The sequence below is a fragment of the Gossypium hirsutum genome, chromosome D06 (genome assembly GCF_007990345.1).
Source record: "Gossypium hirsutum isolate 1008001.06 chromosome D06, Gossypium_hirsutum_v2.1, whole genome shotgun sequence".
Lineage (NCBI taxonomy): Eukaryota > Viridiplantae > Streptophyta > Magnoliopsida > Malvales > Malvaceae > Gossypium > Gossypium hirsutum.
The window spans coordinates 63,583,127-63,654,116 of record NC_053442.1 but is presented as its reverse complement, the minus strand read 5'-3'; the positions used below and the strand labels follow the sequence as shown (position 1 = coordinate 63,654,116).

General features: G+C 32.9%; 6 protein-coding genes across 11 annotated transcripts; 4 read left to right on the top strand and 2 right to left on the bottom strand.

Annotated features, from left to right (window-relative positions):
* Positions 1–1,096: 1,096 nt before the first annotated feature.
* Positions 1,097–2,730, top strand: LOC107962411 (probable WRKY transcription factor 40). 2 transcript variants are annotated; one of them, XM_016898795.2, is made up of 4 exons: positions 1,097–1,392; positions 1,547–1,867; positions 2,029–2,145; positions 2,239–2,730. In XM_016898795.2, the coding sequence occupies exons 1-4, from the start codon at positions 1,264–1,266 to the stop codon at positions 2,584–2,586; spliced, it is 915 nt and encodes a 304-aa protein (XP_016754284.1). In that variant the 5' UTR covers positions 1,097–1,263; the 3' UTR covers positions 2,587–2,730.
* A 4,959-nt stretch (positions 2,731–7,689) lies between these two features.
* On the top strand, positions 7,690–10,349 carry LOC107962409 (ALA-interacting subunit 1). 2 transcript variants are annotated; one of them, XM_016898793.2, is made up of 8 exons: positions 7,690–7,975; positions 8,291–8,349; positions 8,572–8,646; positions 8,726–8,842; positions 9,010–9,080; positions 9,305–9,602; positions 9,683–9,972; positions 10,087–10,349. In XM_016898793.2, the coding sequence occupies exons 1-8, from the start codon at positions 7,885–7,887 to the stop codon at positions 10,145–10,147; spliced, it is 1,062 nt and encodes a 353-aa protein (XP_016754282.1). In that variant the 5' UTR covers positions 7,690–7,884; the 3' UTR covers positions 10,148–10,349. The 2 variants fall into 2 exon arrangements, with proteins under 2 accessions (XP_016754282.1, XP_040952095.1); XM_041096161.1 differs by lacking the exon at positions 8,572–8,646 and having other exon boundaries at positions 7,748–7,975.
* Positions 10,350–17,822: 7,473 nt separating this feature from the next.
* On the bottom strand, positions 17,823–24,938 carry LOC107962408 (probable protein phosphatase 2C 60). Of its 2 annotated transcripts, XM_016898792.2 has the most exons (11): positions 24,810–24,938; positions 23,972–24,091; positions 23,354–23,417; positions 21,972–22,080; positions 21,426–21,579; positions 20,120–20,245; positions 19,496–19,619; positions 19,301–19,377; positions 19,003–19,055; positions 18,371–18,425; positions 17,823–18,246 (listed from the first exon to the last, which is right to left on the bottom strand). In XM_016898792.2, exons 1-11 carry the CDS (start codon positions 24,894–24,896, stop codon positions 18,013–18,015), a joined length of 1,203 nt encoding a protein of 400 aa, XP_016754281.1. In that variant the 5' UTR covers positions 24,897–24,938; the 3' UTR covers positions 17,823–18,012. The 2 variants fall into 2 exon arrangements, with proteins under 2 accessions (XP_016754281.1, XP_040952094.1); XM_041096160.1 differs by lacking the exons at positions 23,972–24,091; positions 24,810–24,938 and adding an exon at positions 23,875–23,893.
* Positions 24,939–37,941: 13,003 nt separating this feature from the next.
* LOC107962407 (histone acetyltransferase HAC1) lies at positions 37,942–49,157 on the top strand. Of its 2 annotated transcripts, none has more exons than XM_016898791.2 (17): positions 37,942–38,200; positions 38,503–38,904; positions 40,117–40,231; positions 40,428–40,728; positions 40,810–41,286; positions 41,409–43,186; positions 43,365–43,661; positions 43,759–44,037; positions 44,194–44,322; positions 44,463–44,663; positions 44,783–44,925; positions 45,030–45,342; positions 45,520–45,659; positions 46,554–46,632; positions 46,750–47,142; positions 48,144–48,361; positions 48,453–49,157. In XM_016898791.2, the coding sequence occupies exons 2-17, from the start codon at positions 38,696–38,698 to the stop codon at positions 48,565–48,567; spliced, it is 5,187 nt and encodes a 1,728-aa protein (XP_016754280.2). In that variant the 5' UTR covers positions 37,942–38,200; positions 38,503–38,695; the 3' UTR covers positions 48,568–49,157. The 2 variants fall into 2 exon arrangements, with proteins under 2 accessions (XP_016754280.2, XP_040952093.1); XM_041096159.1 differs by having other exon boundaries at positions 37,975–38,200; positions 38,645–38,904.
* Positions 49,158–55,670: 6,513 nt separating this feature from the next.
* On the top strand, positions 55,671–60,667 carry LOC107962406 (organic cation/carnitine transporter 7). 2 transcript variants are annotated; one of them, XM_016898789.2, is made up of 7 exons: positions 55,671–56,226; positions 56,815–57,092; positions 57,929–58,166; positions 58,297–58,825; positions 58,919–59,121; positions 59,205–59,762; positions 60,333–60,667. In XM_016898789.2, the coding sequence occupies exons 2-6, from the start codon at positions 56,821–56,823 to the stop codon at positions 59,451–59,453; spliced, it is 1,491 nt and encodes a 496-aa protein (XP_016754278.1). In that variant the 5' UTR covers positions 55,671–56,226; positions 56,815–56,820; the 3' UTR covers positions 59,454–59,762; positions 60,333–60,667. The 2 variants fall into 2 exon arrangements, with proteins under 2 accessions (XP_016754278.1, XP_016754277.1); XM_016898788.2 differs by having other exon boundaries at positions 60,323–60,667.
* Positions 60,668–61,292: 625 nt separating this feature from the next.
* Positions 61,293–66,204, bottom strand: LOC107962405 (leucine-rich repeat receptor protein kinase HPCA1). The gene is made up of 18 exons (XM_016898787.2): positions 65,765–66,204; positions 65,494–65,614; positions 65,351–65,422; positions 65,194–65,268; positions 65,044–65,115; positions 64,806–64,967; positions 64,650–64,724; positions 64,489–64,560; positions 64,346–64,417; positions 64,186–64,254; positions 64,034–64,108; positions 63,767–63,838; positions 63,554–63,685; positions 62,836–63,473; positions 62,613–62,749; positions 62,314–62,533; positions 62,003–62,238; positions 61,293–61,935 (listed from the first exon to the last, which is right to left on the bottom strand). The coding sequence occupies exons 1-18, from the start codon at positions 65,871–65,873 to the stop codon at positions 61,501–61,503; spliced, it is 2,844 nt and encodes a 947-aa protein (XP_016754276.2). The 5' UTR covers positions 65,874–66,204; the 3' UTR covers positions 61,293–61,500.
* Between the last annotated feature and the right edge of the window lie 4,786 nt (positions 66,205–70,990).

Sequence of the window (70,990 nt, the reverse complement as noted above, 5' to 3'; positions counted from 1 at the left end):
TTCAATCTTTACATAGTCATTTTCGAAATGTGCTAGTACTGTTAATCGGGAGGATATTACGGTGTTTGGTTTTCGCATCAAGGAGGCGAGGAAATTGATTGAGTTGTTTACTAAAGCTGAGGTCAATTGGGTGGATCGTAAAATTGGTTACTTTTGAACTGTTGTATTTTGTCTTTTGACATGAATTATTGTCGTGATATCCGTAACTTTGTAATTTTCGATTCTTGTTAATTTTGAGGTAATAGCCTTCGAGCCCGTTTCTTTTTCTTTTTTTTAAAAAATGAATGTGCAAATGAATTTAAAACCTAAATCCCAAAAACAACTAAAAAAACATTACCATAATTATACATAAAATATATATGGTAGTCTACTTGTAGGAATTTTCCATTTTTGTTTCTAAGACTTGACAAGAAAGCAAAACCCCATCTATTCCATTCAACTTCATTAATATTATTGATATAAATATTGCATGTACAAAAACACAAAAAATAGAGTAATAGACAAAGACAGATTTATGTTTTAATCTAAAGACAAATTGGTCAACAATGAACTTCTGTAATGAAAAACATAAACCAAACAGCACCCAAGGTTTCATTACTTTTATGGTGTGCTTCGTCAAAACCTATAATTTGTTCACCTTTTCAAACCTAACCGACAATGAATTACTCCATTTCATCTATTTTCTTTTGTTTATTTATATAAATAGTTTAGAAAATATTCCTAATTAATTTTTTTTAAAAAAATAGATTTAGTCTATCTTCACTTAATTTCAACATTCTTAGTCCCTAATTTTAAAATTTTAAATTTTCAATCTTAATGTAGAAACGACTAAATAAAATATATACCCGCTACATAATACATGATATTATATGCATAAGATTTTGAAATTTACAGAACTTAATAAACTTGGTTAGTACTGAAATTTCAAAATCCCTTAAAATATTAATTTAAAGTACGAAAACTAAATTCAAAACTATATGCACAATACAGGGGCTAATAGCACAATTTAATCTATTTTATGTATATAAGCACATTGTCCCTATTACTACTCACTTCTATATAAATAAACAAAGAGTTATTAGTTAATACTCTTACCCCTTTTTACAAAAAAGCACATGCCAACCTCCTCTGACCCTCCTTTATTGCTCTATTTCCACCCAGTTTCCCTTACCTCTTTCTTCTTTCTTTCTATATATATTCATCATTTGATTCTTCATCTTCTTCTTCATACTTGGTCAATTCCAGGAAAGTTTCAGCTTTTTTATGAATATATTAGATCTGGGTCTTTGCTTAAAGATTGAAAAAAAAGCTATGAATTCTTCTTCTTCTTCATGGGTTGATTCACTGGATCTTAATGCTTCTTCAACAAAGTCCCTTCAACTTGAAACTCCTGTAAGTCATCCTAATACCAGCAACAGCTTAATTGTATTTGGAAGGAAACTTTCAGTCAAAGAAGAGGTAAGTTACCTACTTATATATATATGTATATATTATGGAACCCTCCATGGGTATGATTTGATAATGGTTTTTCTTTTTATGTTTGCAGAGTGGTGCTTTAGTGGAGGAACTGAACCGCGTAAATGCAGAAAATAAGAAGCTAACTGAGATGTTAAAAGCAATGTGTGAGAGCTATAATGCATTGCAAAGCCAGTTAGTGGACTTGATGAACAAGAATACTGAGAAAGAACTTAGTCCTACAAAGAAAAGAAAATCAGAAACCAGCAACAACAACAATGGGAATATCATTGGGAATTCAGAGAGTAGTTCAACTGATGAAGAAGAATCATGTAAGAAACCTAGAGAAGAAATCATCAAAGCCAAAATTTCAAGAGCTTATGTCAGGACTGAACTATCTGATACCAGCCTTGTAAGATTTCTTTTCACATAAAATTAACCTCTATACATATATTTTAACTGTTAAAAATCGGATGTGGTATACTAATATAAGATACATTTGGTATGCCAAACTTCACTGTATGATTATTCTAAGTACAATAGCTCATCTTGGTTTTTTTTTTTTTCTTTCAGGTTGTAAAGGATGGATATCAATGGAGGAAATATGGGCAAAAAGTCACCAGGGATAATCCCTGTCCAAGAGCTTATTTCAAGTGTTCTTTTGCACCAAGTTGCCCTGTTAAAAAGAAGGTAAGCTAGCCAAACCCCAACCCAAATCCAATCCCTATCAAACTTGTAAAGTATTCTGTTTTTGACCCCAATTAATTTTATTGATGATTTCAGGTGCAAAGAAGTGTGGATGATCAATCAGTTCTAGTTGCAACATATGAAGGTGAACATAATCATCTTCCCCCTTCTCAAATCGAGGCAACATCGGGTTCGAGCCGCCTTGGTTCGGTCCCTGTTGGTTCGACTCCGGTTAAGTCATCCAGTCCAACCATTACTCTAGACCTCACCAATTCAATCAAGTCAAGTGATGAAGCTAGAAACTCAAAGCCAAAACTGGATTCACCAGAAGCTACGCAATATTTGGTGGAACATATGGCATCTTCTTTAACTAAAGACCCTAATTTCACTGCAGCACTGGCAGCTGCTATTTCAGGAAGAATGTTTTCAACAAATTCCAATTGAGATATATATATTAAAAGAGAGGGTTTTATTCTATGATTTTTATAAGCTTATATTATAATTAAATCTTTGCATTTAGAATGTTATAATTTGTAAATACAACCTTGCAAAAAATGAAAAAAAAAATGGGATTTGGATTCTGTACAACCATCATCAGCTTCTTGTATATATTTCTTTGATTTTCCGTTTCAAACATCAATCAATTTCTGATTAAATCTTTATATTAGAAATCAGATCTCATTTTGTTTTCTTCACTTAAAAAATAAATTAACTGGTCTTTTTTGTTAAAATTTTATCCATTTTATGGTAAAAAATTGGCGTGTTATATACCTTATTCTAACGTACAGAAACAAATTTTTAACTGTAAAAATAGATATAATTTTTAACAAAATGATCAACTTATTTTTTTATTTAAAGTATAAAATTAATTTTTTTTATTTTTAATAAATAAAGTAAAATACAATTAAACTCCAAATACAAAAAAACTTAAAATAAATTTAATAAAATATCAAAATATTTGAATTTAAACGAATAATTTAATCTATAAAAGTAGGATGTAACATTATTATAATTGGAATAGTCACAAGCGTGTGCGCCCCCACATGCACATCTTCAAATTCCGTACATATGGATATCGCACATGCAGTTGAGAAGTGGGACCAAAAATGCTTATCTTCTTACTCACCACAATACATGTTCTGTCCTGATCTTATGTTGTTTCTGGACAACTTCCAACAAATCCCTAACTTATCTGCCAATAATTTTCAAATGTCTCACTTCTGAGCTCCATACTTACTTCACGTTTTATATTTACCATTTGTTTTCTTGAGTTTTGCAGGGTGATTTGTGAATCAAGTTCACCCAACAATCCCTCGCGGCAAGCTAATTCTTGATAGAGGACGGGAGACAAAACGTTCACTTAAGAGACAATACTTAACATTGTTAAGAGATCGATAGGCTACCTAATGGATGATACTTTGAAGATTTCTTTCGAAGCTATCGAACTCGTCAACATATCTCAAATAGAAAAGGTTAAATTCTACTATTAAGCCTTATATTTTACAAAAATTGTCAATTTAGTCCCTATACTTTAATTTGATCAAATTTAAAATACTTTTTAAAATGGTCAATTTTAGTCCCTATACTTTTCAAATTCTGAAATTTTAGTCCTGTACTTTAATTACTAGTCATGTGCTATGCATACAATTGTAGAATTAATCCATATTCTCCATTTGGATTATTCTGAGTCTTGATACTTTTCGAATTTTGAAAATTTCAATCTTGAGACAAATGATAGTCATTAATCCATTAATTAGATTTTTAGTGACTAATATATGGAAATAACAAGCTAGCATGACATTACACATATGATAATATGTTTGTTGCATCAAATTTTGGAAATAACAAAGCTTATCAAATTTAACCATTATCCTTTAGTGAAGACTAAAATTTTATAATTTAAAAAGTACAAGAATGAAAATTGACTATATAAAGTATAGAGACTAAATCCACAATTTTCATAAAGTATGAAAACTAATTACAGAATTAAAAAAAAAGTTTATCTGCAGATGGATTAATTTTAAAAAATAATTTCACCTTTTGCATTTCCATGTCAGTCAAACCATATATTCTATAACACGTTCCATTTCCCTTTGTCCCACTTAATTTCAATAATGCCAAGTTTTTATAATATAAATTCCAATTTTGGAGGCCAAATTTTCATGTCCACCTCACCAAGTGTATGTATATATATATATAACATACAATGAATACTTGAAAGAAATATTTAGAATTTTCAATTGATTGAACCCTTTGGTCATATACGGTAATGGCATCTGTAAATGCAACATGTTTTTCTTTTAGACAAGTAAACAAGTTGTACACATATATATGAATCAATCCCATCATCGTACATCTTAATCAACAAAACCCTCTCAAAGTCTTAACTAAAACCGTGTATGGTATATTATTATTTACGAACATGGTATTGTTGTGTTGTCATAAACCTACCTAGTTTTTGTGGGTTTATATGTAGTTTCAACATTATTGTTCTATGTCTTCCCTTAGATTCTTCACCAGTAGTGAAGATGTTGTCATAAACCTACCTAGTTTTTGTGGGTTTATATGTAGTTTCAACATTGTTGTTCTTAGTCTTCTCTTAGATTCTTCACCAGTAGTGAAGAAACCTAGACCTAGTACTACATAGATGATGATGACGGTGATTAATGAATAGCGAGTCCAGTGTCACCTACGAGATCACTCAGCCCCACCACAGTTGGGAATCAATTTGGTTATTGAGTTGTGATTCATGAAGCTTGTACAACGAACTTCTATTTTTCTTCAAGTATTTAGGTTTAACACTTGTGTCTATCGTATGGATATGGAGATATGGTCTTTAAAGATATTTCAGATTGTGAATCATTTTTAATTTCATTCGTCTCTTGTTTGTAAATAGGGGTAAAACTATATATGAACTTTGATCAACTGTATAATGTTATACATGAACTCTGATTTTGTGTAATTTTATATATGAAATATTTATTTGATTTAATTTTCAGAAATCACTACTACAATTATCAATATAGAACTATTTTATGCTTACATATTGTATACATAAATTATTATATTTATCAAATGTAAAAAAATTGATGTATTTTCTCTTTAAATGTGTCCAGTTGAATCAAAATTAAAGTTTCATGTATACATTTAAATAACTATCAAAATTTCATGCATATAATAATACCAAATCAAAACTCGTATATCAAATTACACGTTAGATCGTGTAGTTTTGAAATTTAATGCTTACAAACTGCACTTTGGTCTTACTCCGGAAATACTTCCATGCTTACAAAAATCAAAGCAACGCTTTCAATGTGAGAATCAAAGAGTTGGGAGGAGGAGTACAGCTTAAACATGGCGGTCTTATTTAGTTGGCCCAGTAATCTTCAAGGATTTGAATGTAGATTGCTTAGTTTTGTTGAATTGTACTCGGTTTTATTTCTTGTTTTAATTGATTTAGAAGTTGGATGGTGAAGTTTAATGGTGTGTGTTAAATTGAGCCATTGTAGAGTTGTTTGATCTAAGTTAATGTTCTTAAATGTGTTAGCTTGACAAACTAATGTTGATGTGAAGTAATGAAGGAAAATGGAATTTGACCTTGGTTGGGAATAAATTGATTTAGGTGTCTAATGTTGATGAGTTCATAAGCTTGATATAAGCTAATTTATAAGTGACGTTTACGATTTTGCGACAAATTTTAAAATTTAATGTGAGTTGAGAGATTGAGAAGTTTTAAAATTAGTAACTATACAATAAATTACGTGTAACAAATATTTTTGTTGAGTTGAAAATTCATATTTCCTTACTTGAATGTGTATTATGTTTTTGTTTAAGAATGTCAAATGTAAAGATTGTTAGTGCGGGTTACACGCACTAGATGCGTAACTCCAATTGTAACCTAGTTTGAATTTGGTAAACCAGTATTACCAATTATATGTTTGAGGATTTCTAACAGCACGTTACAAAAGAGTTTTCTTATTTGAATAGATTTATTTTCTTTAGAAGATTACATCAATATCACTGCCTATTCTATTTTATATTGGAGATGTTATCGAGCTGAGTTTAAAGGGAATAGAAATTCACATTAATTGTACTTTTACAAATCGAAATACGATTTTATTGACGAGATTGAGAGTGCATTTGTTTTGTTTATGTTACGAACTTATTTTAGTACAAATTCATTGCAATTAAATTGTTCTTGCTAACTAGTTTACAATTAAACTTTCAAAAGGGAAAAACCTAGTGGGAAGGGTGATTTAGATTGTATATAAGAGTAAGGTTGCAACTTAGTGGCTCGTGAGTGAAATGGGCTTAAATCATATTTTGTACAAGTTTATTTATATCAAATTACTCTCTAGGCGAAGTCCACTGAGTAGGAAGTTCTCGAATTACGTAATCAAACTTTTGTGTTCATCTCCTATTTTTTTTTTATTAGTCCAGTTACAATTGAAGGTAAAATCAACAAATTCACCTTTTAACTTCACAACTATAAAAGAAAAAGCCTCTTATTTATTTATTTTTATTTTTGATACGAATTAAAAACACATTATGATTTTTTAAACTTACTTGTGAAATTAAAAATTCTACTATCACTCCAAATGAGGGTGTTTTGCATCAAACATCTCCAAATTATGACTTACATTTTGAATTGGTCCTCATACTTGAGAATATTCTAATTACATCCTTAAACTGTTGATGTTATATTAATTAGGCCATTCCATTATTAAAACTATTAATTTAATCATTAAATGATACATCAAATATTATATGACATAATTTAAAATAAAGAATTTAAATAAAAGTAAAACGTTCACACCTAACTTTTAAAAGTAAAAACTAAAAATAAAATAAAACTGAAAAAAGAGAGATAACGATATTACTTTTATAAAATCTTCGAAAACCTCAAAACCAATCATTTTTTCAACATATATTTTTACAGTATTCATATTTCTTTAAAATTTTCATTTTAAATCATGCCACATAAGATCTGATGTGTAATTTAATGGTTAAATTAACTATTTTAGTAATTGAAGGACCAAATTGATAGAACCTTTATAGTTTAAAGATGTAATTAGAGTATTTTAAAGTTAGAGAACCAATGTAAAATGAGAATCATAGTTTGAAGATATATGGTGCAATTAATTGAATAAATAAATGCATTTCATGAAGCAGCGTGACAATCGTAATAAATGTTAAGACTTCACTCCGTCCTAATTCAAAATTTAAAATTATTATTTTACCCTTGTAATTTTTGGTATCTTCGGAATTGGGCAGATGACCGAATTGATTAGGCAATCGGATCACTAATCCAATTGGTAGGACCAGTTTATCTAGCTTGATTAAATAAATCATTAAAAAATTCATAAAAAATATTAAAAAGTAAAAATTCAGTTTAATCGATTTTTTGCTCAATTCAATTTGTCCATACTAATTCTCAAATCAATCAATTAAATATCTTTCTTGTGACTAATATCTTAATCAATTTTCGATCGAATGATGCCAACGACATGATTGAGTTATTAAGGTTGTCTATTATAAGTTTACAATAAAGACTATCCGGTTCTCTCTCATTTCCAATCGTTTTGTAATTGTCTATTCATTCCTACCACTCCAAGCTGCCTAACCAACTTTCTTTTTTTCTTAATATCAAATTTTCTTTTATTATAGTCTTGCCCTTTCCTTGGCCACCCCCCCTAATATTCCAAAAAATCCACTTTTCCACAACAAACTATTTCATACGATATGGATACCAACGGAGCCACCACGAGCTCCACCGCTGGTGGTGGTTCAACTTCTAAATCTTCCAGCAAAAAGCATTCCAGAAAACCCGTATGTATGTTCCCTTCTTTCCCCCCTTTCCTCTTCATCTCTCTCACTACCGCATTGCCTTGCTGGATTTTTTTTTATCATTTGTTTTCTTTTTCATCAATCTGTTAATGGGTGCAATGTGGGTTATAAGACCCAATGTTTAAACAACAAGGAAAAAGAAACTCTGGGTTTTGGTTGGAATTTGATGAGTATATAGTTTCGTGTCCGTTTTTTGATAATTTGTTCTTGGTGAATGGTTAAGGATTTTATGTAGTTTTTTTTTTCGAATCAAGGATTGGGCTTTTTGTTAAATTCTCATCTTTGTTTTGTTTGGTTGCAGATTCTAGGTTCACGCAGCAAGAGCTTCCTGCTTGCAAACCTATTCTTACACCTGGATTGGTATGAACATATACATATGTATACGTATGTATATATGTATGCATGCATGCATGTATGTGTGTATGTATGTAACTTTGATGACATGAAGCACTTGAACACATTCATTATGTCTCAAACTTTAGCTCTATCTTTTTACTCGGATCTACCTAGGTAGGAGGAAGCTATGATTTTTCTCACATTTATTTTAATGCTTTTTTTTGGGGGGGGGGGGTTGATTTTCAGGTCATTGCAACATTTACCATCATAGGAATCATCTTCATCCCATTGGGACTTGTCTCATTGTCTGCTTCAGAAAAGGTCGTGTATTCATTTATTTTGTTCGTTGCTATCGTTCCGTGTTTAACTTAAATTTCTTTTGTTGCTTTGATGTATATAGGTGGTGGAAATCGTCGATCGTTATGATGAAAGTTGTGTTCCTTCTAATTATTCCAATGATAAGCTTAAATTTATCCAAAACCCATCAATTAACAAATCTTGTGTTAGGACTTTGACGGTTAGTCCAATGCTTTCTCTGTTTTTTTGTTTTCTTTTGTTTATGGTGCTCAAGGGATTTCTAGCTTATATCTGTTTTTCGTGTTCTTCGACATTTCGTCGTAACATGTCCATTCTGCTAACGAGTATTAACTTACCCTTTTCTTTATAATTCCTCCTCTTTTCCAGGTTCCTAAGCTGATGAAAAGCCCTGTTTTTATCTATTATCAGCTTGATAACTACTACCAAAACCATCGCCGGTACATGGAATCTTATTCGAAGAAATGTTCTATATTTATACTTGTTTATTGATACCATGTTTAAGTTTCATGATTGTTTACATTTTGTTGGATTTAGAAGGACCTGATTTAGGCATATAAATTTCTTTTGCAGTTCCTTTTATGGTGCTTGATGTTGAAAACCTTTTAATATTTTTAGTTTTCATCTTTCGAAATATTTTCTAAATGCGGAAAAACATTTGCAGTTATGTAAAAAGTCGGAGTGATAAACAATTGAGGAGCGTGTCAGATGAGAAATCCACAACAGATTGTAGCCCTGAAGACAAAACGGTGGATGGTCCAATTGTTCCCTGTGGTCTTGTTGCATGGAGTTTGTTCAATGACACATACTGGTTTTCGGTGAATAGTAAGACAATAGAAGTAAATAAACATGACATAGCATGGAAGAGTGACAAAGAGCATAAATTCGGATCGAATGTGTATCCGAAAAATTTCCAGAGTGGAGGCTTGATCGGAGGTGCAAAACTGAATTCCTCTGTACCTGTAAGTATACTGTGCTTGTCATATTTGCATATTTAAGTGATGTTCTGGTTTGAGATTATGAATTTTGGTTGTGGATGCAGTTAAGTAAACAAGAGGATCTGATGGTATGGATGCGGACTGCGGCACTGCCGACGTTCAGGAAACTATATGGGAAGATAGAGCAAGACCTCCAAGCGAATGAGAAAATACAGGTCGTAATCCAGAACAATTACAACACCTACAGTTTTTCGGGGAAGAAGAAGTTGGTACTTTCAACCACAAGTTGGATAGGTGGGAAAAATGATTTCCTGGGAATTGCATACATTATTGTAGGAGGGCTGTGCTTGTTTTTAGCAGTCTGCTTCATACTTCTTTATGTTATCAAGCCAAGGTGAGCTTCGTGCTGACGGTGAAAAGTTTTAACTCAATAAGCGAGGTTAAGATTTTGCCGTGTCGTTAAGATGTATTTTGTGTGTTAAATACTTTGTTTAATTATGATGTGCAGGCCACTTGGTGATCCGTCCTACTTGTCTTGGAACAGAAGTCCAGCTGGCCATCCAAATTAGGATTATATCATATATTTATATTATGTAAACTCACTCCTCCTATATACCTATTTTCCCATGACAAGGAAACTTTAACATTCATATCCCTTCCTATTCTCTTTTCTTTCTTTCTTTTTTTTTTAATTATTAATATTATGATTACTGTAATCCATTTTGTGTAGACCCAACCCCAATAATATTTGTTTGTTTGTTTTTCTGATAACTTGTTTTAAACTCATGACATTACCATGCTTGTCAAAAGGAAATATATATATACCTCCATATTCCTTTTCCTATTGATCATTGAACTTGTATCATTGAGTTTTATGAGCTATAAACTTGTTGATGCATATACTTTAGAAAGGAAGAAGGGAAAAAATGAGTGAGAATCCGGTAGATTGAGCTAACTCCAATGCCGGCATTGGAAGGGCAGCAAAGAAGGTACAACGTAAGGAGGATTTTTTCACCTCATGAAGGGGATATGATGGATTAGACGATGGATAAAGGTCATGTTTTGTTTAAGGATATTGTATCGGGAAACGGCAAAGGGACAAGTAATTCCAAGCTGATGCTGGAGGAGGATGACATAGATCTTTTAGATAATGATGTTCAAATGGAATTTGCTGATGGTTTACCATCAACCAGGTTCTTGGACAGGGTGCAGGCATTGATGCAAAACAGCATGGTGAAGTCCATAATGATAAAGTTATTAGGTCGAAAGATCGGTGGTCTTAATGCTATGCTGAATAAGGTTTACGCAGTTTGTCTAAGCTATCCATTTAGTTAATGGATCTTGAAAACAATTACTACTTGGCCGAGTCTGAATGCAAGGAAGATTATACCCTATTATACATGTGACTTATGTGACAAATAAATGAGTCAAAGCTGTTAGTATATTGATAGTTGTAACCAATTGCTATTGAGAGGTTGTTTGGTAGAGTCATTAGTTGTTGTTATTCAATTATGAGTAGCAATTAGTAGCTAAGAAGTGAGTGCCTATAAATATGGACTTAGATATGAGAGATTAGCTTGTATTTTTCTTTTTCCTCCTTTACAGTTCAATTATTCAACTCATCTCTTTCTCTCATTACTTTTCCATTATTTGTTGATTGAATTAGTAGCTATTAGTTGTATTAACATGGTATTAGAGCTTGCTCATTCAATCATTATAGAAGCCTGAGCTTCTTTGTTTATTTGTGGCATCACGGGATGGTTCATCTGATGAGGGAGAGCGTGATAGTGATGAAGAAGTATCATCGCAATCATTGCAGTAGGTTAAGGTTGGGTAGATCTTTTCTAATAAAAAGATTAATGTTTACCTTGATGATTCCAACTTTCTGCTGTGGAAACAAGTTCTTCTAACCATATGAAGTCATGGTTTAGAAGGATTTTTTGACATAACAGTGACAGTTCCTTTGAAGTATTAAGTACATTGAAACTGGTAAGAAAGTCGAAAATGTCCCATATTATCGCCATGTGCAGCAGGATTGTGCATTGGCTTCTTGGCTTCTCTCTACAATCAATGCACCTATCCTCCCACAGCTTGTTGGAACTGAACTTGAGCACCCATCTGGAGCAAACTTTTGAGGTTGTACTCGACTCAGTCAACCAAAGTGATGCATTTGCATTGCAAACTGAGGTTAATAAAGAAAGGGGAGATGTCCATTTGTGAATTTGTTACACTAGTGAAGGAAGTTTTTGACATGTTAGTTGTTTGTGGAAATGGAGCACATTGCAACAATTCTTAATGGCCTCCCTTCAGAATTTGATCCTCTTATGGTAGTGATCACTGCTAGTCGTGAGCCGTTTAGCCTTGAAAGACGTATGTCCGTGCTGATTGATGTGGAGACAAGGTTGAGAGATCCTCTACGATTACCTGTTGGCATAAACACAGTGCAAAATAATTCTCAGTTGGTGTTGATATTCAAAGCAACGTGAATAGGACTTCAAAAGAAATGTCTCATGCATTAATAGCTGTCAGCAATGCTAAAGAAGAATCTGACTACTGGCTATGGCATAGACATCTAGGCCACCCAACTTTTGAAGTTGTTGCTAGTGTACTTAAATGTCACAAGTTTATGCACTGCTTGTTACATAGGCAAATGTCACAAGTTGCCCTTTAAGTCTTCTATAATGTATACACAGCCATTTCAACTTGTTGAAATAGAACCTTTGGGTCCAGCACCAGTTTCCCTCATACTCTTTATTTGATGTTTTTATAGATGCCTATAGTAGAAATTGTGGGCTCTACTTGCTTAGTCTAAGTCAGAAGCCTTAGTTGCTTTTCAACTGTTTCAAAAGCTGGTCATGAACGAGTTTAATGTGTATAAAAGAGGTGCAAACGGACTGGGAAGGTGAGTTTAGAAACCTTTCTAATTTGCTTGCTCAAAGTGGGATACGTTTTAGAGTCTCTTATCCACAAACATTTGATCAAAATGGTACTGTGGAAAGAAAACATAAGCACTTGGTTGAAATGGGTCTCTTTCGTCTTGCACAAACCTCCTTACCTATGACGTTTTAGTCTGATGCTTTCTTTAGTGGAGTATATCTAATTAACAGGCTTCCCACCAGAGGTGTTGAAAACTTGTTACCTCGTGAGAAGCTCTACAACAAGCCTCCTCAATATCAATTCCTCAAATTATTTGGTTCCAAGTGTTTTCCTCATTTGAGTTCATAAAATGCTCATAAGCCCACTCCACCATGGATATTGTTGGGGTTTTGACAGCAGCAAAAGAAGAGAACAAGACAGAGAACAAAGGAGCAAGAAGCTTGACATAATTTACTTGCTCACAAACCTGCAGCAAGGAAGCAATCTGCTTTTCACAACTGACATGCTTTCTCATTCAATATGAAAACAATACACTTATAATCAAAATACATCACCAAATCTTCAACTAATCAGCATTGGGACTATTAAAACATTGCTTGTACACATGAATAAGCTGACTTATCAGCTCAATCATATAAAAATTCGATCTCTTAGGAGGTTATTAAAACTGAAAGTCAAACATGTAGCAATCTTCTTTCTTATTGTTGTTTATGGGAGTCCCTATAGATTGAAGAGGAGATTGATGTGGGAGTGTCTCCATCTGATAGCAGAGAATATGTCTGACCCACATTGATTGCAAAGGATTTAAATTGTATTCTAAATAGCTTGGAAAGGAAATGTGGAGTTGATAAATTTAATATTGGTCATACTCTATATCAAGATTTCTTCTTTCAGCATAATTTGCAAGACATGGAGTTTGTTGGAACAAAGGTAATTTGTTAGAGAAATTAGATTGGGTTGTGTATAATGTTCTATGGAATAAGTTGTTTCCGAATTAAGTAGTCCATCATCTACACAAGCTTAAATCTAATCGTAGACCTTTGTCTGCTAATTTCGGGGAGGTAAGATTACAATTGCTTAACAGCTCTTTTCAATTGTTTTTGTTTAGGTTTCTTTCTCATCTACTACAACAAATTTTTGCATTAGTGGCGTACAAAACAGTCACTGATAATTACATTTTATGTCTTTATTTGTATCTAGGGACACAAAATTCATTGTCACACTAAAGGTTAAACGTGATGATTTATCACTATTTGTCTTACTGTTGGAAGTATGGTGACGATAATGTATAATGTCAACTTGTAATTAGTATTTGTGACAACTAACTACGTCATCAAATTATATAATATTTATCACTGACCATTGGTATCATCACCAATAATGAATAACATTCAATGCATAAGTGACGAAATTGGGATCGTCACGATCTTAATGACATTCTGTTGTGTCACAGTATAATGTCATTAATGACAATAATGTAAAACGTCACCTTTTAATAAGTATTTGGTGACAGATAATTTTGTCACCAAATTATACACTAATTTATTATTTGATTTGTCATCGGAAATAATATTCAACTTATAGTGACAAAATAAACATAGTCACATAATTAATGACGGAACGTATCGTCACCTAATATGCTAAAATGATGTCATTAAAATTTTATTTCATGTTAATTTAAAACCATCAAATTAAGCCAACTGAATCTTAGCTCGATTGATATGGGCATTGTTGCCAATGCAGGAAGATGTGGGTTCGAGCGCATTGAAGCGCATTATCCTCCTATTTATGGGTTGGGGAGGGGCTATGGGTAGTTCCAAACATTGTATCAAAAAGAATAGATATAATTAAAACCTATAATGAGAATATTCAAAAAAAAACCGTCAAATTAATATGACATTATTATCATCACCTAATATGAAAAAGAGGTAAAGAAATAAATAAAAATGGTCTATAAAAAATCACATTAATCATCTACTATAGTATTTTTTTTATATTCTACTTATAATATTATACAATTCACTCCTTACAAAATAATAAAATTGAAACAATAAAAAATTATCGACTTTGGAGTAAAATAGTCAAAATTGAAGTTCTATGAATTAGATGAACTTCGAGCATCCTAAATTTTACTTTCAAAAGTTTCAACAGTATGATATTTTTATAGGTTGGACCGGCTTCCCGTCACCTTTTCCGACTAGCTCAATTTATTGAAAACTCTCATTCCCTTGATTACCTTTTCAAAAACAACTTGGTTGCTACCAAGAATTCAATAAATGGAAATCCATTACTAAACACCAAAGAAAAATTCTTCCTCTATGGTCATGCCAGGTAAATAGCAATAAGAAAAGGCTAAAATGGAAAATTAGGGATATATGCTAAATTTTAAACAAAATTAGGGATTTAGGCATTTTTTGTAAAAAAAATTAGAGAAATATGCCGATTTGGGAGAAAGAAGGCAAAAACACACCGTGTAAGAAGCATTTTCAGGTGAAATAACATGGGGCAAGGCAAAAATGTGTCCTGTAGGATGCGCTTTCAGGTGACATGGAGGAAAGGGTGAAAACGTGTCCTATAGGACGCGTTTTTGCCCTACCCCATGGCATGCGTCTTACACGACGCATTTTTGCCCTGTCTCGTGCCATTTTAATTCTGAAAGCTCGATAATCCTAGAATAAAGTTTCTGAAACCTGAGAATCCTGGGATAAAATTTACATTCCATCTTTCTGTGGCACAATAGGAATGTTTAGAAAGTTTTAGAAAAACGCTTCTTGTTAGAAGCCTTTTTTTGACTTATCATGTCCAATCTTTTCCAACATTTTGAAATTATATTTTATATTCGATAGTAAAGTTTCCTATAAAATGAAGATTGATGTGGAGAGGTTTTCATAGTTAAATTTCGAGTTGAAGATTTGCATAATGAGAAGATTGTTGATGTTAAACATCTAAAGCTTAAAAATCGACCCAACAAAGTAAATTAGTTCAAGTAAGTGTCATTGTTTGAATTTAGTTAATGAGTACTTATTTTTCTATATAATGTTTTCATTTTAAACATGTGAAACAAGCTTTTTTTTATGAAGATGAGTAGGTGAATTAGAGCCGTTAGTTATTACAACGGTCAAATTTGTGAAACTGACATTGGGGTTGTTTTTGTATCAACCCAATCTACAGATTGGCTTTCAACCGAAGCATAAAATTGAATAAGCTTCAACTGAAGCATAAAATTGAATAAGCTCTAGTCAAGAATTAAAAGGAAAGTCTCTACTTCAAGCCGGAGGAGAATTTCGAGCTTTAAATATAAATATCTAACGTCAATGAGCCCTGTTACATATGATACATTTGAGCTCCAAGGTACATAGATGTCGCGGCAATGCTCAATATGCATTGCTCTAGTGGAAATGCTATACTAGAGTTATATGTCTAGTTTGTCAATAGCCAGGAAAGTGGTTCAAGCTCGACAATAGTTTTAATAAATTTGTTTCGGGAACAGGAAAAAGAAAGTCCAACCATATAGTTGTGCGGTGGTTTCATAGCATTGTTACAAATCTCGTATTAGGAAATGTCAAAATTATCAATGGGAAAGCATTTCTTGGGTTCAACCCTCGATTTCAACTTTGGCATCCAGTCAAGATTAGTTCTTAACCTGAACTTGGAGACCTCGGCACGACATTCTGTGAGTACTTTTGATTTCAACTTCGGAACGTTGATGTTCTATGTTGGGAACACTTATTCGGGTATGCCATCAAGTTCCATTGGTGGGCAATCCGCAAGTAATATTGGTTTTAACATAGGGTTGACGAGAATGGATGATATACTCCTTACAACTGCACCGGCGAAGGGACATCCACCTTGGACATGCAATTGGGGTTGAGAACGAAAAGGAATCTGGAACTGATGATGATCCAATTCGGGAATCTAGGCCAAATGGTTCGAAAATTGCATTATTTTTTGAACTAGAGGTTGTTCTTACTAAACCAGTAGGGAGTGGTTTTGATAGTGAAAGCTCCAGACAATGCTAGAGGAGTTGATCCAGATTTTACAACATATGAACCTCCACCCCGCATGCTTAATGTGGACCTTAATACTGAAGAAAAAAAGGAAAATGGAGAGAAAAAAAGGAATAAATAAATAAAAGGAAAACACACAAAAAAAAATTAAGTAGATTTCTAACTATGCAATTTGTTAAAAGAAAACGGAAAAATTAACAACAATGACCAGTTCATAATTTTTTTATTTAGAGTGAGTAAATTGAGAAAAAAATTAGAGTGATAAAAATAAGACAAACTCTATTTTAAAAATGATCATGGATGTAGTTTACCCTATTTAGTTTCTATTTTCCAGGAAAGAGCTTTGAAAAGTAAAAAAGAAGTTGAATGTAATTCTTTGAATGTCCAAGTGTCACGGGCCACAGATCGAAGCCCATGCCAAATATAGACAAAATGTCTCATGGAGATCCATTGATTAAATGAGGCTTATTTGACCCACTTGAACTGACTCGATTCATAGAACACATAGAAAAACCCTCTATTTAAAACATTGGTAGCCCAGTGAAACACTCTAGTAAAATTAGAGTTACCATGGTAAATATTGTAAATTCTAAGGAATAAGATTGTATAGAGTTTAAATCTCTTAGAACTCTCATCTTGTAGATAAGCTTTACTCTTGACCGTCGATGTAATTTAAATTAGACTATTGGATCTAAAGAGCTCAATTATAAATAGAGATATTCCCCTCATTTATAATCATCTCATTCATAGCCATTGAATATATTTGAGAGCCTTTACTCAAACGTCTTGTGTGTATTATCTTCTTATGGTTTTTCTGTTCGATTCAAGTTGCTTTGTCTTTTGCGTTTACTTCCACATTATTTCAATACCTTAGAGAATTTTCTTTTACAAATTCTCACTTTCAAGAGATAAATTGACTTTGACAAATCGCAACTTTAGTGATTTTTGCACGAGTTATCAGACTAAAGTTTTAGCTCCATGATACAAGTTCATACTTTTAAAAAAATATAAATAATATTTACTATATATGTTTGAACCGATTTTCAACCAGTTGAATCAATCGGACCAAAAACCTGTGGTTTGATTTGTTCAACCGTTAGTCTGGTCTTGAAAACCATCGTGAAGTATATCTATTTGTGCAATTACATGAACACATATAGAAAAAAAAGTGTTACCCAATTGCACTAACTACTCGGTTATGACCTCCCAATTGAAGCTTAACTTAAATCCTACCAATTGAAGCCTTAATTGTTTGACCTCCCAACAACAGAAGAAGCTACTTAAAAAGCTAAAATGACACATGCCGTCGCTAGTATCTCATGGGGAAAAAAAATTAAATGAAAAGCACAAGTTTAACACATACAAAAACCCAAGGATCTATTCGATCAAAAATCTTGCAACACTATACATGCATACACATAAACAATCATACCACAAGAAAATCACTTCCTAAATGTGAAATCTGAGTATCATCTGCGTTTTGCTTACAAGCTTTCAAGGAAAAAGCTAGCCATTTGGTCAAAACTGAAAGAAAGGCGGCTAATGCTTTCTTAAGATCCAGATTCCGATTCAGGTCCGGATCTGGATCCAGATGCACTTTTATCTGTGGTGGCTGTTTGATCTGTCAATAGTTGCTGCTCTTGTTGCTCCTCCAAAGTGCCTGAACCAACGGGCCTTTTGAACTGAACAAGGATCATTGTCATGTTATCACAGCCCTCACCACCGGCTGTTGGAGCCAAACATCTGTCGAATACTCTCTCACAGATAGCTGAGAGTTTAGTTTCCTACACAGAGACAATGAGACTGATGTTAAGCAATGTACATATCAATTCATCAGGCTTGGCAAACGGATTTTTTGTATTAATGGGGCTTCAAAGTGCTTAGTGAGAGGTCTATGAAGAAACTTACGGAGCTTAATTGCTCTCGAACGTAATCCACTAGTTGTTGGCTCGACATACAATCCCTAATGAATAGAAAATGGCAAAAATATTAGGCAATCAACTTAACAAAAAGAAGTAATATCATCCAAGACACTAATGTTTCACTATGATTCAGAGGACTTAATTTGGATGAAAAACATGCCACAAAATTGGCAAATCAGAAAGTAGCCCTCCACCACAAACTGTACAGGACATATGGTGTACTATGTCTTCTAACAATTGACAGAGGACATCATACAACAGTCAGAACACCTACATACATGTGTACATACACCGAGCATGCATGCATACTTATATATGTATGTATGCAATCATAGTTCCCTTAAGTTAAGCTTGGTTACATGAATCCCCTCCTCACCCACCACTCCAGCTTAAGGTCAGTCTGAGTCTGACAGATTGCTTGATATAAAAATCTTTCAGAAAGATTAGCAAGTAGGCATGGCATGCATGTATCCTGCATGCACCTACAGCAAATTACGAAAGATTGTTCTTAATAGTGCCCAAGTAATAACCAGATAGGGTCTAAACTTAACTTCAGAGCAGCAGGGATAAATGGATGCAAGTTTCTTGTAATAGAGAAATTCCTATAAAGTAACTTACCAAATCCCATCGCAAGCTAAAACAAGAAACTCATCATCGTCGCAAAGCTCAACCTATTTCAAAGATGGTAAATGCTAAGTACAAACATAGGGTAAGGGGTGAAAACAAATATTAGTTGGCATGATGTAGCAAAAGATTTATATATGCATCTGAGGATTGCTTATCTTTTAAAATTTTGATAAAAGAGTACCAAAACAAAAGAGATGGTTCCTTTATTAAATCAATTGGTCATTATCAAAATTTATAAACTGAGTTTGAATAATTACACAAATATTAGAGCAGACAGCTACTCACTTACAGCGTTTATGTCTGGATTAGCTGTTACAATCTGCTTTTCAGCTGGCAGAGTTTTATTCTGTTTGAACTCCGCATCACCTGCAAGCAGAAGCCAAATATGGATCAACATGCAATTGAAATAAGATATATTCCCCCTGCTCAACACACCTAAATCTCCAGTCAAAACAAAACGTTTAAACTGGGATCTAGAAGGTACCAATAGCCCTGGCCAAGTTTAAGCTTCCATTGATACGTCCCACTTGAATAAAACCACCAGCTTTCAGAATCCTATCTTTCTCCAACTCAAGCTCTGGTTTGTGATCTTTAGACAGATTATAAGCCTGTAAAAGAAATTTCTATGAAATAAATCTTGCAAATCGCACAAGTAAAACTATGCCACCTTAAAGAGGAACCTATTTCCATGTTCAAATGAGAGAGAGGTAAAAGAAATTGAAATGGAGCAGGGATAAATCCCATAGTCTCTCCCTCAGTGACAAATATAGTGACTATACACTTGAAGCAAATAAAAAAACTGATGTGATGAGCAAATCAAAAACTATGCTTTCCACTCTCTTATCACCAATCAGATTGAAAAAGGTAATAGCATCTGCAACAACCATTTCCATGCCACACTCAGAAAACTAAAAGGGGCAGTCCTACTGATGGTATCTTATTCCTAAATTCATGACAAAATTAACTTATAACAAAATCATTAGTTGACATTCAAAGCAGACACCGCTTACATCTCAATTTTTTGAGGCCTTCAGAAAAGGTTCTATACAAGAAAACATAATTTTTGAAATAGTGTTTTCATGGTTCAGCAGAAGAAGAAAGAATGTACCTGACCCTTTCTAGATATTACACAACGAGAATCACCAGCATTAGCAACAATGAGTTGTTTGTTTCGAATTACTGCAACACACGCCGTGCTTCCTTGAGTAGGTCCATCAAAATCAGAGTGAGGGCCCTAGTTTGCAATCAAACAAAATTTCATTTAGAACTGCACAGGTCAAATAGACATTTAATGAATCACATAAAAGCTTCTTACAAATCTTATTACATAAAGAATTAAACAAATCACATTAAAGTTTGAGGTACATACGATACTTCAATTAAGCTGCATCCTTCTTTCTTCCACCATAACTTGAAGAGATATCATCCACCACCAGTGGAGTTTTTAGATTCCACAAGTGGAGTTAACAGAGTCATACATACCCTTTAGAGTATAATTGGAAAAGCTAATTTAAAAAAGAATTACACATGTGGCTCCACTGCTAGTGTATCAAAATGAATTCCAACCTAAAAGGCAAGCTAACATATGGTTTAATAATGCATGTTTGCTACCCACCTACCTGTAAAGTTCATTTTTACCAAATTTATATAATGAAGTGAATGTATGTCACGTTTTCATAGTTCTAACTACAATAATTAGTAGTCATTGATTTCTTGCAGCGATACAATCCTAGGCCATTCAACAGGATATGCTCACATGAATGTCTGAGGCAGGGGCAGTAAAGATTATTAACTATACAACCCCAAACTGTACATTGGACTTGAAAGGATATAGCAAAGTCTCTTAATCTTAGTTAAAAAAACTTTCTTTTCCTAAGTTAAAAATGGTCTCTTGATCTTGTCCCAAACGGGATATAGCAAACTTTACTATATCCTAACTCAGTTAAAATTAGCATACTTCAGACAGTAGGTTCAATTAAGTTTATTTCGTAACATGGCATCAATGGTTAAGATTTGATGATGAAATTTATTAATATTCACAAAAGAAAAATGGTATTAAAAATATCCTTACAAACTGCAAAGACAAAAGCTTCTTTTATCAGTATTCTCATCAACTTTCTCCAGTTTACCAAATAAGCTACCGACATAATTTACTGGTAAAGAGATTTATTATGTGAGAATACACATAATGCAAAAAATTAGAAAGATATGATTACCCCTATTGGTAGCATACAGATTTGTAAGCTGAAAACTTATTCTACTCCTTGGAATGAACAGCAACCAAAGAAACATTTAAAGCCATGTAGCTTAGATCTCATTGAAACATTTCCTAGTCCAACTGCTCAGCAATCAGCAAGGCAAATATAATATGAAATCGTTTCATATAACTAAAGGAAAATATATCACCAAAATACCTCCTCAGAAGACCAATCATCAAAATGGTTGTTGGCTTCACCACTTCTAGGAGACCATATGAGCCCTTCAATAAGGCCAGAAACCTGGTCTATCTTATCTCCCAGGACCGCTAATTCTCTCCATCCCCTTTGTCCACGCATCATCTCATCCATTCTGCATGATCAATAAAACAGCAGTTGTATACAAGTATAGCAGAAGAAACAACTGGCCTACAAGCACCCTTGTTTGTGTCATATTATTTATTCAGTGAAAGGAATATCATCGTACTCTTAAATTTCAAATGACAGAAAAAATGAAAAAAAAAAAAAAGGAGACAATCATGACTTAAACATCAAAGATACAGTCGCAATTGCATAAGCCAGAATCAAGCTATAAATAACTTGTCATAAAACCAATTACATTACAGTACTATAACATGCAATTGCATCAGTGTACACTAACAAACTTTGAGTGGTAATGTGATGAACTCCAAGCACACGGACTATTTGACATGCCAAAGACACGCTTGTGCTTGAGCTGTTACACATCTTCAAAATATCACTAACCTCAGAAAAGATTTCTGCAGTGAAGTCCCTATATCTCCAGCTGAATATGCCTCATGCTGGAGCACCTGTTGATGAAGATACTTGGCACAAAACTTAGACACTGCTTGACCTGCAGATAAATGAACCAGAGAAAATACCTAAAAGACTTGGCATACAGAATTTAATGACTAAACAATTCAATTAAAGGCTTTCAAAATCATGAAAGCTGAAATTGATAAAAAGGGAATAAGAGCAAATATAACAATCATATTGAATGCAGCTGAAAATAGGTAAACTTCCTATAGAGACCAATATTTTTACCTACACAACTAATGTAAATTAAATGCTTTCTCCCTAGTTTACCAACTTGAAGCATTACAAATAATATTTAGCTGTGCACAAAATAACCTCGATATACAAAAAAAAGTAGATAAGAACATTGCAGCCAGACATAAGCATGTCATTCACTGCAATCTCAAGTATGAGGAGAGTTTCTAGAGCTAAGAACCTCACTGAGGTTGGTGCTGAACTTGAAAACAAAAATCCCATCCTAGGAACACTTCATAATCTTTTAGCAATACGAAGTATGGCATACCAGTCTATGCAGGTCTCACCCATCTAGTAAATGCACTTGACCAACTCCAATCCCTTTACTATTTCTAATTAAAGGAATTATTGAAACACAAAACAAGCAAGTCCCAAATTGCAGCTTGCTTTCTACCCCTCAATGTTTGATGGTATGATTCAGAATTATTACGAAGATAATTGGGGTATCAGCACAATTCAAATTTTAAAATAACCATCAGGCTCAAGTTGACACCAAACATACCCCTCAAATAATAAAACCATTCAATTTAAATATGATAAAAGGAAATAGTTCAATAAGTTAAGCAACTTGTTGCTAAATGGACCAAAAACTGTCAACATTATCTTCTGCTTATCTGTTTGTAACGATAAATTATGTGCCAGAAACAGAAAAAAGGATTGCATCAGATTTATCCTTTGATGCAAGAAATTTAGTGATTTCCTTTCCTCCTTTATTTGAGTTGAAACTTAAAATTTGTTCCTGAAAGTGCTTCTAAGCGTGCAAGATTGAAAAGAAAAAACAAGACCTTCGATATACATTTAACACACTCAGATGTCATCTGTCTCCAGAAACATCATAAAACCTCAATATTTAAAGCTTCTACTCTAGTCACTTCACCAGTGACGTGACCAAAAGCACATGCCAGTCAATTAAGATTTCCCAAAAGAACAAAAACCATGATTAGAAGAATGCAAATTGTACCCAGCAAAGTTTAAAAATAAAATAATGAAACAAAAACTTTATATGCTTTTTAATGAAAAAAGTGATGCAAGAAAAAATTAAATGAACTATGAAAATTAAAAAGTTCAATCCATACCTCCATGACCATCATAAACACCAAAAAATGACGTCATGCTGTCCAGATCTGGATAGGCTGCATGCTGTTAAAAACCACAAAAGTCTATTCATATTTAAGGTAAATGGTGTTATTCAAGGTAGATAAATAGTCCTTCAGAGAAATGGAAGAAATTCTCCAATTGACTTCGAATGCATGATTTTATCAAGGACCCCATATCCCTTAAAATTCTTACACATAACAGGTATCAAACACAGACAGACATGCATTGGGCAATTACTCTCCAGAAAAGGCACACAGGCATGCACGCACGCATATGAACAAAAACTATGTATTCAGATAGGAGTTTCTACTTTCCTTCAATCTGTCAGATTTGGTGAGATTCAATCCTCAATCCAAGGATAAGTCTAGAGTCTGAATGGACAAACTTTTTATAGTTACATAAATCATTTCCTCCAATATGTTTGATGTTGACCATATACTAGATATTATTTATACCTAGTTAAGAAAAATATATTAAGTATAGAAAAAGCATATATTACAATTAATTGCTAACTGAAGGTAAGCCCCATGACTTCAGTTAAAGATTAAAAGTCAGAGCATATTAAGCCAGACAATGAGACTAGTGAGATAAGTTACAGCATCTTCCATAGTTGCACGCCATCCTTGCATGGATGACAACCCAAATCGAAGCCTGTCATTTTCACCATCTTCCGAGAACTTTTCGGTTTTCGGGGTACTTAGGTATACACCCATTTCCTGGCAAACCAAAACAGAAACTATCAATCACATATTGTATAGTAAAATTCTACTTACATACACCCACAAAATGACAACCACATGCATATGATTGTACGCAGAAATCAATTATTTTTGCCTTACAACTATTTACCCATAAAAACTTATATATCCACAAAACCTCACCACGTGGGAAGAAACACATACAGTAGATACATTGTCTGTATATAAATAAATGCTGTAAGGGATAACCATGCCAAAAACTAATTCCATTAACGAACAAATGGTAATATATTCCAGTAAATTTATACAGAACCACGTGTCATAACATACAAATAACTGTTATTAGAGATCAAATCAGATCAAAACATGGTCCGAATCAAGAACCCAATGGAAAACCAACTAGAATGATCTAATTTCTCCGTTTTGATTAAAGAGAAAGTTAATTCTAGAGAAGAAAAAAAAGTATTCCCATAAATTATGTCTTTTTTTTCCATCAATCAAATGCATTTATTTTCATTTTCCTATGGTTTTTTCCAGGTATCAAAGGATTCATCAAAATAGTAACAACAAAACCAAGATAAAATTACGAAAGGAATAACAAAAAGAGAAGAAATTGAAATTGAGAAAGTGAGTAATGCAGATCGAATTGAATGTTTATAACTATAACAATCAATGAAATTAAATAAAAATTAGGAATAAATTAGGGTTTGAGATGTAAAAGAGGAAATGAACTCACTTTGGCAGTTTTTGAGAGTGTCTTTCTGTTTACTGTTTTGTTATCATTATCATCTGTTATGCCTGATTGTGTTTTTGATAAAGCCATATTATGGAGCCAAACGAGTCACCTGGACCAACTCAGCCCAACCCAACCCAACCCAACTCAGTAACAAAAATAATATATTAGATCCATCTTAACTAAGTGTGGATTTAGATGGATAATACAATACGATGTCTTTAACTTACTTTTTATTTCACGCTAAAGTATTATTACAGTATTTAATCTTACCGCCACTACTGTTTTTACACTAATGACAAGTAAACGCATCACCCATCAAAACTTACACTAAGGCCCCTTTGGATAGATGTTTACTTCCATTGTGATGCGTTTAACTTTTTCTTTCACACGCTACAGTATTTAATCTCACCGTTACTGTTATTTTTACACTAATCGTAGGTAAACACAATACTCATCCAAAGGGGCCCTAACTCTTTTTTGGTTTATTGTACCTCAAAGTGTTCATAACCGGTGTCAGACTAGATTTGGTCAAATCTAAACTTAACTTAATTCAAAGAATGAGTTTAAAATTTTATTTAAACCCGTCCATCTTTGTAAATAATTAACCCGAATACATTTTAAGCCTACTCATATCTTTTAGAAGAATTTAATAATTTATATTTATATCTTTTTAATTTAATATTTAGTAATTTATATTATTTATTTATATATAGTCATTTTAACATTTTTTAATGTTTACATTATACTAGTATAGATTTAAATTTTTATGTTATAAATTGCATAATATATAAATAAAAATAATATAATATAAAGCATTGCAAACTTAAAAGAAAAATATTCATATTTTAAACAAGCCTGATATTTTTGCCTAAACTCATTTTCTAGGCCTAATATTTTTACCTAAACCCTCCTAAATTACAAACAAAACTTCAGGTTTGGATAGGTAGCCCAGCCCACATATAAATACATTTTTTATAATATAATATTTATAAATATCTGTCTTGATTTAATAACAAGGTTGAAGAATTTTAAGATCTTATATTCGAGTCCTATCATCATATGCAACTACAATCCATGTTCGGGGTTCGGGGCCACCCCTCCCAACAATATTGTCTCCAATGTTTGAACCTGTGTCTTCCCTTAAGAATGCAATTTGCCTTACCGTTACACCCAACACTTGTTGGTATATATGCAATTACTTCACTAATATAAATAAAAAGTTATAAATTCATAAATTTCACCGATTCATAAATCAAAGTACAAGGGGAAAAATAAATAAAATACATAATCTTACATAAAATTGTGAGTTGTGTTCTTCTAGAGAAACAAAATCTTCAAGAATTGAATCTGCAGCAAATGTTTCAACAATCTCTCTTTTGATGTTAACAACTAAGTTATTTGCAAGAAACTCATCCTTTGTCTTAGTTTGCGATCTTGGTTTGACAATCTTCATAGCTAAAAATGATCACTCACTAGTTGTTGTAGACACTAGAAGAGTCAAAACAAATCTGATCAATTTGTCAAAAAGATAATACACTTCTAATTTTTTGTCTCTCTTGAAAAGAGACATAGTTGTGACAAGTAAGACAAATTTTGTAACTTTTCCTCATCGTACATATCATACTCAATACTTCAATTGAAATCTCAAATTCAACTTCTCTTATTCAATAAAATCAAAAGGATAATATTTTTCAGCAAGTGTGCAAATGTCATCTAACATTGAAAATTTTACTTTTCATTTAGATATAAATCAGAGCTAAGTTTCAAAAGATCCATTACTTGCATGTTAAACTTTTTATTTAGATCTTGCAACTGAAAATCAATTACTTTATCGAATATGCCAAAATGATAATGGTGTTCCATTATGATTTGACTTTGTTAGAGTTGTCGACGTTTACATTTAAAATATTGTGCATTGAACACTCAAATCATGTTTTTCCCAAAATGACAACACATCTTTAAGCAAACTAGTCCAACTATTTTCTCATAATTCTGAATCAACATTTTTGTACTTGAAACCAAATTCATAGCATTTAAAATGTCTTGAGACTTTTGCTGCAAAACTTGGTATAGAATATCAATAATGTCCCCAAACTATGGGTAAATTACATCAAATGTCCCTAAACTATAGGTTTGATTCTAAATTTATCTTCTTTCAAAAAAGATTCTAAATTTATCTCTAAACTTTAAAACATTCTAAACAAGTCCATGAACTATCTTATTGTTTTATTCAGGCCATTTTGTTAGCAATTTTTTAGGGTAAACTACACCAGTAGTCACTAAACTATGGGTAAGTTTTCATTTTGGTCACTTAACTAAAAAAATTACAATTTGGTCACTAAATTTTTCAAAATTGTTTTTTTTTCACTCAATTGTTAAGTAACACTTTTTTAGTTGGTATCATAACCATTTTAATCCTCAACTTTTATATTTTTATCAATTTGACCCTAGTTAAATTGATAGAAAATATAAAAACTAAGGACTAAATTATCATTATACTAACTAAAAAAGTGTCACTTAATAGCTGAGTGACAAAAAAAAACAATTTCAAAAAGTTTAATGACCAGATTGTAACTTTTTTAGTTAAGTGATTAACGAAAAATTACACATAGTTTAGTGACTAATGGTGTAGTTTACCTTCTTTTTAACTTTACTGTTATATGTTTGTTGGTGACACATCTAGTTGCAACAAATGTTGGTTTTTTATACATTTTTATTTTTCTATTTGTTTAGGGTAAACTACATGTAAGATCACTAACTACTAGTAAGTTTAAACTTTGACCACTCGATTTCAAAAAGTTATTGATTAGTCATTGAACTATTCAAAAGTTATCATTTAAGTCATTAGTTCATTAAGTTGCTAACAGATGCTTGATGGTCGTTAACTCACTATTCATCATAAGGTAATGTAACATCCTTAACACCTCCTACTATTAGAATAGTATTATTTCAAGACTTGCACATGTTAGAATTTTCGAAGTAAATAAAATAGGAATCATGAGTATTATTAGAGAAGTTGGATAATGTAAGGAATTAAAAAAGAGTTTTGAATTGAGAGAAATTAATTTGAGGTATTGAGTAAATTGTAAGTGTGAAAAGTGTTGGGGCAAAAGTGTGAAAATTAAAAATAAAAATGATTGGATTAGATTGATGGGAAAAAGAGGAAGGACTAGAAGTGCAATTTAACCAAGAAATCACAATAAAGTGTGGATGGGATTGAAAATGAATATGAACCATGAGTTTAGATTTTTTTTAAAATTAAATATAAGTAAAAATTTAAAATACTAAATTAAATAGATTTTAATATAGAAAGATGTAGAAAAAATTTATTTCCATCATCATCTACACTTTTCCTTCTTACGTTACTCCAATCTCCATCCTTTACCAACTTTCATTTTGTTTCGTTTTAGTCCCTTCTCTACCATTTTCAACCCTTTCAAGCTCAAAACTGCAAATTTCTCCCAAAGATTTTTAGTGAAATCAATAGAAAAACCCCATGACAAGTTAGGTTTCTTGTGAAGATAGCTTGTGAAGATTCAAGTAAAGGATGATGAAGTTTTCTTTAAGGATTTCATGTTTACCTTATTAAAAATGCATGGAAAAAATAAGTATTGTTTTGATATTAAATCTTGTGTATGTATGTATGTGTTGTTAATGAAGAGAAACAGACGAGAGGTGAGCAACAATGGCTTGATAAAGGGAAAGAAGTAGCAAAAGAGTGAAGGAAGAAAAAAAGAGCTCATTGCAAGCATTTAATTGAAAGTACTTCAAGAAATTTACTTTACCTAACTCAACTTAAGTGTAAGTCATGTTAGAATTGTTAGATGATTAATTGGTATGTTTAGTGAAAATACAAATTGGATTTTAATAACAAATAAATAGATTTGGTATATTGAAATAGTAGTAAGAAAAGGCCAAATTGTAAAGTGTACGAAATTAAACATGTGAATTAAAATATTAATAAATAGGGTTTGAATAATGTGAGATGTATTAGTGGATAGATGAAAAGTAAAAGTATAATGAAATTAGAGAGTATAGTGAATTTTTATGTTAATAAGGACTAAATTGTAAAAGGTCTAAAATTTAAATTATTTTAATTATTGAGTAAAAGTAGTGAATTTAACATATAAATGCACATGTAGACAAGGTGTGAACTAGTAGGATATAGATGAGATGCCATTAGGAAAGTTTCGTGCGCACTAGTAATAGTGGCACTTCGGTGCAATTTAGTTCTTTCGCACCCCGGTGCTAATGACAGTGGCACTTCAGTGCAAATCGTCAATTTTACACTTTGGTGTAATATAGTGTATATGTAAAAAATAGAACGTCAATAATGCATATGTATCATAAAGAAAAGAAATAAAATAAAGCATACAGAATTTTACGTTGAAACCCTTTCGGGAAAAAACCACGGACAGATAAGAAGAAAATTCACTGTGTCGAATTCGAATGATACAAGAGGAGAGACGATTACGTCTATTTATAAGTTTAAAAACCTTATTCTAATAAAAGTCTAATAGAAGTAATACAGTAAGGTTAAAAACATCTTATTCTAATCAAATATCAAATAGAGGAAGTAAACTTCTATATAGATTCCACTTGTGCAGCCTGTATCGTACCACGGGTGCCTTCGACCCCTGCACCCCTGGTTGCGAACCCAGTGTAACACCCCTAACCCATATCCGTCACCATAACAGGGTTATAGAGTATTACCAGAGTTTACAGATTTAAATACAGTTTACACATATAATTTACTATTTATAACTGAAATCAAACATATTCAATCATAATGTCCCTTGAATGGGCCCTCGAGACCTAATTTATGCTTTAGAAACAAGTCGGGACTAAATTAGAAACTCAAAGAATTTTTCGTAAAATCTCTAAATTTTTCTTAAGTGTAGAGGACACACGCCCGTGTAGCTAGGCCATGTGGCTCACACGGCCAAGTGACACGCCCGTGTCCTAGGCCGTGTGGGCATTCGATGTAAGGCACATGGCCGTGTCCCAGCCTGTGTCCATACCCGTATAACTCTCTGACTTGGGTCACACGGCTAGCCACACACCTGTCTGTCAGGCTGTGTAGACAATTTAGTTTTCAAAAATTAGGTCCAAGGGTCACACGCCCATATGCTAGGCCGTGTGACACACACGGCTGAGACACACGCTTGTTTCTCTGCCCGTGTGAGCAATTCAAAGCATTCTGTTTCTCAAAAATTTAAAATTCAGGGGACACACGACCAAACCACACGCCCGTGCGCATGGCCGTGTGTCACACACGACAGAGACACACACCCGTGTCTCTGCCCGTGTGGACAAAATAAGGTCATTTCCAAGCCTTATTTCTCACCCAAATTTGTCTTACACCTACATTAACATTTTAAACATTTCCCAATCAATTCAAAACATTTAAATCAAGCCAAAACCAATTCTTATGCATGACATATCATCACCTATTTTCAAGTGACCAACTTACCAAATTGGTCAAATATTCATTTAAGCATATTTATACCTAATATATATATCAATTCAAGCACACAACACATATCAACATAATATGGTCTCATACACATATACATCAAAACATACCATCACTAGCCATTCCAATGGCTAATTACAACCAAATATTAATATTTCATCATTTGGTCAATTTAACCTATACATGCCATTATACCAAGGGAAATTTTTCTAATTATAACAAAATGAGCTGAAGGATAGTGTGATCTTGCTTCGACCCATTTCTAACCTTTACGAGCTTCCGAGTACTATAAAATAGGGAAAGTAAAACTGAGTAAGCATATTATGCTTAGTAAGTTCGTATAACAGAAAATTAACTTACCACTAATTTACATTTAGGACAAGCATACAAAATTCATCCAAATAATTTTGGCAATTTTCCTAAACACATATATTCTCAAGAAACTTGTTAGTTATATATTACATGTAAACATTAAGAATCAATGATGAGCTTATTATGTAATAACTTTCATATACAAATGCTTTTCATATCATATTTCCATTTAACATGTGCATTTTCATGACAAATCATCTTAAGCACAGTTTAACCATGTCAGAACTTTTCCCGTTAAATTTATCTGAAATATCGATGGATACACATGTAGTACACTTGAAGTGTACGAAACTGTAATCCATCAACTCATATTCAAGGGTACCCATTAGGGTACATAATCAAGAAGCACTCTCTCGAGCCATATAACAGGATGCTAATGTGAGCCATGTAACATGAAGCTTATCCGGGCTATAACAGGAAACTCATAAGAGTTTAAAATAGGAAGCTCATTGAGCTTAACAAGTAACTCCGAAGAGTTATTATCAGGGAGCTCTGGATAGTCATATAACAGGAAGTTCAAGCGAGCCATATCAGGAAGCTTACAAAGAGCCTATATAAGGATAATCATAAAGAGCTGTGGTATGTTCGCATTATATGCAGGATCCATACCGATCATATAATAAGACGCTCACAAAGAGCTGGGTTATGACTGCAACACATGCAAAGTCAATACCTATCGGGATGCTTGCAGGAACCATGTAAATGAAAGCTCGAGAGGACTTATAACAAGATGCTCGTAAGAGCTATGGTGTGTCCGCAACATATGCAGGACCACAACCAATACGGGAAATCCTGTATCCATCAAATTTCATTTATTCAAACGGGACTTAACGTTTATCAAGTATTATTGGATATGTGATTGATTTTCATACATAAGACATTTATACAATTCACACATATACAACATTAAATTCAAACATTTTAAGATACATAATTTAGTTACACGAACTTACCTCGATAATTGTTCGTGTTCGTAGGTTATTAATCTGATACTTTTTCTTTTCCTCGATCTAACTATTTATTTGATCTTTCTGAATCTATATAAATGAATTTAACATCAATTTAACACATTTCATATTCAATTCAATCCAACTTACATCTTAGGCAAAAGTACCATTTTGCCCCTATTCTTTTAATTAATTCAAATTTCGTCCTTAGGCTCAAAAAATAAAATTTATGCAATTTAATCCTTATTCCAAGCCTATTCGAATTTTTCATATAACGTCTACAGTCCATGTAATTCATAAAATTTAGAAAACTTTCATGAATTTTTCACCTTTTCAATTTAGTCCCTAAATCATAATTTCATGAAAATTTCCTTTATAAAAGTTGTTTATCTATCAACAACCTTTCATTTTCTACCATAAATTTCAAAATTTCAGTATACTCATCCATGGAAAACTTTTAATACTTTGATAAATTTACAAATTAATCCCCAAAATAGGTAGATTAGGTTACTACGATTTCGAAAATATAAAAATTACTAAAAACGGGACAAGAATGCTTACCCAATTAAGCCAATTTAGCTTGCTTGAACTATTTTCTCTTAGATAAGGTTTCCATGAAAATAATTTGGGGAAAGATAATGAAAAAGATGATATTGTGTTATTTAATTTAATTATCATCTTTTATTTTTTTCCACTTTCGAATTTAGTCCTTTTCTTTTCTTAAATTTCCTTGGATGAATCATCATAAATATCTACTAAATTTTCTTAATGGTCTATTTGCCTTATAAGGACCTCAAATTTTGAATTCCATAGCTATTTAATCCTTCTAGCTACTAGAATTCAACTTTTACATTTTATGCAATTTGGTCCTTTCTATAATTAAACATGAAATCGGTAAAATTTTCTTATCGAAATTGTCATACGTCGTTCCTATCATAATGCAGACCATGCAATATTATTAAAATAAAATTTCTTTCTAACTTAGATATGTGGTTCTAAAACCACTGTTCTGATTTCACTGAAATCGGGCTGTTACACCCAGTCCAGCATTTTGCTTATTGGGGATATACGATGGGCTGCAACCTTCGACTTCGCAAATCCCCCTATCTTGCCACTTGTATTTTATTTTAACAGGAATTTAGGTCACACAACTCTAACAGTATGCACGTTTGTGTAATTGATTCAGCGGACAATTTCACATATCCTATGTGTTCTATTAAGTCTACAATTGCGCTAAAAATTTAATGGTTAGTGGACTTAATATTGAAATTGGTAAGTGACTTATAGAATAAAAGTTTGAGATTTCACTATAGTTATTCTCTATTTAACTTCATTGTATGTAATTATCATTACTTAAATTCATATGTTAACATTGGTTAATTTCAATGGCAAGTTTAATTCTTGATGTACTTACTAACCTTATATAAGCTTACGCGTTATTTTTCCCAACGCGTAGGTGAATACTAGCTTTGAAGTTCTAAAGTGAAGATCAACCCCTATTTATCTCATCACATATCAAAGCTCGGAAAAGAGTATGGTTTTGATTTTCGGCAATAGTTTATGGCATGTACATAGGTTTAAAACAAGTATGCATGTGAAAGAATTCTAATAGAAACTTTTGATGGATTTTGATCACCTTATTAACCTCACAAACTTAGTTAAATTATGATTGTGTTATATGTTGATTTATATAATTTCTAATGGAGAATCATGTTTTATAATGTTTAGAACTGGAATGGAATGACTTACGATTGTTTAGGCTTAGTTTTAAGTGTTTCAGATATGTTTTGGGAAATTTGTCTCTAGTGTCGTGACACCAGCAGCTCTGTGTCGTAACATCAATAAGTGTCGTGACACCCACTTTCTATTATCACAAAATTGACCCTTTTACCTTGTTTTAACCTGAATAAACCCCAATTGGTCTCCATTTGTAACCTAACTTTAAGGAAAGCTTTAAAATGACTTGAATAACTCCAAAGGAGCCTAATTATGTTTAAAAAAGGTTTTAGAATTGATGATTGAGTTGAGTATCTTAGTGTACAAATGTGACATCCCTTGCTCATAATATATCGGTTCACTCTGGGTAAAGGGTTGTTACAGGTAAACTACACTCATGGTCACTCAACTATTAATAAGTTTACATTTTTGTCACTCAATTTCAAAAATGTTACAAGTTGGTCATTAAACTATTCAAAAGTTTTAGGGTTTTAGAGACTTCATTCACAATTGTATTCTGGTAATTCACTACCACCTAACCTCTACTAATAAAGAAACACATCGAACCAGAGTTTCCCCCCATCTTTCAACCTTATGGATTTCCTTAAAATGGCTTGAAACTCCACTAATTTAAATTCGAAGCTTTAATGAAAAAGCTCTTTGATCCCTACCCATTCTTGTCAATTGGTTGCCTAATTTCGATAAGTTCATCTTCTCCATGATACCTTCTCATTGACCTTTTGGATTGAGCCTTTGTTGTCTGGAACTTTCTGGTGAACTATTGACTAAATTTGGTATGTTTGAGTCTCTATCCTTTTATATTTTGATTCTCTTTTCTCTAATTTTATCCTATCCCATTGCTTTTGTAGATCTTGTTTGGGGCTTGCTGAAACAGAAGGCATTTTTTTCTTTGCTTGTTTTGGTATTTTTGTTTGCAATGATAATTTGGTTGTTGGTTCGAGGTAAATGTGTGTGAATAACTTGATTGTGAATTTTATTGGGTTATGGTTTAGGTCGAATAAGAAATTGTTGGTTTTCAATTTGCTTTTGGTTATTTATGTTTTTCATTAATATTTATATACTAGAATAATTTTTGTGCATACCTAATTTTTTAGTGCAAATTTATTGTTAATAGGTGGTTTTTGTGATTTGTGTGTACATATGTTCATATAGGTTGTGCTTAGGTTTATTAATATGCAAACATGTTTGAAATATGTGATGTGTAACTTCTATGTCATAAGTGTATATGCCTTATTTGCACATTTTTTTTAACAATTAGCATATTGTATTCAAATTTGCCTTTAGTTCGAATAAGGAAGTCACTATGTCAATTTGTTTTTTGAACATGTTATGAGTTTTGTGTATATCTATATTTTTAGGATTAAGTTGCATGTGTTAGAATTATTTTAAAACTTTTTTAATATAGAGTTTGTGTGGTTTTTTATCTTCTTTTTTTTTTTTTGCATTTCTTAACAAAGTATTGATTCTTTTTTTAGATATCAATATCTTTACCAGTAAATCATTAAATAAGTTTTTTGCTTTTTCACTTTTCTTTTTTAATTTTCATTAATATCTGTAATAGTTTTATTGTTTTTATTCACAAATTAGTTAGTTTTATTGTTTCTTTAATTTTTTTAAACATCTTTTTTACATCATTTCATACCAAATTTAAAAAATAACATATTTATTACTTGATTAAAAATTTTTGAAATCCACATAATTAATGATAATTTTCATGGTTTTATTGCATAAAATTCATTGTTAAAACATTCAAAAGCATTGAACCTCGTGTGTTGGCTTGATGGCCAAGGTGTTCACTGCTCTAGGTGTGGTTTGGATTTAAGTCATGCTAGTTACATTGCTATTAGGGTTTTGCCCTCCTCTTATAATTTACCAAAAAATAAAAACATCCAAAAGCATTACAATAAATTTATACACAATAGCTTCCTACACTTTTTTGCAACTATGCTTTAGAGATGATGATGCCTATAACCTATATCTTATCTATTTTGCGAACCTTAAGGTCCAACTCACTCGACCTATATATTATTTTTTTGTTAACCTCATCTAATTTCAAATTCTCCTATTTTTCGAATTTTAAGGAGCGAAGATGAATTCCTTTTATGAAAATCAAAGGCCTAACTCATGAAAATATTGTGTAAGCCTTTTATTTCAATGCCATCCTCGACATCACTCCAATTAGTTGATTAATGCAATTCACCATTATCTTATGGAACAAAAGATAATTCTCATGGTCAATTCTCTTGCCAAATTTCTTGAGCTTCCCAATGTTGGCGAGACCAATGAAAATGGTGTATATCCACCTAACATGAAACTCTCAAATGATAATACGACCATATTTCCTTTATATGATCATTTATTACATCTCATTATCACTTATGTTTTTTGCCCTTATGGAAGCAAGTACACCCAAATGTGCACCATTGACTATCGGTGGCTTAATTGCTTTCGCAATAATGTCCATCCTAACATCACTACATCATTTTCTACGATATTGTTAGGGTTATTTGTATGTTCTTATTATTTTATTTTTTCTAATTACTATTACTATTACTATTATAATTTTAAATTTATAAAAATTGATATATGCATAGATGAGGTGAAATTTATTAAATTCCATTCACCGAAACTGCCAATTCTTAAGTTTGGGAAATCATCTAACTTGAGATGACTTTTTGAATGGGATCTAGAAATTTCTTAGTTAAGATGTTTTTATGGTGTTTGAAGATCGATCTCTTAGCTTCAAAACACATTTTGAATCACTCGATTTTAAGTTCAGGAGCTCAAGTTATGACCGTTTTAATGAAGACTGCGGAAGCAGAATTTTTGGACGAAATTATGACAAGAATTATAAATTTCGAGCTTTTAATTCAAGTTTAAATCACATTAGGTTCAAGTTTTAGGCTTAATTTTCATTATATAGTAGTCCAATATTGTATTTATCAGCTCTTATTATTTTATTATTTTATTATTCATAATTTTTAATTATTATTAAGTATTTTGAGATATTTAAGAGTTTTAGGTCAACAAGAAAGTTTAATTTAAAACTACTTCTTATTTAGGTTAATTAGAGTTCTAGTATACTTGAGAGTTTTATTTAGATTTATTTAGCTAGCCTATATAAAGGCTTCTCCATTATTCATTAAGCAGACAATTGTTTTCATTAATAAAGATTTCAACTCTGAGAGTTTATTTCTTATGCAAGATTTCTTTCTTGTGGTTTTTAGAAGTAGTTTTCTTCTCGATTTTTTTCAAAGAGTCGTGAGAATTCACTCTTTACCCTTCAAATTGCTAAGGATTATTTTTTGGAGGGTTGATTAGAGCCATTAATTGAGTTTATTGGGATTTATATATTAAAGGGTTCAATTGGACATTTATCCTTATATTCCTTATATTCATCATATCGATCGGTTTACTTGTCCATCTTCCACTTTGTTCTCTTTTTCCTTTTTAATTTCAATTTCTTATTTATTTAAGATTTTTTTTTATTCTCAAATTTCTTCTTTACTATTTTTGATTTTTTTATTTCTAAATTTGTTTATTTGTAATGTTATTAGTATTTATTTTTAAATTAGATTTTATTTTAATTTTTTCACAAAGTTGGCTTTTTTGAGAAAAAAAATTATGTTTTAACATTAAATTTAAAAATTAATAGTTAATTCGATACTTTTAATACATTAAAATCATACTTTTTATTCATTTGAATTTATTGTTTAGGATATTTATATATATATTTTCGACGTAGAATTATTTTACCTTTATTTAAACTCAAAATAATTGTTGAAGTAATTTAAACTATTAAATTTAATTAATTTAAATTATTTTTATTTAAACCAAACTAATTCTACTATGAGGAAAAAAACACATAAAAAAGAGATGCACAAAAAAATATAGTATACAATAATAATTATAACATAAAATTATTATGCAGAAATAATATTTTTAATATTCTACAATTATTTGAAAGTGTTTTATTTTTTGATTATTATATATTAATTTTTATAATAATTAAAAAATAAAATATTTATTAAATAATACAAATATAAACACAGAAATTCATGTGTAACCCAGTAATATTGAAAATTAGTAGATTAAAAAAGAAAAAGAAAAAGAAAGGAACTACCTATGAAAAAAAATCTCGTCATTATATGTATTTTCAATTTTCCAATTCCATATTTACTTGCATTTTGTATTTTCACATTGCCAGAAAAAGAAAATAAAATCCCATTGAATTATTTATTTATTGGGTAAATATCTATTTTGCTACTTGAACTTGATTTCAAGGTTCAAATTGGCATCTAAATTCTTTCTTGATCTAATTAGGTACATGAACTTGGCTTTTTAGTCCAATAGTACTTGGTAAATGACTTATTTGAACCATGAAGCCAAGTTTAAGTATCTAATTGGACCAGAAAAGTTCTTTTTAATCCAAATTAATACTTATCTTAAATGACTTACTTCAACCATGAAGCCAAGTTCAAGTATCTAATTGGACAAAAAAGCCAAGTTTAGGTACCTAATTGAACTGAAAAAATCCCCTAGGTACCTAATTACATATTTATCCTTATTTATTCAATCCCAGAAAAATTAATTCTACTCGCCTCTTATTATTTATTTATTTTCCTTGCCTCTTGTCGATCTTCTCCCTCCTTTTTCTCATCTTGCTCTCTCTTTTTGCTATCGTACGCTCGTGTCAATTTTCCTTCGCACGTGTGTTTAAAGGCGGTGTTTCGCCGATTCCGTTCCGTTTCCCGTTCTATTTTCCGATCAGTATTCGTCGATATTCTCGGTCTTACCTTCGGAATTCTCGAAGCTCCGGTCGCAGTGTCTTCTGCTTTCAATTATGGATTTCCCCTCAGGTTCCTTTTTAGGGTTTACATTTACTTCTTGATCATTAAAGAAACAAATGTTCTTTTTTATTATTAACCTAGGGTTAGTCATTTCTTACTGCTTAATTCAATAATTAGGATCGTGTTTATATTGGAATCCAAAATTGGGCTTTTTTTTCTTCTTCTTTCATTGACCGAATTTCCCCAAATTTTAATCCAATTTTCCAAATTTCTGTTTCAAATGTTGTTAAACAATTTGAAAATTTTGAAATTGAGATTGAAATATTGGAATTTGAGTTAATTTATTCCATTCCCCTAATATCTATAAGCAGGGTAAGTAAATGCGGAAATGCAATAAAAGCAATGTATTTGAAGTGATAATTAAAGTGGGGAAAAAAGAAGGAAGCATGAGTTTGGTGGATTTTGTGATTGCAAAAAGCCAGAGTGTTGAATAAGTTATGCTGCTTTTGCTAGTTGTGAGAGTTACGAAGACAAGACGAAAAGGAAGAAGGAATAAGGATAGAAATGAATGTTCAGGCACATATGTCTGGGCAGATATCGGGTCAGGCAGCTAATCAAGGGGGATTGCCCCAACAAAATGGGAACCTTCTTCAGCCTGCCCAGATGCAGAGTTTAGGTGTTGGAGGTGCAAGTGCTGCTGGAGGTCCTCCGCATACTATGTCAAATGTGGACCCTGAGCTACACAGAACTCGTGAATATATGCGAGGAAAGATGTAAGATTTTCTAGGAAGTAGTGTTGTAGATGTAAGTTTAGGTTTTTCTGAATGCATGAAATGTTTGTATCTGCTGATTGATTTAGTTTAAATTACAGAAAATTTTGAAATAAAAGCTGCATTAAACATTGTTTTTTTTTCCTGCCTGAATGCTATTTAATACCTATAGAAGCTTGTTACATTTCTGTTCCATTAATTTCTTTTTTCTTTTTTCTCTGTGTGTGCGTGTAAATTTTACATGTTTGTGACATGAATGTGCTTCTGGATGCTCAGGTGCGTCTTAGTTGCAAAAGAAACAGTAAAAAGACCTTTGCATCTAAATAGTTGTGTATCAGTTTGTGTAGGATTTTATGAGCCTGTAGATAATGTTGATTCTTCTTCAGATATACATGATGTATGCATCATTGAAAAATGATTTCAACAAATTTAAGTGCCTGATTTCTAGTGCAATAGGGAAGACTCCTGGTTCTAGTTGAAATTCAAGTAGGATTTTTTTAAGGTTTTATACCTCTGAAAATAACACCTTTCTATTTGAATAATATTTAAATTTGTTTCTCTGCTTCTACAAACTGTGCATAGAATTCAACATTTAAAAATAACTTAGTCACAAAACTGTAGGATTTAGATGTCCAATTTCACACAAATTCAGTGATCTATGTTATATTAAGTATTATTGGTAGGATTATATTGCTAAGAAAGCAGTGAAAAAGATATTTTCATTGAAATAGTTGTGTATCTACTATCTATTTGTGTAACATTTTATGAACCTCTAGACAATGTTGATTCTTATTGAGGTATGCAGTTGATAATAGTTGTTTCAACAAATTTAAGGGGCCAATGTCTAGTACAATGACGGAGGCTTCTGGTTCAAGAAAGTTGTTAGAGAGTTCTCTCTCTTCCCAAAAGAAAAAAGACTAATGGAAAAAAAAATTGTTTGTTAATTCTTCTTAAGAATCCATATGTTTGTGGGAGAAGATGCATGTAATGATCCTTGTAGTACTTTGACATGGAGATGGATATTTAAATCATATGCAATGGAAAATTAGTTTCATGTCATTGATTTCATATAATCGTTATAGCTATATAGCTTCTAGAGACATTAATCTATACATCAAGATTAGGTCCTTCCATCATAGAAGTCTTTTCTTAATATAATCATTTCTAATGATAATTTTTTATAGCTAATGCAAATTTCAATCTCTTTTTCGTCAGCATTGATGTCTTAAAATTGCGGAATCAGCTTCCTATTACTGAGGCATCTATGATGAAGTTTCGGGATTTTGCAAGACGATTGGAAGAAGGTCTATTTAAGATTGCTCATACAAAGGTTAATTATTTTGTTAAATTAATATGTTTGAGCAAGTCTGTTTCTTGACCAATTTCATTCATATATTTTCTTCACCTTTTTCCCTATTCACCTTGGAAGCACATTTCTTTTGCATTCTTTTGATCACTTTTAATTCTTTGTGCTACAACTTTCTTTTATTTCCTTTGACGTTTGATGCTTGGAATTTGTTTTCTAGGAGGACTATACAAATTTGAGTACTTTAGAGCACCGCTTGCAGATTCTATTAAGGGGGAGCAGAAATGTGCACAACCAAAGGCATCCACAGCTTGTTAATTCAGCATCAGCATCAGCTCCAGTAGGTACTATGATTCCAACTCCTGGTATATCACACAGTGGCAATCCTAGCATTGTGGCTACATCTTCAATAGATAAATCTACAAGTGCTGCCAGTGCAAGCATAGCTCCTACCAATGTCAATGCAGGAAGCCTGTTGCCTAGCAGTGGCATGATTAGTGCTTCTTTCACCAGATCTGAAGGTAAATTTGAGCCTTAGAATATTCTATAATCTAATTTAAATAGCATTTTATACCAAGAGTAACAAAATGGTACTTCTATAGGAAATATATCTAATGGCTATCAACAGTTACCTGCGAATTTTCCTCTTGCTTCTGGTGGAATTTCATCAATTGGTGTGCAAAGAATGGCAAGCCAAATGATTCCCACTCCTGGATTTAATAGTAATAACAATAATGGTAGCATTAATGATCAGTCTTCCAATAATGTTGGACTTTCAACTGTTGAATCAACAATGGTATCCCAGCCACAGCAGCAAAAGCCACATGGTGGTCAAAACAGTCGTATATTACGCACCCTTGGAAGCCAAATGGGTAGTGGTATCAGGTCAGGCTTGCATCAGAAAGCTTTCGGGTTACCTCATGGGTCCTTAAATGGTGCATTGGGGATGATGGGCAACAATATGCATATTGTCAGTGAACATGGAACACCTGTCGGATATCAGACTACTACAGCTTTTGCTAGTTCGCCAAAACCTTTGCAACAAAACTTTGATCAACATCAGCTACCTGTAATGCAAGGTAACATCCTGGTTTCATTTGTCTGTCTCTATTTCTATTTTATTTAGTAATAATGAATCTGAATATGTAATTTATCATTGGGATGAATGAGTTATCTCAAAGAAAGCAATCCTTTGTGTCAGCTGATGGATATGGAATGAACAATGCTGATTCTTTTGGGTCTGGAAACTTGTACGGTGCTGTAACATCTGTTGGATCAGTGACAAACTCTCAGAATTCGAATTCTGTTAATTTGCAGTCTACATCCAGAACAAATACTTCTTTAATAAATAATCAGTCAAATTTACATGCTGTGCAATCGGCTGCCCATATGAAGCCCCAGTCCATGGATGAGTTTGAAAAGATGAACTTTCAACCTGCAGTTTCTTCGAGAGATGATATACTTCAAGTTAATCAACAGAAACAATTCCAGCACCAGTCTCTTCAGTACCAACAACAGCAGTTCCTTCAACAGCAACGCCAACAGAAGCAGCAAAATTTGCTGAGCAATAGTGGTTATAGTCAGTCTCCACTGGCCTCTGATATAGGCAGTCAAGTAAAGTGTGAACCTGGAGTACAACATCATGACGAGGTTCTATATCAACAAGCTCCTGAACAATTTCAGCTCTCCGAATTGCAGAATCAATTTCTGCAGAACCATAGTGAAGAGCTCGCTAATCAGCAGAGTATGTTGTCATCACTGCCACAAAATTCTGAACAAATGCAACAGATGTTGCATCAAGACCAATTGATTCAAGAGTCTCAAAATGATTATAAACTTCCGGCTGTAGCACAAATGGAATCATTTGCTCATAGCCAGTGGCACCCTCACTCACAAGATCGGGCGCAAATTCCAGGGAACATATCACATGAGCAGCCTGTCCAAGAGGAATTCCGCCAGAGAACATCTGGGCCGGATAAAGCTCAGTGTAACAATTTATCTGCAGATGGATCTACTATCGGTCCGATGGTTGATGCTAGAAGCTCATCAGAGCCTTTTAATTCTAGAGGCGCCATCTCTAAATCTGAAAATGGGAGCCATGATCGGCAGTATAGAAATCAAGTGAAGTGGCTTTTGTTTCTACGCCATGCTCATAGTTGTAAAGCCTCTGAGGGTAAGTGTGATGGCTATTGTTTTACCGTACGGAAGTTGTTGAGTCATATGAATAAATGCGAATCATCTCAATGCTCATATCCTCGATGCCATCCCTCTAAGATATTGATTCGTCACTACAAGACTTGTACATATCCAACATGTCCCGTTTGTGTTCCTGTTAAAAATTTTATACAGGCTCAGAAGGCACATGCCTGTCGGAACTCTGCTTCTGTTTTGCCTTCTGATGGTGATTCTACTAAAATAAATGATGCTGGAGACATTTCAGCTAGAATGACTTCAAGAACTGCATCAAATGATGCATCTGTAGGTGTACAACCTTCACAAAAACGCATGAAGATAGAGCAATCTTCTCAGTCTGTTATTGCTGAAAGTGAAGGTCCTCTAGGTTCTGTTGTTGCTGAACCTCACATATCTCAGGACATCCAGCGCCAAGATTACCAACATGTTGACAGGTGTATGCCAGTTAAACCTGAGCCTATGGAAGTGAAGACTGATGTCCCCGTGAGTTCTAGTGGTAATCCTGTTTTTATTGAGATGAAGGATGATGTAGATGACATTAGCAAACAGAAGATTGATGGTGAGACTGTTACACTTGATGAATTTGGTTGTCTACCTATGCAAGAAAGTGCGAAGATTGAAAAGGAGCCTGACATAGTCAAACAGGAAAATGTGACGGAGTCTTCCGAAAGTGCAGCTGGAACTAAGTCTGGGAAACCAAAAATAAAGGGGGTGTCACTTACTGAACTCTTCACCCCTGAGCAAGTTAGGGAGCATATTACAGGTCTCAGACGATGGGTTGGCCAGGTATCTTTATCATAGTGTTTTGACTTATTTCATACCCTGTTCTTTATTATTGTATGTAGATTATTGTAAGTTGTCTTAGGTCAATATTTGTGTGCTAGCTTACTACTTGATGTACCAAAAACCAGGCTTGGAGACAGAATGAGGTATATTGATGATAATTATTTTCTTTCTTTTACAGAGTAAAGCAAAGGTTGAAAAGAATCAAGCAATGGAGCACTCAATGAGTGAGAACTCATGTCAATTATGTGCAGTTGAGAGACTTACTTTTGAACCCCCACCTATTTACTGCAGTCCTTGTGGTGCTCGCATTAAGCGAAATGCAATGTACTACACAATGGGAGCTGGTGATACACGACATTACTTTTGTATTCCATGCCATAATGAGGCTCGTGGAGATAGCATTGTTGTTGATGGAACTGCCATTCCTAAGGCAAGGCTTGAGAAGAAGAAGAATGATGAAGAGATCGAAGAATGGGTACGTGCTCTACATACTTTTTAAGTATTATGATGTTTCATGATCATCTCAAATAGTCGCTCTTACATGTTTATTTTTTTTCAATAATATTTTCCAGTGGGTTCAATGTGACAAATGCGAAGCTTGGCAGCATCAGATTTGTGCTTTATTCAATGGTAGAAGGAATGATGGCGGACAAGCTGAATATACATGCCCCAATTGCTATATTACTGAGGTCGAAAGAGGAGAGCGAAAGCCCCTACCTCAGAGTGCTGTCCTTGGGGCCAAAGATTTGCCAAGAACAATCCTTAGTGACCACATAGAGCAGCGGTTATTCAAGAGACTGAAACAGGAAAGACAAGAAAGGGCAAGGGTTCAAGGAAAAAGTTATGATGAGGTGATCAATATTCTCCTGATGACAGTTGATTCTATGTTGTTTATGGCAATCCTTTTTCTACTTTCGTGTTGCTTAAATATATTCAAAAACCAATTCACACTGCATATACACACAGAAGGAAGAATATATTGATTGTTTTCTCATTGATTTTTTCAGGTGCCTGGGGCTGAGGCACTTGTAATTAGAGTTGTTTCATCAGTTGACAAAAAGCTGGAAGTGAAGCAGCGATTTCTTGAAATCTTTCAGGAACAGAATTATCCACTTGAATTTCCCTATAAATCAAAGGTGTGAAGGATATAAATTAAGCGTAATGCACATGTTCTTTTTTTTTTTTAATGGATTAAGTGTAATACATACGTATATGCTGAAAAGGGCAATTTTAATTGTAATTATGAAATGCTTATAAGTACATTTTTCTCTTTCAGGTAGTTTTATTGTTTCAGAAGATAGAAGGGGTAGAAGTATGCTTATTTGGTATGTATGTTCAAGAATTTGGTTCAGAATCTGCATTTCCAAATCAGCGTCGTGTTTATCTGTCATACCTAGATTCAGTCAAGTATTTCCGGCCTGAGGTTAAAGCAGTTACCGGAGAGGCTCTCCGTACCTTTGTTTACCATGAAATTCTTGTAAGTGCAAACTCTTATGATTTCAGCAATGTGATAATTATGATTTTCAATTTACATATAGTATCAGTTCTACACTTTTATTTAGTTGTGACTAACATCGTTAAACCTTAAATGTTCAGATTGGATACCTTGAATATTGCAAGAAGCGTGGTTTTACAAGTTGCTATATATGGGCTTGCCCTCCACTTAAGGGAGAAGATTATATCTTATATTGTCATCCAGAAATTCAGAAAACACCTAAATCAGATAAACTGCGAGAATGGTGAGGCAAATAATTATCAAGTTTTTTTCCCCTTTGCATCTCATGTTATGTTTTTAATAATACATTATTATTAATTCTCCTGATATGCATGAATGCTGTTTCAGGTATCTAGCAATGTTAAGGAAGGCTTCCAGGGAAAACATTGTAGTTGATCTTACTAATTTGTATGATCATTTCTTTGTAACTACCGGTGAATGTAAGGCCAAAATAACAGCAGCTAGACTGCCATATTTTGATGGTGATTACTGGCCTGGGGCTGCTGAAGATCTAATTAACCAGTTCCGTCTGGAAGAAGATGGCAGAAAGCTGAACAAAAAAGGAACAATAAAAAAGACAATAACAAAAAGGGCTTTAAAAGCATCGGGTCAATCTGATCTCTCTGCTAATGCATCAAAGGATCTGCTACTGATGCATAAAGTAATTTCTTTTCTTCCTAATCATTCTGCCCATTTTTTCCTTAATGATGTTTTTCTGTGTAAAGGCAGTGGATATGAAAATTACAATCTTGCTATCCTAGTGTTGACATTTTTCTTATCGTGATCCAAGGAATTTTAACTGGTTATATTACTTGTTTCCCTCCTTTCTTCACTTCAGCTTGGTGAGACCATTTGCCCAATGAGGGAAGATTTTATCATGGTTCACTTGCAGCATTGTTGCACTCATTGTTGTATCCTGATGGTGTCTGGAAATCGCTGGGTCTGCAACCAGTGCAAGAAATTTCAGATTTGTGACAAGTAAGATTGCTACTCTGTTTAGCTGTGTCTTTTTGTTTCTTTTGAACTAGTTTAGCTATGTCTTATCATTATTATTATCTTCTTCTTGTATGGTTGAGCTCTCTCTCTTTCACTACCTATCTGTACATGTGTGTGTGCATTTGCCGGGATGTGTCTGTTTGACTGAAAGTATACCACGTGTGATACTCTAGCAGGCAAGGTTTTTTATCATTGTATATAGTAATAATATGATTCTGGAGAACGAGAAACTATAATTTTTCAATCAGATCTATGTACGAGAAGGGTATGCTCTTTTTCATACGCAGAGTTAAGCAACTCTGTTTTAGTGTTGCTATTGTTAATTGGCATGTTTGAATCTATGCTAGGGCTATTTTCTGCATTGTACAAATGAGTGTATTTCTGGTTGACAGTTGTAAGTTCAGCTCACGTTCATTGGTTTACAGCTCTAGAACCTTGCTCTTAGAAGTTAAATGACAAGCACCTAGCCTTTTAGGACAAGAGGAGAGCCAGTAGGGTTGCTAGTTATACAACTCCTTGGTGTTCATTTTATTATTAGTACCATTTACATTCTTTATGTAAACATTAGTCATTTTGCTCAGCCTTTACAGTAGTACAAACCGTTCAAGCTTTTCAGTCCTTGGTGTTACTATTTATCTGCTTAAATGATTCAGTTCATTACAGTCATACTTCTGCTTTTAGAGAAAAGGAAACTGATTCTTGTGCTCTTCAGAAACTGATTATTTTTCAAGTTTTAAGACTCAACTCCCCTTCCCCCTGTTAGAAGCCCAATAACGCAACTCCCCTTCCTCTGTCCTTATTTTGGTCTGCTTCCACCAACTATGAGACAGTTCTCTAGATAATGGATCTTATGTTTGCTTCTTTGTACCCTCACAGGTGCCATGAGGCAGAATTGAAACGTGATGAAAGAGAGAGACATCCCTTCAATCAGAGGGAAAAACATGTTCTTTATCCAGTAAGTTTGTCTTAGTACTACAATAATTACTTATAGTGTGTGTCTGTTGCTGCTTCTGTAGACAGATTTTTATTTGCTTTTTTAATTGATTTTTGTGGACAAATTGTCATTGTGCAGATTGAAATAACTGATGTCTCTACTGATACAACCGATCAAGATGACATTCTTGAGAGTGAATTCTTTGATACTAGACAGGCATTTTTGAGTCTTTGTCAAGGGAACCATTATCAATATGATACCCTGAGACGGGCTAAACATTCCTCGATGATGGTACTCTACCATCTTCACAATCCAACTGCTCCTGCATTTGTCACTCCCTGTTGCATATGTCATCTGGATATTGAAACTGGTCAAGGTTGGCGATGTGAAGTTTGCCCTGATTATGATGTGTGCAATGCCTGTTATAAAAAGGATGGGGGCATTGATCATCCTCATAAGTTAACAAATCATCCATCCATGGCAGAACGTGATGCACAGAACAAAGAGGCCAGGCAACTACGTGTTCTGCAGGTATTTTTTTAGTATGAATTTGTTGAACTCTTTTAACTAAATCTCATCAAAGCATATATGTGTTAAAGAAGAAGAAGGATTCTTTCTATTCAATATCTTTAGTACAGTAGGTAAATGACAGAGACACAAGCCACAGATCAAATCAATCTATTTAAAGCCATCCCTTTAATTAAGTGAAGTATTTATTTAGTATAATTACAACAATATAAACATCGGTCTAGTCTTGAGATAATCTAGCTTAGGTCTCGAGACTAAGTGGCTTATGTCTCGAGACAGCCAAACATCGAAGCTAAATTAAGAAAACAGGGGAAGTTCGTCTCGAGACTGTTCTTGAGACATAGACCCCAATGTCTCAAGGCATGTTCACATAGAATCAAAATAAAATCCATCATGTCTCGAGACATGAAACCTATGTCTCGAGACCTCCTGTAGAATTTGGACACGAGTTTGGATTCGAATCCTAACCACGTTTGTAACCCTGTACAATCCTAGAATGCATTTAATGTGATTAATTGGCAATCATTTGAATTATTTAAGAGTGTGTGATGAGAATGCATGGGAATTTAATTGATTGAATGCCACATTACTTGGTAAATGTGGTTGACTTAGTCTGAGTTGATCCGGCAACATAATGTGATGTCATGAATTCGGATCTGGCGACTGGGTCGGGTGTGGGATGTCACATTGTGGTATCATCGCTTTTCTCTGGACCTCCCCTTTTTTTTCGGTTTGAGGGGGGGGGGTGGGATGTTTTCGTACTGGTGTTTGTGAATAATTGGCTTGATAACATCGAAAAGCATGGAACTCTCTAAGATGTTTCTGATATGCTATTGGTACTTTGCACTTGAACATTGAAATACACTAAATGTAAAGTATAATTCCCTGAATATATTAGTTTCCTTCTGATTTGGCAAGTAGATGGTTGGAAAATTGAGTTTATGACTGTAAACATGGGACTTTTTTTGTGTTGTTCTAACTGCATTGGTTCCTGAAATTTACAGCTGAGGAAAATGCTTGACCTTTTAGTGCATGCATCACAATGTCGTTCTGCACATTGCCAATACCCAAATTGTCGGAAAGTGAAGGGGCTTTTCCGCCATGGAATTCAATGCAAAACACGTGCTTCTGGTGGCTGTGTACTATGCAAGAAAATGTGGTATTTGCTGCAACTCCATGCACGAGCATGCAAAGAATCTCAATGCCACGTACCACGTTGCAGGTACATTTGCCTTTCTCCCTCCTTAACAGCCATATGTTATGTACTCCTTGGTGCAATTTAAAACTAATAAAGTTAAAACTTGCTAATACAGAGACCTTAAGGAACATTTGAGGAGGCTTCAACAACAGTCTGATTCACGACGTAGGGCTGCTGTGATGGAGATGATGAGACAGAGAGCTGCAGAGGTTGCTGGTAGTTCTGGGTAAAAGACCAAAGTGTTAATATGCATTTTGGTGCTTTGATGAAAAAATGCGCCCTTCTATAAAGGGATGTCTAAGATTGTTCACTGCTTGGAACTAGGCGGTGATGAGAAAATCTGGCTGATCTATAAAAGGTCAGAGGGGGATATGCATATGGCTCATTAGGGAACAACTTTCATTGATAAAACCTGCAACTAAATTCCCTACAAAGAAAGCTAATCTGCCTGCAACTGCCACCGCCAACTTAGCCATTCGGAGGAGTTCAAATACTAGTGTACCCCAGCTGGCTGATTCGACCTATTTATGTGGAATGCCATGCCACGCCATTCGATCCCTTTGGTCCTGTGTACTATAATCGTTCTAGTCTGTCCAAATTGCTTTCTTACAGAGGAATCTGGGAGGTTAGTTTTATTTTATTTTTATTTTTTTTATCTTTTTCCTCTATTCTTCTTGCTATGTTTTCCCAGTAGAACATTGACCCCCTCCCACTTTTCGTAGAATGGGCATTTTGATTAAAGATGGAACAATAAGTAGGCATTAGAGAAGAAAACTGCATCAATTCATTTTTAGTTAATAATATGAAATTATTATATGTATATATATTATATGGTTAAGTGGAAGATGTGTTGGATTTTTAATGCAAGTTTTGTTTTCAATATTAGCAATGTTTACATGATTTATTGGTAAATACAATTTGTTTACCAAAAGGTTTGCGGGTAAGATTTTATGTGGGTGAGGGCATGAATTGTGATGATAAATTGGCCTTGGCTGTGAAATTACTTTGATTGTTAGACAAGCTTGCTGAAATTCATGTTTCTATAAAATAAAAGAGTGGATAAGAGAAATATGCTCCAACTAAGATGGAAGTACCTTGCTGTCAAGTATGAGAGGTTGAGTTCTGATTCTAAAAAATTTTAAGCCTGGGTTGAATCAGATTACTCGTTTTACTATTCAAAAATTAATAAATATATATATTTATTTTAATTGATATTTTATATGTTTTTATAATTAAATTTAAATTATAACAAAACTTAGCCCAAGTTGGGTTGGGCCTATTGTGTAGGGTGGGTTAGTTGGCCTATGAATGAAGAATCAATTTTTATGTTTGAATTTCTTAAAAGTGTTTTTCTAGATTTATTTTGAAATAATATAGATACCCTTATGGTAGTGGTAATAGGTTTTGTCATTTCTCATTTCACTTACGATACGAACTCAATCAAGATTTTGAATCAATAGTATAGACAAAAATATCAGTCCTTTACGAATCATTTTTCAATTGAGTTGTTGTCGATAAGATATACAAATCCATCACAATACATAAAAGATGATTTACTTTATATTCGTTTATTAATATAAAAATAATGATTCAAAGATCAAAAGGTTAAATTTTTGTGTTCATGACGGAATCAGTGAAGTAGAAGATTGGCATCGAATTATTATTATTAAATTAAATTATCTTGCAAGATAAATTAAAATAGATTTGACTTCTAGAATTTTGAATTTTTTTTCATAAAATATGGAATTGACTTATAACCCAACTGGATATTGTAATTCTATTTATTTGCTAATTTCTTCGTCAAGAAAAAGCTGGACATTAATTTAGTTGGGGCATAATTAAAATTTTCGGTAAAAATATTATCTTTAGTATATTTAAAATTAGTAAAGATGAGCAAATCAAATTTATATATAACTTATGACATGAAAATTAGTGATGACTAAGACTAAAAAAGTAGGGTAAATATATAAAATATTTTTAATCTTAATCAACGTTAATTAATTTTTACTCTGAAAGTATATCGAAATTTACCGTAATCACTTAACAATAAAAATATAATTAATGTATAAGGATTAATTTATATAGTTTTCAAGTAGAGAGACAAAAATACAATCTAAGGTATAGTAAAATAACTTTCATGGTATTTTTACTTTGAAAAACCCTTTATTTTTTCAAAGTAATAAATATTTTGTCTTTTTATATAAAATATTCAGAGAAAATATTTATGAACAAAATTAAGATGAAAACATATTTAAATTTGTTTCAATTTTTTGCTAGCAATTAAAACATATTGAATCTATATTCTTTTATTAATATAAAAATTATTTAATACGATTTAATATTTCATTTATTTGAATAATCAAAATTATAATTATGATATTGAAACATGTAATGTCAAATTTATAGCATTGATTTCATCCTCCCCAAACTTAAAAGCATTACAAAAACAGAACAGATTAGATTAGTAGTCACTTAATTATTAGTTTTTTTTTTTGCCATTCAACTATGAAAAGTGATACAATGGTTTTCTAATTATTTAGTTTTGTCTTTTTGGTCATTAGTTGGCTAATGGTGGTGGCGTTTAAAATTGGCATAATAGTAACTTTACCCTTAATATTTATACATTGTGTCAATTAGCCTTAATTCTAAAAAATCTAATCCTCAACATTAACGCATTGTGTAATTAAGTCTTTTTTGCAATCTTGTGACCTTTTAACCTTAAAAGCTTAAATACAAGTGAACAATTACAATGGGGAAAGAGTTTACAAACACCAAGATTGAATCTTGAACTTCATGTCAATCGGCTTGAAACTCACACAAATTTATCGCCGATCCAATGACATGATTGACAAAATCTACTTTGTTGATTGTAGTTATTAGATTTAGTTTGTCATAAAATAATAATTGATGACTAACGTTATAATTAGTAATAATTTTTCATGGCAACAATCTTTTTATCTTACTATGTATATTTGCATTTGCAATATTTGCCTGATACATCCGTTGAAACCATTTTTTTGAACAAAACTGGGTGGATGATAGTTGAAGAAAAAAAAAATGAAATTTTTGATTTTTTTAAAAACATTGGGTTTAGTAATAAAATCCCTTGCTTCAGTTTCTAAATATATATACACACCAATCCAATCCCATTAATCATGGCATGAAACATCAACTTTACTATTATAAGAATTTACAGTGAATTTAATATTTTAATAAAATGTTAAAAGAAATAATAAAAGAATTAAAATTCTTCAAAAATAGAAAAACCCCAAATTTTTTCAAAAAAATAAAAATAAAATAAAATAAAATATAGCAAGTATACTTTTATATATAAAAATTAGCTGTAGTTTGGAAAAAAAATTGGTTGGGGCGGACAAGCCTCCTATAAATAAGGGGATTAATTTGGTTGGACCAGAAAATTTTGCTTTAATTTGATTTTTTTAAAAGAAAAAAAAAGGTGTAATTTTCAGTAGGACCAGTGAGAGATAAATTGCAAAACATTTTGTAAATTTATATGAGGTGACCAAAAATGTCTCTTTTTTTCATTTAATTTTTGAAGAAAACGTGAATAAAAACATTAGACACAAAGGAAACCAGCTGGAACATCCACAATAACTACGTACCAACCATAAGTTGGGTCTCGTCTAAAATTTGTGAAAGTTTTGATAAAACATTATGTTTATTTAAAATATAGGTCGGATTCAAATTTGAATATTTAAGATTTGAATTCGGCTTAACCATCGATCCATTTTTTATGTTTATAATATATTAACATGATACTTGCCCCATCTTATATTCGCCCCAACATATGGTTCATAGCTTAGAGCGGTAATATAATAATAGTTAAAATGCTCAATGGAACCAATGAGGAAGGAAATAATTCAAGAGTTGATCATATTGGCAAGTGCAAATTAAGCACAATTACAAGGAGAAGCATGGCTAAGGGCGGAACGTACGAAGGGCTAGAGGTGGCCTTAACTCTCTCAAAATTTTTTTTGATAATTCTTATAAAACCTCAACTTTTTTTGAAAAAATTTAATTAAGCCTCCAAAAATTTCGAAAGTTTTAATTAGACAATCTTAAAACTTAGTATTGTTGGAAAAATACGACTGAAAAATAAATCATGTATAAATAAAAGAAAGAATTACTGTGCCATGGAAGAACCACTACTTTAGAAGCAGATTCGCCCCGAATGGTGTAATCGTGTAGTGGACGTTGCCCCCCAATGTTAACACAGAATTTCAATATTCATACGCCTGAATAAAGAAGGTGAAACACAATTGGTATTACTCTTCTCTGAGGAATAGGGAAATAAGATAAAAATAAAGCTTTAAAGCTGGTTGGAAAAATTTGGCTAGAAAAATCGCACTAGGTTCGATTCTCAAGAAAAGTTGGAGGAGCCACAAACGGTTTCGTTTAAAATCTAATCTCCTAAACAAAATTTCCTCTAATGTAATTTAGTAAGATGTCGAAGTTTTAGAGAAAAGAAAGATGAGATAATTGAGAAGAATAGGAGAAGCTTTGCTTGTAAAAAATGAGGAGAAATGACCTCCTATTTATAGGATTCTCAAAGAAACAAAGTGATCCAAAAAATTCAATAGTGATATTGCAATGATCAGTTTCCAACGATCATATCATAACAGTCAGATTTTTGTATTACTAACAAATATCACGTACCACGTTACGAATTGTGCAAATAGTAATGAATCAGGTGTGTTTTTGATGTACCACCTCATGGTACTAGCAAGATGTTGTTAGTAGATGCAATGGGTTTTGCTAAGGAGATGTATGCATTGCAATGAGTAGGGCCATTTAGTTGTTCTCCTTTATTCTACCATTGAAAAACATGGCATGTAAGGATAGATCATGAAAGATTTACATGTTTGCTAGCCCACACTTCACATTACTGTATTTTTCACTTTAATTCTTTAAAATTTAGTCAACAAAGGAAGATGAAAAAAAATTAGGATTGTTTAATATTTTCTAAGAATTTTTTTTTCTTTTTAGTAATAAAGTAATTGTTGATTTAGCCAACATAATTGACATGTTCTGTCCCACTACTTGTTTACAATATTAGGAGTAGAAGATGGGAGTAACACAATTTAAATCCATGCCAAACAAGCGTCTTGACAAAAGTTTTAACTACCACTCCATTCAAGTCAAGACAAAACATTTTTACCATTTAATAGTTATATATAATACATTATGAAAATTTATATAGTATAGAAGGGCAGGGTAATAAATTACAATAATCGATCTATACATACTCTCCAAAGAAAAAGCCATCTACTTTTCAGAAAATAAATCACTTTATTCGAAGCAAATCAATTCGGAATCTATTGCCTTTAATTTCGATCCAATTTGGTACTAAAATTGCAAACACTATATCTATTAATCCAGCTTTTTTTTCCTGTTAAAAAAATTAGCTAAAAAAGAGATGTTGACAAAAAAATTATAAAAACAAATGAGAAAAAAAATTCAAAAATTATATTTTTTCAAAAAATTAAAATAAAGTAATTTTACTATTCATGAATTTAGAATGCCAAGTAATAATAAAATTTAGTGAATTTCATTTAATTTTCATAGGAGAGAATATGTCTTAAATGTTGAATAAATAGAAAGACTAATTGCATTTTATCTTTGAAATTTCAAAGGAAAATTAATATTGACCTTGTGGTCCATGAATAAAACAACTAATTGCAGACACGGTACAAAGAGTCATTTAAGTATCAATGTTAACTTCTTTTGGTGTTTAATTCGTGTTTTAAGTTGATTTGATGAATGTTTGTAATTAATTAATAATGTTAGCAGTTAATTTTCATCAAATCAACTCTAAAACTCGAAGTAAACACTATAAAATTAACATCATTACTTTTGGGTGTCAAAACATATAATTTTATCAAATACAGGTACAAGATTAGACGAAAAATAACATAAGTACCACATTAGAGAAAAATGTTAAACTCGGGTACTAAATGATATATTAAGCCAAATAATTATATAAATTAATTTATTTAAACCATCGTGTGGCTTTTTTTTAAAATTTCTTTTATATATTTGAAATATTATATCTTCTTTGATTAAAATTTTTAAATAATTTACTGAATTTTTTCTTTTTCTAATTTTTCACTTATTTTGAATTTCTTCTTTTTTGATTTTTATGCACTTTTTATAAAAAATACCTTAATTTAAATTTTATTTTTTTAATAATATTTGAGAAGTTTTATAATTTTTTATCTATTTAAAATAAACTTTTTTATCTCATTCGGAGTTTTTTTTTAAAATTTATTTTAATATTTTTTCTTTAGTAGAATTATATCTAAACTACATTTTAGTATGTTGTTTTAATTAATATTATTACTAAAATAATTTTATTTTTTAGTTTAATCATTATATTAATAATATTTGATCGTATTTTCTGAAAAATATTAAAGTAAAAAGATTATATGTTTAAGATTATATCGGTATCCACATTCTCTTGTTACATCCTAGAATATGAGTAGTAAAATCCTCTGTAACCCTACCACCAATACTCCATAGAATGGTCAAAGCTACATCTTCTTACACCCTAGTAAGATTTTTCACGATCCCACCGCCGACCTTACATAGTAAGACATCTTTTCAAGAGGATCCATATTAAGTTCATTGTCTATATAAGTCATCTCTACCACCAAAAAGACTCTAAGATACAAACTGTACATAGATACTTGCTTGGCTTACCACATGAATCTTTTTCTATTTCCAACCTCACATATTTTGTACATGACACATTGCTTCATGGAATGCGCAGTAACCACCTTGCCAAGTCAACTATCTAAATTAGGGAAAGACCCAATGATGTCTCGCCAATAAGAAACACTTTTTGACGTAAGTCAAGTGGACTATTGCAAAGTCCCATCAAGATTTATTCAGAAATTGCTCTTGTCACACCCTAACACACATACAATGAAGTCATCTTCAACTCTACCACCAACACTTCATATATAGTATAATTAAATCACATAATACTATCAACTTAACATATATAATTTTATCGAAACTCTTAAACTAAGAGATATTAAGAACTTAATACAATACCAACCGAACTATACTCACTAAAAAAAACCTAAAAAATATACAAAGGTATATGGTATATATTATATATACACATGTAAGACAATGAGAAATAAGATGGATCACATCTTGATTTCATTTGACTGGGCTTTAAACCTACGGCATCATTCGTGGCTTAATTGTGCTTTATAAATATTAAACCTTTTTTTAATTGGTTCAAGGAAAATGACCTAGAAAGAGACCATATTATACCCAAAGTCAAACAGATCTAAGATCTATGCAAACTTATTCCTTAATCTATCTGTTTGGTAAATTTCATCTATTACGATATTTTCTAATCTAAGGCATTCAATTAAAAAAAGGCAAAATATAAAAGGAGAAGTACAAACAAAGAAAACAAGGCTCCTACAAAAAAGGGTCCAACAGAACAAATCCAGAAGTTCCTTCCATTTCTTTTGATTTCAAATTTGATGGGAGGAGGAGGAGGAAGAAGAACCAGAGGCTAAGGTTAGCGGTGGGGGAAATTTCCTAACTCTAGAGTGGCTGTTGAATAAGTCAAACACCTCCTTTCAAATTAAATAAAGAAAAAAAAAGACCAACCAAGAACACCCAAATCTTCATTGGCACAAATGCATTCTTCCTATTTTTCATCTTTAATTTATTTCGCTTAAAGTCAACCCCTTTTATTTTTGTTTCTTCGATTCTTCATTTGGTTTTTTTTTTACACAAAAAGAAGATTTTTTTTTTCGGTTTCATCTCAACATTCATACGAAGACGGAGAAGACGAAGAAGAAAAAGAACATTCCCATTCTGTTTTTTGGTCAAGCTTCAATCAGGTTCCTTTTCTTTTTCTTTTTTTGTGTTTCAAATTCTGGGTTTTTCTTGTTTTTGTGATTTCTTTTTTGTTTATATTTTGTTATTGACCCTGAAATCTAGTCAAGACTTTTTTTTCATACGATTTGCGTATCGCATTGTCGTTTTTCTGGTAATTAATTAATTGATTATTGTTCAAAGATAATTCCTTTTTGGTATATTCTTGTGTGTGGGATTCAAAATCTGATGGGATTCAGATCTATATTCGTAGTAACTTGGTGTGTGTTATGCATACATTTGTGTTTTCATTAATGGATGAACATTAATGTTCATCTATTTTTGGGATTTAGGGTCTGGATAGTTTTTTTGGTGTAAAATGATAAAATTTGGCGAAGAAACTAGATTTTAGGTGATTTAATATGGTTATATACAAGATGGATATTGTCGGTGGTATATAACTTCATGTTATAGATCTGTTTGTGAATATATCTTCATGTTTTAGATCTGTTAATGGATATAATTTTCATGATATAGATCTGAAAAATATTTGTTGAATTTGCTTGTTATGTTATTTAACAAGCTTACTTTCATATGTTATTTGCTTTTATCAGTGTTTAATGGGAGAAGATGGAACACCCACCTTTACTGTGGATGATGCCCTTTTGCACATGGGGTTTGGAAAGTTCCAAATTCTCGTGCTTGCTTACGCCGGAATGGGGTGGGTTTCGGAAGCTATGGAAATGATGTTACTCTCATTTATAGGACCAGCAGTTCAATCTTTATGGGGTCTTACTTCTCATCAAGAGAGCTTAATAACCAGTGTGGTTTTTGTTGGAATGCTTGTTGGTGCCTATTCTTGGGGTGTAGTCTCAGATAAATATGGAAGAAGGTGAGAACTTTTTGTCGAATTCACAGTTTTATTCTTGCATTCAATCCCTGTTTTGATGATTTGTGTTTTCTTTAGATGAATATGCCTCAATATTGGTACCTCGCTTTACCCCCAATGCAACACAATTATAGTTGCTTGGCATATAATGTGTTGAGGGTGAGTATCCACTTTGGAGTGTCTCACTCCCTCAATGATGGAGGTATTGTTCTTGGGGTATCTATGCTTGGTTTCAGTCCTGGGTTTTTGTCTCCCTATTTTGAGGAGAGCCCAAAGGGGTTCACGGAGTTTTGGCGGGAGCGCCGAGGTCCATCAAGAAAATATTTTTATCATTTTGGCCTTGGTGGGGTTAGAACCCAAGCCCTTAAAGGGTCTTAGTGGGTAAGAACACTACCACTTGGGCTAGGGTTTGAACCCCACCAAGGCCAAAATGATCAAACATTTCCTTGGTGGACCTTGACGCTCCTGCTGAAACTCCGTGAATCCCTTCTCTCCACGGAGTAGAGAGACAAAAGCCCGAGGCTAAAATCGAGCATAGATACCTCTGGAACAATAACTCCACCGTTAGGGGAGTGAGACACACCAAAGCAAATATTCGCCCTCAACATAATGCATAAAGAAAAGTCGATGAGTTAGTTCACTTGATTTGCTTTGATAACAAGACTAAGCTACAAATATCTCGTCCACTCATGGAAAGAGGCCTTGCTCTTGCACTTTAGTACCTTTTTCTTTATGCAAAACTGATTGTTTTTAACCTTTTTAATGGAAGTAAAAGTGACTTTGATGGTCCTCTGTGTTGCTTATTCTTCTGACCTATAATATCTGTTTATTTCTTTCAGGAAAGGGTTCCTCATCACTGCAATAGTTACTTCGGGAGCTGGCTTTTTGAGTGCCTTGTCTCCAAATTATATTTCATTGATTATTCTTCGTTGTTTGGTTGGTCTCGGTTTGGGAGGTGGCCCTGTTCTTTGCTCCTGGTTTCTAGAGTTTATTCCTGCCCCAAGCCGAGGAACTTGGATGGTTGTTTTCCAAGCATTCTGGACTTTTGGGACGATTTTTGAAGCCTCACTTGCATGGGTATGAATATAATATTGTTTGTCTCACCCTTAGATTATACCGGTTATTATTACATCAAAGAACTAAATGCATATTCCAATATCATGTTAATTTTTTCCCCCTTATCGACATTATTTTTTCATTCTTTCAGTTTGTGATGCCACGGTTGGGATGGAGATGGCTACTTGCTCTATCTTCTATCCCTTCATCGATTCTCCTTCTATTCTATGTATTCGCACCTGAATCACCCCGATATCTATGCTTGGAAGGTAGAAAAGAAGAAGCGCTTCTTGTTTTGGAGAAAATAGCTAGAATAAATGGAGCAAAATTGCCTACTGGAGTTCTTGTTTCCGAGAATGAAATTGAGTTAGTTGGAAAAAGTGCTCCAACAGAAGATACACTGTTGCTTCAAGCAGAAGATAACGGATACGAAGCTCCTAAGGAAATGAATCCTAAAGCCGGAGGCATCTCAACGCTGTTACAACTTCTTTCTCCAGAATTAGTTCGGTCGACCACACTCTTATGGATGGTATTCTTCGGAAATGCATTTTCGTATTATGGCCTTGTATTACTCACAACGGAATTGCACAATGGACGTAATACATGCCGTCCGGAAGAATTGCAAACAGTAAAATATGAGGGCGTTAGCTACAAAGATGTTTTCATTACTACTTTTGCTGGTATGCAATTATTTATTCTACTTATAATAGTTTATTTCTGATGCTCATGGAAGGCACCTTTCTAACATCTAGCTTCGGTTTGTTTCCCTCTAGAGTTCCCCGGCCTCCTGATATCTGCTTTCACTGTCGATCGATTTGGTCGTAAGTTCTCAATGTCAGCTATGTTCTTCCTGTGTTGCATTTTCCTGTTTCCTTTGGTAGTCCATCAGCCTCAGGGTCTTACAACCGGCCTCCTCTTTGGTGCTCGAATATGCATCACTGCCAGCTTCACGGTTATGTATATATACGCGCCAGAGGTAATGCATATTGATGTTACTGTTCTTTCTTGTTGATTCCAGTTAACTTGTGAAGTAACAATTTTTTTGTTTTTAAATTGTAGATATATCCAACATCCGTTAGATCAACCGGTGTTGGAATTGCGAGCTCAATGGGAAGAATTGGTGGGATGGTATGTCCGCTCGTGGCGGTAGGTTTAGTGCATGGATGTCATCAAACTGCCGCCATTATGTTGTTCGAGGTTATAATTTTTGTAGCAGGGATATGTGTACTTCTGTTCCCAGTAGAGACCATGGGTCGGGATTTGAGTGATAGCATTTCCAGTTCAAAACAAACGAGTGGGTTGATTTAAAATAGTGAGGGCTTTCCCTCTTTCTGTATAACAGTTGTTTTATTACCAAAAAAAAAAAAAAAGAAAATAAAGAAGTACTTGGACTTCCATATCAAAATAGCTTTTCTAAATATTTTCTCCCTGCAAACATATTTTTCGTTACATTTTCGAGAATTCAGTAGCTTTTATGGTTTAGTATCGGGGGTGGGGGAACCTTTATGACGTCTTCCTCTTTTGATGGCATCCATGTCGGGAAAAGAAAGCAGTTTACAATGGCAGCATTAGGATTTCATTTTGGTGGAAGCTAGAAGATAAAGTCAGACCGTGCCGGTAAGTTACATCTTCATCACTTGAATTCTTTATTGCCTGCTCTTTAGCACTTGAATCTCTGCCATGCCTGCATGTTCGATGATTCGTATTCATCGTAAAACTTCATTTTTACTATCGTTTCGAGGTTCGGGTTTTGATTGATTATTGAATGGTTCTTATTTTTTCTTCAGTTGCTTTCATAGTTTAGCATAAAAGTGTGATTTTTGTTACCTATTAGGAGTCAGATTGCATTTTACTTCTTTACTCAAAAAATAACAAATCAATCCATGTACGTTAGATTAAAGAGTAAATTGGTCCTTTCTAGTACAAAATCCATGTTGTATCTCATTCTGACGTAAAATGATAAATTTTTAACAGTAGAAATGAATGTAATTTTTAATAGAAGGTCCCGATTTGCCTTTTGATTTAATGTATAAGGACTAAATTGATAATTTTTTGAGTGAAAGGAGTAAAATGTAATCTACCTTCTATGTATTTTTTTTATAGTTTTTAAGGCTACTATTCCATGCATGAAGGATTTTAACCCCTGACATTGGATAGCCATGTTTTGTTTTGTTAAGCAACTTGCAGTGCAGACCAACCAGTTTCAGAGCAGACATGAATCGTTGCTGGGGCAGGGTGCTTCATCACTTCCAGAGGTCGTAGAAATTGTCACTTTAAGACAAAACATGAATATTCATCATTGCTGCCATAGGATTTTGGTAGGAAAAAAGGGAGAAAATATTAGGATTTTATATAAATATATATACACCTTATACGAGGAGAAATTCAGTTACACTAGTGGAAAATATTTTAATTTTATATTCTTTTGGATTTAATATTTTAACCATTGGATTTAGTGATATATTTGTATTCATTATGTATGTAAAATTTTAAATTTAAATTAATTTAATATCTTTATCGTATGAACCGAAATATTATAATTTTTTAATATATTTAATGGTTAGAAAGTAATTTATATTAAATAAATAGTTAAATATTTTCTAATTTGCACAAAATTCACCTTAAACCCTTCGAACCAGGCCTCCAACTTTTGGATTGAATACATACGAAGGATTGTTAAATCGTATCTTTTGAGCTTATAATTCTCCTTACATTGGGGTTTGAATTAAACAATTATTCTTACATTGGAGTTTAATATATATTGACAATTGATCCTATGTTAGGGTTTGAGCTAGGCAAATGTTCTTTGAAATTTTTTTTTGTCCAAATTAGGCTTTATACTTGATAATTCCTTTTTATATTAGGGTTTGAACTAGACAATTGTTCCCACATTGAGGTTTGAATTCTTTTTGTTCAAGTTAGTCCTTGAACTTGCAATTGTTCCTATATTAAGACTTGAATTTGACAATTGTTCCTACATTAGGGTTGAGAAGGAAAATATTAGGGACTAACTTGGATAAAAGAAATTTCAAGTCTCAATGTAGGAACAGTTGTCAAGTTCAAATCCTAATTTGGATAAAAAAAAGTTTAAACCCCAATGTGAGAACTATCAAGTTCAAGCATTTAGTCTTAAAACAAAATTTGTGATTATATCAGAGAATATAAACTGTATTCTAAATAATGAAAGAAGCAAATTGTAATCAAATTTTATATTACAATTTTATCATATAGTATGCAACAAAATAAATATAAAAGATCCCACAATCAACTCAAGCACCTCTCATTGCCCCTAGAAAGCAAATCAAACTAGTAATATAAATGACACTCAACCGGTTCAACCCAAATTAAATTCGGTTCAAATTTTACAAGCGTACGGATGATGAGGAGTTCCCTTATTTGCATCTTCATAAGTAGCCGAACTCGAAGCTGATTCCGCATTCGGATTCAAGCCGGCTGCCTGCATAATGTTTTCAATCTCTTTCACTACTTCACCCATTGTAGGCCTATCAGTTCTTGCTTCTTCAACACATCTCATTGCTAAATCTACAAAGTTTTCCAACCCATGGGGTATTGTATCTGTATCTGAACCAATGGTTGGATCAAGAATCTCTTGGAGATTATATAAACTTCTCGATTTATCCATCGATGTCGCCACTTCTCTTACGATATATTTCCCGTGCTCTATCGGTTTTCTTGCCGTTACTATCTCTAACATCACTACTCCAAAGCTATAAACATCGCTTTTTTCGGTCAATTGTTGGGTCATATAATATTCAGGATCCAGATAACCCTACAACAGTAAATACCATTAGCATTATGTAAAACCGGTCATTAAAACAAAATCTAAACAGACTCACCATTGTACCCTTCACTTGAGTCGTAACATGACCTTTTTCGCTATCACCCATTGGTTTCGAGAGCCCGAAATCAGCAACTTTAGCATTTAAGCGTTCGTCTAATAATATGTTCGTGGACTTGACATCTCTATGAATAATCGGAGGATTCGCGAGCTCGTGAAGATATGCAAGACCTCGAGCTGCACCGAGTGCTACTTTTAGTCGCCGGGCCCAGTCCAGTCGGATTCCCGACTTCCCTGTTCCGAATAAGCATTATTAGTATTAATTCATTTCTTGGTAACATATGGTCATTACTAGATGAAGGGTGGTACCTGATAGACTATCACCAAGAGAACCATTGGCAACATACTCATATACTAGTATTTGTTCACCTCGTTCGAAGCAAAATCCGAGTAGGCTGACGACGTTTTTATGATGAACTCTCGATAGAAGCTCGAGCTCTGTTTTGAATTCGAGCCCACCTTGCATAGAACCTTGTTGAGCTCGTTTGATGGCAACGAGTTCCCCGGTCGGTAAAGTTCCTCTATAAACCTGTAAGTTCATAAACATAAAACCAACATGAATACATGGAGCATTAGACCCTCAAAAGAGAATGAGAGTCAAACTTAACCTTTCCGTAACCGCCTGATCCGATATCGCAGGCATCGGAAAAATTATTCGTGTATTTCTTAAGTTCATCGAAAGGGAAACATCTTGCTCCTTTCAACTGAGGACTATCACCAAAGCTCTTCTTAGAATCCCAGCTCGCTGTGTTATTTTACAGAAGAGAATCAGTCATAAAGCCGAGATAGCTGACTGAAAAAAGAGCTAAGTAAACGAAATATTTATCGTACCGAACGGATTACTGTTTTTGTTTGCTCTTTCGGCTCTCATCTTTTGACGATAAGCGTAAATCCCAGCGAGCATTAACAGTAGGAAAAACACCAAAGCTCCAACTCCTGCTCCGATTTTGATAGCAGTGCTTGAATTCTTCGATTTTCGAGTATCATCGAGAAAGTGTTCGTATTTGTCACCACTAAAGACATAAGGTCCAAAGAACTCTTTCGGAGGCTTGAAAGTTTGGTTGCTAAATGCAAATGCAAGCATTGAAATTCCACTTCTATTGAAACTATTTGCTCCATATGGAAACACACTAAGGTCCAAAAGCAGATATTGAAACTGATCCTTCCTCGGATCACTTAACGAAACGGTTTCCACCGGAAGTTGATGTGTCTGGAAGAACTTCATCAAAGCTTGCTCAAGAGAAAGATACGGAGCTGTGTTTCCTATCTCCGTGAAGGTATAGCCTCTAAACAGTAGTGTTCCGGTATATGGATATGCACATGTACATGTTGGGCTCGTGATTTGACTCGAACGACATGAACCCGATACACAGTTCTTTTGAGGTGTTGAATACAAGGACTTTCGTGAAGGTAGTTGGCAATACTTGTCGGTTTTTCCAGTCTCCATACACACCGGGTTATCTACAAGTCTGCAAAAACCAGTAGGAACGAAACTTAGTAACTTTAACAAGCATTAATGATTTTAAACACCAAGTCTGGCTTAGCTTACACTATTTCAAAATTGTATCCGGCATCATTGAATTCCGAAATCTTATTGTTCTGCAAATCTACGAGTTGTAGTTGGTTGGTAAAACTCGTGCCGATTACCAATGTACCATTAAGTTGGTTGCTTTCTAGTTCCCTGTCAACAAATATAACAGCAATAAGGTGAACAAAAGACCAACCATGTAACACATTTATATAAAGGTCAAGCCATACTCACACAGCCTGCAAATGTGGAAGCCCAAAGAACGTGGTCGGAACTTGACCTTGAAGTTTAATACTTCCCATCATTCTGCCATAGAAACGAATAGATCATTAGACGGTACTTATCCCGAGATGTCCATGTCAAGAATTGCTTATATAAACGGTAAACGAGACTGTTTTTCAGTTCATATCGTATCAACGAGGCTATATAAGCTGCCATCACGGTGCATGGTCCTGAACTAAATCAAATGCTCGAAAAATCTGATGGTAAAGAGGGAAATACATTATTGTTAGCGATGTCAAGGACTCGAGCCACGAAGGAAAATCCGATGGAATGAAAGTATTATTGCTCAAATGTCTGCACAATCATGTAAACAGAAAGATGATGACGGAGAGTAGGCAAATGACAGTATATATTTTGAGTTAGTTACTTACAAGGTGCTTAAACTGGTCATGCCTGAAAGGTTAGGCAAAGGACCAGACAGCTTATTATTGGACAAAAACCTGAAAATCAACACCAAATGCGCTTAACTAAAAGATGATAATAGTTCTGTTTTCGTCGTAGATAAACAAGTGCATACGTCGTATAGCTTACAGCTCATGAACATTTGCAAGGTTGTTGAGATTCAATGGAAGACTCCCGCTTAGTGAATTGTTATCAAAGCGTCTGTTGCCATCATAATACATTAGACCGAAAATATGAACACAAATTCACTCGAGTACTTTCGAGATACTCACACTACTTCCAGAGTTTGCACAAGTCCAAGGGTCGAAGGCAGAGGTCCGGAGAGTTTGTTGCTTTCGAATAGCCTGTAAGACGAAAACGAAATGTTAGAACACAAGTTTCATGCTGTTATGTCTTGAACTTTTCATCACACGAAAAACCGAATGCAACTTACACATGTATCAGTTCCATATCTGAACTGAAAAGTTTAGATGGGATAGTCCCAGAGAGTTTATTCTTCCCGAAATGGCTGTAGATTACAAAGAACAACATCGTTAGGATACGGAAAATAGAACAAAAGTACATAAAACTACAAGGAAATTTGGCATACAAGTGTTTGGTATGAATCAACAAGTCAAGCCCTGGTGTTGATCCATTCGAAACTGGAATTGGTCCTTCAAGTTGGTTGTCAGCCATGTCTAACCAATAAAGATTCGATAAATTACCGATGGTCGGTGGAATATGCCCGGTGAAGCCATTAGTATTTAGTGATCTGCAGACAATATAAGCCAACATGAAACTATCTATGATTGTATTGGCCAAAAGAGGTAATAAGGACAAATTCTTACAAGAATCTCAACTGTGGCAGTGATCCTATTGTGTAGGGAATTTGACCAATGAAACCACAACCAACCAAGATTCTGCCAACATAAAGAAAAAAGGGGTCATTTACTCATTTATGTTAGGTGATGCTTTGGTTACAAAATAGAAGTTCTTACAAGTTTTTTAGCTTCTTTAAATTTCCTATCGATCCCGGAAGAGATCCGGTGAGTTCGCGGTTAAAAGATAAATCCCTGAGACAAAAAATGCAGCTAATATCAAAGATGTTTGTATTAAGCCATGGAAACAAGTTGCACATGCAAAAAAAGGACTTACAATTGCTGCAATTCGGATAACATCGCGATGTCTCCCGATAACTCTCCAACCAAGTTCATGTTTGGTAATGTTCTGAAACAGAAACAATACAACATTAGATAAAATCCCAAACTCGAAACAACATGAACGAAACAACGACTTACATCGAGGTCACACGAGAACCAGTACATTCGATTCCAACCCATCTATCACCACAAGGGTCTGCTCCTGTCCAAGTAGGAGGTAAATTTTGCCACTCATCCGTGAGAGATCTTAGAGCAACATCTGTAAGAATTGGACAAAACAGGTTCCCTTATTCAGACACCAATGCTAAATTCTATACGACAGACAGTGCAATCTTCAAGTTCATGTCATTTTTGCAGTAAATTAGCATGCATATACATATATACACGATCAAAGAACAACAGAACTTACAATCCCTGCCATCAGTAGTAGCTGTTGTGATATAGATTTGAACTGAAAAAGCTAGCAAAAGCACCCAAATGGTTGAACCCATTTGTGAGATTAACCAAAAGGATTCCATAGTTGAGAGTTGAAGAACTTAAAAATATTTGGATTTTCTTTCTAATTTAGCATCAAACAACAAAACACATTTGACATGACATTAACCTGTTCTGTTTGCTGTTACTAGTTATGAACAAAAGAGAACAAAGTCTGGGTATTTCAGATGCATAAAAAAAAGGGTATAAAATGGTAGTTTGAGTGGATCAACAAATTGAAATTTGCTCTAAAAAACACAAACATTAGCCATGGACACCCAAGTTTTGGCTTTTTTTGTGTTTCCCAATTATTTAGCTGATGTCAAAGTCAACGATCTTAAAGTTCGGATGGTTGAAAATAATAAAAATCCTGCTAAATCATTCTTTTTAATGGGACTAAAACATTAATTTTTTAATATAAAATAGATACGAATTATCATACAGATTATCATATTTAAAACTCTAATGTTTAAATTAATATTTCCATTAAAGAAAAAACAACATTTAAAAATATCAACTTAAAAAATCCTTTAAATACATATTCAGGGTCGGATATATATCTTTATCTAATCTAAACACTAACACCTAAATTTAGTTGTCAGTGATAAATAAATGGAGCCAGGCCAACTAGGCAGCCTTCCAAATGGTCACGAACATGGCCCCAGGCATTAAAGTATAATAAATAACTTGCAAGGCAATAAGTGAGAGATAGGTGGGTTTTTGTTGAAATAATTGAAAGTTTGAAGAGTTGTGTAATTAGAATGGTTCATGGCTCGGACCACTCGGCCCAACCTGAAAGTCCACTCGAAATGTGAGAGGATTTGAGCAAAAATATAAATTCAAAAAATGGACTTAGGCAAAAATAGCATAAATACAGTAGGCTTTTTCCCCAAAATCAAATTTATATCCATTTGATTTTGGGCAGGAACTTCAATTGACCAAGGGATTGCTTACGTTCTGATGCTTGTGGCACTAGTGCTTACATACCTTATCCACCCTCTAGACGCGTCCTCCTACACCTTCTTTTAAATTATATTATTCATTTTGGTAACAGAGTTCTAAGTGGATAAATCTATCGAGTTCCTTTTTTTTTCCCTTTCTTTTTGGGTGATGGATGTAGTGGTTAATGGTTTGCATTGGCTTTGAGAGGTTGATTGATTAATGTGATTCCTCAAATGATAGCCTACTGTGTTGCCTCTACTACTTGATTCTTTTGCTTTCAAGAACATTTGGAATCCTCATTTTGTCCCTGCTAATCTTTTAGCTTCCTTATTTCTAAAGGAGGATAACTAAAAAGTAAAAACAACTGCAAATGAGGACTAATGTTTCTCTCAGGTTTTGAGCACATTTTGCGCTTTCTATCTATTCAAGTACTTGAAACAATTAAATCATCAAAACAAACTTTATTCCAAATATATTCTTAACAGAAAAAAAGAAAAAGGGTTTCTGTAATTCTGTTTCAACTTGCAACATTAGGCTTGCATTATGTGAAAAAAGAAAAAAAGAAAAGGAAATATTCAGCCTGGAATTTCCAGATCCTGGAATCATTTGAGTCATGAGCATGGGTATCCACTGAGAAAAGCTTTGCCAAAGTGGTTTGAAGTGACATGATGTAATTTTTTATGGGGCACCAGAAGTGTGTTAATTCTTTTATTTACATCATTGAGTCGGGTGACTATACTTGAATCATTAAATCAACCATAGTTGTGGCACAAATCCAAGTCTTTCACTCATGATCTTCGTGTCTGTAATGTAAAGCGAACTTGACAAATTCACTAAAGGATAGAAAATCAAAATTTTTTTGTTTTTTAATATTATTTTTTTATTATTTTTCCCTATTTTACTACCATTTTACTATTATGTTACTATTATTTTGTTGTTATTGTTTGGATATTGTATAAAACTTATTTTATTGTTAATTTTGTTATCATTTTAAAGACATTTGTTAATTTTGTTATTATTTTAGAGGCATTTGCTTGTTAAGTTGTATCTATCTTAGTGTTATTTAAATATACATATTTTTTAAAATTTATTTTTGTTATGAATATCTTATTAAGTGGATGCCCATCATGATCAAGATAAAGTTTTGTTGTACTTTAAATTTTAATAGTTATTAGAATTAGATCTCTACTTCTTTTATACTTCTTATGCCTATAAATAGAAACTCTGATGAAGTATTGTAAACCACCCTTTTTGATCAATAAAGTATATTCTCTAATGCTTTCGTGTTTTTTTGTTCTTTATTCTCTCCATCTCTCTTTATTTTATAACACGTTATCCGCACGATGATTCTCTATTTTTTTCAAAATCTTTCGAAATCATCCCACAGACCAAACTCTTTTTCAACTTAAACTTTCACTCTTATAACTTCATATTAGGGATGTTGAAAGATTCAATCTCAGAATGGATTATGGTTCTTATTCCCGATCTTTGATTTATTGTACAAGCATGGGTAAAGTATAGATTTGATATGAAACTTTTATATTTCGACCATATTTTCTTTTTCAATTAAGGTATGACTACTATTAATTTTTATTTGACATAAATTTCATATTTTGATGGTATTTGATTTTTACCTTTTTAGGTTTATTTAATTATGAATAATATTTAGGTGTTTTGATTATTAAATTATTTGTATTAAATATTCTTGAAATTTTATTAAAATTATGATGGAAAGTATTATTAACCTACCATTGTTGATTAAAGGGAAATTTGATAGGACCTATTTATTCTTATTAACTTGCTAATGTTGAATGATTGTATGATATCTTTTAAATTGAACTTATAAATATTTTATTAGAGCAATATAAGATTTTATAAAATATATGTGGTATTGAAATTTGGTACAAGTGTATAAGATAGTTTTCAAGCATCGTGCTTACACGAAAATTTTGATTATTTGTTAAATGATTATTACTATTAGATTGTAAATATTATTACAAAAACAAAGTTATTTTACTACTTGTAATAGTTCTCGTGATAATAGTCAAGGTGATGACGATGATGTTAAAGACCTTCAGGTATATTTTACTATGTTTTATTTATTGTTTATTATAATTGGAGATTAATCATGACAACATGCATAGATAGATTTTGATTTGAAATCTCACGCATGTTTGCGGTGGTGATTATGAAATAAAGAATCTATTGGGATGTTTATAAGTCCGTCCTAGTAGATTTGTTGCGATGTTTATAAGTCCGTCCTAGTAGATTTGTTGCATTCCCTGAAGTGAATGTAAACATAAAGAAAATAAAAGATATACTCATGGACCACTAAAAGTGGGAACATAGGAATAAATAAGAGAACAATGAGAGTTCTCAAGATAACTTTTTAAATGGTAAAAATAACTTATGTTTTCACTGTGATATGAAAGATTATTGGCCACATATGTGGCGTATGCCCAAATATTTTGTTTCTGTTAATATTCTTTGAGGAGTGATATGAAAATGCAGTAATGATTCTATCATTACAGATAGAAAATATTTATCTTATTTGGTACTGAAACAAACAAATATTATTCCAATATTTGATAATACAAAATTAGTTGAAAGCTCCAGAAGAGCTAATATATCACTATCTAAAAAGCACAAAATTTGTGATGGTTAATGCATTCGTTTTAAAAATTATTTGTAATGGATCTCATATTGAGATTGTGAATGAGGAAAATATTATATTTCATATGAATAAAAAAAGGGGATTGAGTTATTAATTTATAATCTTTATGATATTCTTTTGTCATCATCCCTATTAAATGGTTGAAAGCAAAACATTTGACTGTGAAAGATCTACTCGTGAGCAATAGAATATGATAATTCTATCTAAAGCTTATTATGGTTGGATGCACCTAAAGTTGCAAGTATTTTTTAAAAATTGTGAGTATAACTCTACAGTATTCAGAATAAGTTCTCAATTAAAATTACGTGGCAAAAGATTACTGATGAGAACTTGCAAGAGAGAAAATTTATGTATGAACAGTCATTGGTTATGTACCTGTTATACACATGAAAAATAAGATCCACTCTCAAAGTTTGCTATTAATAGATTTTTGGGCATTTGAAGATTTTGGCATATTCCCTGAAGCGAATACTGCATATAATTATTTGGAAATTATATTTATTGACTTGGTGGCATTATAGGCTTCACATTGATTTAGACATTTTCAGTAGTAAATGTCACAATAATACTTATACATGGATAAAAAATAAAAGGAATGATAATAAAATTATCAATTTGTTACAATTTAGTACAATTGAAACACATGTTAAAGTAAACTAGAAGTTTACTAATACAAATGCGTTTACTATTTGGCGTGACCAGTTAGACCATTCTGGATCGTATATGATGTGAAAATTAATTGAGATTTCATATGGACATCCATTAAAGAACCAGAAGATTCTTTAATTTAAAGAATTCTTATTTGTTGCTTGTTCTCAATAAAAATTGGTTCTTAGAAACTCACTAGCTAAAGTTGAGATTTAATGTCTTGCATTTCTGAAATGAATATGGGTCCATTCATCCACCATGTGGATGGTTTTGATATTATATGATTTTGGTAAATGCATCTACAAAACTAATCACATGCGTTATCAGTTCGTAACATGTCGTTAGCGAGATTGCTTGTTTAGATGATTAATTTCAGATTATGCAATTAAAACAATTCATCTTACTAATGTTGGTGAGTTTACATCCCAAGTTTTCAAAGATAATAATGTCAATTGGGATAAAAGTTGAACATATTGTAACTCATGTTCACACATAAAATGATTTTGCTGAATTGTTTATCAAATGCCTCTAACTAATAGTTAAACCATTACCTATGAGAACAAAACTTTCTATTTCAGCATGAGATTCATGCTTGTATTGATTTACATGTACGTATCAAGCCAATAAATTATAAATATTCCCCATTACAATTAATTTTTGGTCAAGAGCCAAATATTTCACATATTACAATTTTTGGATGTGCGGTATATGTTCCAACTGCTCCACCACAACGCACATGTCATAATAAGAGATTGGGAATGTATATTTATATGAGTCTCCTTATAATATTTTTGAGTAATTAATTCGAGATTTAATTTTGACATGAGTTGTTAATTTTCCCAACATTAGGGGAGAGGATAAAAATTTGGATTAATAAAGTACTTGAAATGAATTATC

Coding starts and splice junctions, on each gene's coding strand:
- LOC107962411 (XM_016898795.2), top strand. CDS start 1,264: ATGAATATATTAGATCTGGGTCTTTGCTTAAAGATTGAAAAAAAAGCT. Junction 1,393..1,546: donor CCCTTCAACTTGAAACTCCT/GTAAGTCATCCT, acceptor TTATGTTTGCAG/AGTGGTGCTTTAGTGGAGGA. Junction 1,868..2,028: donor AACTATCTGATACCAGCCTT/GTAAGATTTCTT, acceptor TTTTTCTTTCAG/GTTGTAAAGGATGGATATCA.
- LOC107962409 (XM_016898793.2), top strand. CDS start 7,885: ATGGATACCAACGGAGCCACCACGAGCTCCACCGCTGGTGGTGGTTCA. Junction 8,843..9,009: donor CTTGTGTTAGGACTTTGACG/GTTAGTCCAATG, acceptor CCTCTTTTCCAG/GTTCCTAAGCTGATGAAAAG. Junction 9,973..10,086: donor CTTTATGTTATCAAGCCAAG/GTGAGCTTCGTG, acceptor TATGATGTGCAG/GCCACTTGGTGATCCGTCCT.
- LOC107962408 (XM_016898792.2), bottom strand. CDS start 24,896: ATGGCTTTATCAAAAACACAATCAGGCATAACAGATGATAATGATAAC. Junction 22,081..23,353: donor TGTTTATGATGGTCATGGAG/GTATGGATTGAA, acceptor ATTTATCTGCAG/GTCAAGCAGTGTCTAAGTTT. Junction 19,378..19,495: donor AAACTTGGCCAGGGCTATTG/GTACCTTCTAGA, acceptor TTCTGCTTGCAG/GTGATGCGGAGTTCAAACAG.
- LOC107962406 (XM_016898789.2), top strand. CDS start 56,821: ATGGGAGAAGATGGAACACCCACCTTTACTGTGGATGATGCCCTTTTG. Junction 57,093..57,928: donor TCAGATAAATATGGAAGAAG/GTGAGAACTTTT, acceptor TATTTCTTTCAG/GAAAGGGTTCCTCATCACTG. Junction 58,826..58,918: donor TTTCATTACTACTTTTGCTG/GTATGCAATTAT, acceptor GTTTCCCTCTAG/AGTTCCCCGGCCTCCTGATA.
- LOC107962405 (XM_016898787.2), bottom strand. CDS start 65,873: ATGGAATCCTTTTGGTTAATCTCACAAATGGGTTCAACCATTTGGGTG. Junction 65,423..65,493: donor GGTTCTCGTGTGACCTCGAT/GTAAGTCGTTGT, acceptor TTTCTGTTTCAG/AACATTACCAAACATGAACT. Junction 64,968..65,043: donor CTGCCACAGTTGAGATTCTT/GTAAGAATTTGT, acceptor TATTGTCTGCAG/ATCACTAAATACTAATGGCT.
- LOC107962407 (XM_016898791.2), top strand. CDS start 38,696: ATGAATGTTCAGGCACATATGTCTGGGCAGATATCGGGTCAGGCAGCT. Junction 38,905..40,116: donor GAATATATGCGAGGAAAGAT/GTAAGATTTTCT, acceptor CTTTTTCGTCAG/CATTGATGTCTTAAAATTGC. Junction 43,662..43,758: donor ATGAAGAGATCGAAGAATGG/GTACGTGCTCTA, acceptor AATATTTTCCAG/TGGGTTCAATGTGACAAATG.